Source organism: Hibiscus syriacus, unplaced genomic scaffold, assembly GCF_006381635.1.
Source record: "Hibiscus syriacus cultivar Baekdansim isolate YM2019G1 unplaced genomic scaffold, ASM638163v2 tig00004013_pilon, whole genome shotgun sequence".
Lineage (NCBI taxonomy): Eukaryota > Viridiplantae > Streptophyta > Magnoliopsida > Malvales > Malvaceae > Hibiscus > Hibiscus syriacus.
Genome location: NW_024061992.1, coordinates 1,559,600 through 1,631,688, shown reverse-complemented (window position 1 = coordinate 1,631,688; position 72,089 = coordinate 1,559,600). Strand labels below are relative to the sequence as shown.

Here is a 72,089-nt window from a genome sequence, read left to right as displayed (position 1 = left end):
TTGATCATATCTATGAGCAGAAGGGTCTGGTTTTACTTTCACTGGCTTCGGTGTGAGGTATTGACCTTTAACCAAATGGGGATATAGATCCGAGATAGAAATTTGGAACGCTTTCTAAGTATTTTTTGATCTTGGTACTTTCTTTGACGACTCGAGTAACTTGATGCCCCTTTTCTTTTACGGCTGTGGGAGCTCTGGACGTGACATTCATTCACCTCATCAGCTTTTCCCTCTTGGTCAGTTGGACGTTTGGAAGTGACCTTCAAGTTTTCTTTGTTGATTACATCTTCAATTGACTCTCCAACCAGCATAAGATCCTTAAAGCCATTCGTCGAGTTTCCCAACATTAACTCAAAGAAAGGAGCTGAGAGAGAATAGTGAAACATATATGATATTTATTCTTCTAAAAAAGGAGGCTGAACTTGTGTTGCCACCCCTCTCCATCTTAGGGCATATTCTTTAAAGCTCTCAGTAGCTTTCATCCTTATTCTTTGAAGGTTATGACATTTTGGGGTTAAGCCTTTAACATATTGATATTGCCCTATAAAAGCATCAGCTAGGTTGACCCATGTCTTGATCTGTTCTCTGTTCAACCAGTTGTACCATACTATAGCTAGACCAGCAAGACTATCATGGAAGAAATGAATCATCAAGTTATCATTATTTAAGTACCCTTCCATCTTTCTACAAAATATCCTCAAATGTATTAGGGGAAAATTAGTGTCATCATATTTTTCAAAGCTAGGCACCTAAATTCATGTGGGATGACCAAATCAGGGACCAGACTGAGTTCTCTAGCTTCTAACTCCTTGTGGGAGGCATTAATAACCTTCATATCTTTAATGGCTTCATTCAACCACTTGAATTCGTCTTCAAATTGCTCAAAATTGACGAGGCTCATTCCTGGGTTTGAGTTAGATGCTCCAGGGTAAATTATCGCTCTTGATGTACCAGTCTGATGAGATTGATTTCCTTTATCCTCCATTTTCTCTTTACCAGCCGCTTGTGGTACCAATACCTGAATCATTTGATTCGATGCGCCTTGTAGAGAACCCGATGTTTGATTCCTCGTATCTTGTTGTAACCCGACCAACTGTTCTTGCATCTGATCTTGTGATTTCTCATTAGATTGCTCCATTGCTTCTATTTGTTTGTTCATGATGATGAGGAAGTGGTATGAATGAATGATCTTGTTATTACTGTCACATAACCTCTCATAAGTTATTTTCATGTTTTCATACTTAATCCATATAAAAGGCTTAAATAAATACATGCAATGCAAATGCAAATGCTAAATGCAAATACAAAAGGTGTCATTCAGAGTGGCCATCTTAAAACAACTTTCATTGAGCACAAAGGTCTCGGTACATCAAACAAACTTTACAAATAAGGAATGGCTTTCACTCCTAACTTTTCTATCTCATTCAAAAGCCAATTTAACTTTCACTCATGTTCGGGGGTTGAGTTGTCAATCTGCTTCAATTCTCTTGCAAAGCCAGCTAAATCAACCCATTTGTGAGCCACATCGCTTGCTTGGATCATAACTTCTTTCATGACTTTATCCCTTTTCTCTATCTTGAGCGCCAATTCTCGAAGTTGCCGACACTGCTGTTGATTTTTCCTTGTAAGAAAGTCATTGTGGTTATGAAACTCCTTCATAAGGCCACTACAGTCATCCACCATCTTCATCAACTTCTTGTTCTTGGCTCTAGTGACTTCTAGCTCAACGTCAGTCTCCCACTTATGGCATTGATATAAAATTTCCATATTGGAAATTGACCTGTTCAACGTCTGATTTTCAACTTGATATCTACCCAAATTATTGATAGTTGTATCATGCATTTTCTCTACAATCTGTAGATCATGATAAAACTTCTCAGCTTGACCTTCGTGCATCTTGCAATTCTTTTTCCACTGTTCAGCGTCATTCTTCAGTTTAGTTACCCCTGCTATCCACTCCTCTGGGACATTTCCTATACCAAAAAATTTAAAAGCTTGACCGATCCTTTGGAAATCATCCTGCATGGTTTCCATCTCTCTACTCAATTTATCATTTTCACTTCCTAGATGACGAATCTGAGCTTCGTAATTTGGTAAACAATTTTCCTCCTAGATATCTTCTCTGATACCCTTACCTTTAGTCTCTTTTGGTTCAAACTTAACATGATAATCCGTTACCAAACTAGCTTGATCTTTTAATTTGAACTCCAATACTCCATGATCTAGAAGATGTTGAACTCGACGCTTGAAGGTAGAGCAATTCTCGATAGAATGTCCTTGAACTCCAACATGATTATCACAACGAACTTTGACGTCATACCAACGTGGATATAGAGGCTGCAAAGGTTTCACTAATGTGGGGCTACTTCTCGGGCTTCTAACAGTTCATCATACAACTCCTTATATGATATTGGGATAAAATCAAAATGAGAGCCACCTCTCGACTTGGATTGAGCTGGAGCTTCAAGCTTTACTTCCTCTGATGTTGGGAGTAGACTATCAAACACCTACGAGTTCTGATTGCACGATTTCTTTTCATCATTCTGAACTTCTAGAGTTGCCATTAGTTCCCTATCATTTCCAAATAGCTTGTTGATACGAACAATGATTGTACGTGGCTTACCATACTGGCTAGAATCAGTAGGCTCTAAGGTAGTCTCTTGTATATTTGACACCTCAATATCGTTCTTATTGAGCTCTCTCTTTTCTTTTGTAGAGGTCTCTATTCCTCTGGCCAAAGCATCTATTTTATCCATCATATTCGACATCTGCTCTTTCAATTCTCTTATCTCATTTTGCTCATCGTCAGCCATATGATCTTCAGGTACAGATCTTGCCACTATTCTCGAAGCTTTCTCAGGATGCCATTTCTCAGTTGTATTATAGCCTGCTTGATCACGAAACCCCTTGTCCATCATGAAAACCTTCTACTATGCTGACCACTCACAAATCGACACCTTTTGATTATGTCATGATCATGCAATATAGATAATGTAAAAACAAGTCAGTACAAATAAGGTAACAAAATGACAAAAAGCAACAATAGCAAAATAAATTAATAAGCAAATGCAAAAATAAGAATGCAAATGCAAATGCACGAGGTGTTAATTCTGAAAGTGACCAATTATAGAACAACCGTTCATTTAGACAACAAGAATTCAGTAAGTACACCATGTAGTCAAAATATAAATGTGATGCTTCATCTCTTCATTTCCTTGAGTTGTACTCTTCATGGAATCCAATATTGCACCCCAAAGTTGTTGGCGTATTTTATCACCTTTGATGACATCGGATGTTCTTAAATTGAATCTTGAAATCTTCATTCTTACCTCCTATGCAAAGTGGTCATCATGTCTTTATGAAGGGTCTTCTCGTCCTTGGTATGGCTATATCTATCTTCTGAGTCAGAATCTTGGCCTTTGCACCTTTAAAGGAATTCTCCAATCAGCTTCAGGTTTCTTTACTTATCGGGTGCCCTTCTTCATGGATCGCCTGAACATCTTCTGATCTCCCTATTTTTACTACATGGATGAGAATTTCTTGCTTCAATATGCCCAGCCTTCTTATTAGTCAATCACTTGTGAATTAACACCCCTCGATGACATGAGGATGCAAATGCAATAAAATCACAACAACATAGACATAGGACAAAAACATGTTAGTGCACATAAGATAAACAACAAGATAATTAAGTAATATAAACATCAAATAAAACCTACATGTACATGCTAGCTACCCAATTATGCTTTAGTAGATCCTACCCAACATGATATCTACCCTTATGCTTTGTTGTTCACAAAAAATCCTAACCACATGGTATCTAATTCACATGCTTTATATAAAAAATATAAAACCTAACCGCATGTTTCTCTAGTTCTCATACTTATTGAAAAAATAAATTCGAGGAAAATGTTAGAATGAGTTTCCCCTTTGTGTCTGCGAACAGAGATTCAGCATAAGATGGGCACAATTTTGGCATCACTAAAAGGGTCCTCGAATTATCCTTTGTTGGTGCTCCCTTGGGCTTGCCAGACCCTCGATCCTCACCTATTATATGCTTAAAACGGATCAAGTTCAATTCGAGAGGATAAATTTCCCTATGTCCATGCGAGGAAACTCAATGTTTCACTCGTAAACATAAGGCATGTACCCCAGAGGTTATTTGCTAAAGCCCATGCGGAGAAAAATAATTTTTCTCACGTAAGCGTAGCATTCACCCCTACCTAACGGGACAGAGCACAGTTAGAAGGCTCTAAGTATCGAAGGGTTATAGCAACAATGGGGGAAACTCATAATCCTTTGCCTCGATCCAAGAGAAACAACAAACTGAAGGTCAGAAAATTGAAACATGTAAATCCCACATTAGTACAACTATTTACTAGTTAATCAAATCACAAATTAAAATGCAAACAGAAAATTCAAAACAAACAAGGGATCCAAAACTAACTTAAAATGAACTTATAACTTTCATTTGCAAAGACAATTAATTAATTGACTATTGGCCTGACTCTAAAAAAAAAGTCCCCAGCGGAGTCGCCAAACTGTCGAAACGATTTTTAAAGTGGGGAAGCGAGATTTCAAAAACCACGTCATTTTTAATTTCTCTTTGCGATTTTTTAATTAAAAAACAATGTGATTTTTAAAAAACTTCTCGTTTCGAAAATTTGAAAATTCTTTTACAATAAAAAACATATACGGTTCGAGGAGTCGCCACCAATCTTTGATTAGGGTGTGATTGGGCACCCAAAAACGTTGTCATTTTAAATAAAACTTAATTTTAATTAAAACAACAAATAGTGGTTTACATTACCGGAAAATGAGTTCGGGAGTCGGTTACATGTGGGGAAGGATTAGCACTCCCACAACGTCCTAAATCGGTACCTAATCGATTAATTAATGTCTTTGCAACGAATTTTACAAGTTCAACTTTAATTTAATTTTTGATCCTTTAAAACAACAAAAATGTGAATTTTATAACATTCAAAAATAACAAAATAAGTTAAATTAGAATTATCAAGCCATTAGAAAGATAAAGAATATTCGATTATTTAAAAATATCGAGACCAATTTTTATGTGAGTTCTAACCACCTTTTCTCGAAAAATTGAAATAGTCGAATATTTCCTTTTCTTTCATTCCCAAATTTTAAGGTGATGAATCAATTTTTAGATGTCACTAACGGGATACACTTTTAATTTAAAATCGTCAAGAGCAGATCTCTAATAAGTTAAGACAACCCACTTAAAATAATTTTAAATTAAAAGGGTATTGCCCTTAATCAATTTATTTCGATTCGAGTTGAGTGATGCTTATGATGATATCATACGAAATAAATTAAAGATGTCATGTAACTAAATTCATATGTACAAGTGAATGCAACTATATATGTAATTTATAAACATGTTAAAAAACTAATAGTATTTAAATACGGCTACAAAAAAAATACACGTATACCTAAATATTTTAATGAAACATATAATAAATTCATTATTGACAAATACATATTACTTTACCGTGTAAAAGAAATGAAATGGGAAACATTATGGGGTCGACATGTATATATGCGTGTATTAAATTCCTTCGTAAGGGGGGTATGCAAAGTATACATGTTATATTTCATTTGCAAAAGGACGCGTATATATATATGCTATTTAATGCATAAAACACGTTTAGAAAGTATACATATAAGATATTTCATGCAGAAAATACGGGATCCTAACATGTGCGAATGTCAAAATTATAGATTTCATCAATCAAAAATAAGAAAGGGTTGAACGTATGGGGAAAGAAATCAATCTAATGAATGTATTAAATACAAGGTATAAGTGACAAAGATGAACCAAACAATCAGGGTATAACTTAAAACTGGAAAGCTAAAACTAATAAAATACTACCATAAATATACAACCATCATGATACACTAAATTCAAATTAAACCAAATACGTATGTAAGGAAACTATATAATGAAGGAAACATATATATGGCTTAAATGAAAATTGCAAGAAATAAGATACATTAATGTAAAAGGGCAGAAAGTTAGGAATATGACTAAAATTCACATGCATAAAATAAAGAGACCAAATTAAGTACAGGAAAACATGGAAACAAAAATTAGAAATACAAAAACATCAATTCAAGGACTAAGATGAATTTATAAAGAAAAAAACGATGATCCAAAGCTCAAATAATCAAAAAAATATAACTAAATACCAAATTCGGAAAATAACTAAGTTGAGACAAACAAAAAGGAGTAAATTTGAAATCAGTCCCCACGGGGAACTAACTTGTAAAAAACTCTTAAACCCAAGGGACTATAACGTAATTTTCTCTAAAGCTTTAATATATATACTAGCTAAAATACTAATCCTAACCTAATATTAAAAACCTCATCAGCCGCATGTTTCTTCTCCCTCAATCTCACAGCGCCATTTTCACTCTTCACTCTCTTTATCTCTTCTTCAAACCCTTACCGAAGGGCAACAAACATCTGGTCGAAACCCTCACAACTGAGAGCTTTCAAGGCGCTTCAATCTCAACAAACAACACCGCCTGGGCTCCGATAAAGGTAAACCTTTTGCTCTCTCCCTCCCCTTAATCAACGTTCTGGTTCGAAAAGCTTGATTTCTTTGGGTTAGCTATCGAAAATGAATGCCTTTTTTATTGTTAGATTGTTAATCAAAAGAAACAGAAATACTATGCTGCTTGTACTGCTTAATTTTTCGAATATATACAAAAACTCTTGCGTGAATTAGTTTTTATTGAAGATTCGGGAAGAACATTCGAGTTCTGTTCTTTTAATCGAAGGAGATGAACCAACTTACACTGTTTTTTTCTTCAAAATAATGCAAGCATACACAAAGATAAGGTTGGAAAAAAAGAGAAAACCCGAATAATAATACCTCGAATATCCTGGTATGTCTATTGTTTTCTCGACTTTTGAATACAATGTTGATATTACTGTTACAAAGATTTTTCTGTTTTTCTTTCTGAGTATCAAGGAAAACCTCTGTTGTTGATGAAAAGTTCTTGCTCCCGAGCCCCCCATGCCTTGCTCGAATGATTCCTTTTCTATCTTTTTCTACCGAATCATTTTTATCCTCTTGTTGATTTTTCATTATTATTTGGTGAAATATTGACAGGTTTAGGTATTGACTTTGGCTCAATTTTCTGCTGATTTTTGCTTTTGTCTGCTGTTGGGTGTGCTACTTCACGTGGAATGGTCGAGTATGCTGAACCGGGTTGGGTCAGTGTGTTGGGTCAGACCGGGTCTTGAACTGCTTGGGCTCTGGATTGGGTCCATTGTTTTGTAATTTGGTTTGAGCTTATAAGATGGACTCTAGACAATTACTTTGAATTTTGGATCGAATTTGCGCTTCAATTTCCAAAACAAAATAAATGTGGTTTCAATCTGATTAAGCACCTAAAAGCTTTCAAATGCACACTTCCATGCTTCATCAGTTGAATTAATTCTTCATCGAGCATCAACACCATCAAATTATTCCTCGGTCATCTTCAAACAGATTTAAAATTGTCCGGACAAAATTAGGGTATTACAAGGACTGCTTACAAGATTTTATTAGGCATATCTCTTTATCATCTTTTTTATGGCAAAACTTGTCATCTATCTGTGGAGTTGGAGCATAAGGCTATGTAGACAATGAAGAAAATAAATTTTAAACTCAGTGCTGTAGGAGAAAAACAAATGCTAAAACTTAATGAGATATAGGAGCTCAAAAACAAAACTTATGAGAGTTCACGCATTTACAAAGATATAAGTAAAAAAGTGGCATGACCAACATATTTTTCACGATAATTTATCAATGGACAACAAGTTCTGCTATTTAATTCTCGATTAAAGCTATTTTCAGGGAAGTTGTGATCTCATTGGTCAAGTTCTTTTGAAATACTTAAAGTCTTTCCTCATGGCACAGTGTTATTAAAGAATTTAGTGGATGAAAGCATATAACTTCAATGGGCAGCGTTTAAAGCATTATTGTCAGCAACAAATCCCTAGCATTGCTTCAAATACACTAAGCAGTCCTCTTTTTTAATTACTTTATATTTTAAATAAGTCAAACATGTATTTCTTCGTTCTTATTTTTGTTTTCTTTGTACATGATTTTGTTGTTATATTTATTGTCTCACATGCGCTCTGAAAGGTGATCTTTGCTCCACAACACTTGCTGAACTGTTGGTCAATCAAAGTAGTTCTTTATGCTTCAGAAAGTTCCAGCTGAGCACATAACATTTATGGTAAAAGTAATTATGAGTTGTAGACCATTTTTATCCCCCTTAAATTTTTAATCGGCCACCTTTGTCTATCCTAGTTGTCCATTCAAAAATCATGTCTCTTTACCTTTGAATTTTAAATTTTAAATCATATCTTTATCCTCTTTTTCACGTTACCCATTTACTTTCATTTATTTTTTTCTACTTTCACTCTCGTTTCTTTTATGTGACTCTTCGACAACTATCTTGCTCAACAAACCTAAACGCAATCTTTATTATGGCTCTGAAGAAGAAAGAAAGTGTGAAGCCATCTGGTCGCACTCCAAGACCATCATTGTCAATGTATGTACTGTAGAAGATCACTCTGCTTGATGATGTAATGAAATTTATGGATGAGGATCAACAATGGTGGTATGAGGAGGAGTTTTTGACCATGATTTTTGGTTTGAGCAGGGTTTTGACTTCTCTATTGAGGAAGAGCCCCAAGTTTTTTATTACATTTCGTAAATGATCAAAAAGCGAGGATGTGAGAAATTTTGTAATCACTCAGGAAATATCAACCAATAAGTTGTTTAGGAGTTTTATAGCAATCTCACCAATCAATCCAAACAGTTGGTGTTCTTTTACGAGAAAATGGTACAATGGTGGGAAAACCCCATAAACACTCTGTTGGGTATTACAGATGAGCCTTGTGAGCATTTGGTGTTTGCAGAAAATTTGACTCAAGAAGCCCTAGAGCAAGTTGGGAGAGAAGTGTGTTTTCCCATATGATCATGGACAAGATCGACCACCGGCGTTCACACCATCAAGACTGATGTGATCCTACTTTTGCACATTCTACTTTTCATCTTTCTTTCTTCCAGCGTGGAATTCATCAAGGACTAGGGAGTTTTCATTATCTTCTTACATTTCTTTAATTATTTTCATCCACATAACATGAACTTATATTATGCTTTGTAAAATTATATTAGTATGTTAAACATGTTGCTATGATGCTTCATTATGGGATTCATGCTTAGTATAGTTCATCTTATCATATGTTAAGTTAAATTCATGACTATTATGCTTTATATATTGATATTTAGAAGGTAGCCTACTTTATTTAGCATTGAGCATGCATTTCACATCTTTACTTAGCCTATTTCATGATTATGCATTCACATCTATGATAATTGTATGATTATGCATCTTATTCTAGCTCATTTTATTCATATGATATTTATTTTAGCTCATGTCATTTATACACAATATATATTAGCTCATCCTATGCATTTGAAGTCATTATTAGATTCTTTACATTGTATACATTGGCGGTCATAAGTTTTTTTATGCATTTGGTTAAGTTTTATAACTTATAATTATCTTTTTATTCATTTTGTAGGTACCTTGGTTGATTGGGAGCTTTTTTCAACTCATTGGAAGCTCACACCAGCTCAACATGGACTTAAGGTAGCTCACTTTAGCTCATGCTACCAAGAAGGTAGCTGAGACTAGTTTGAAGGTAGCTAAGGTAGTTGAACATTTGTAGCTAAGGACTTCAAGTAGTTGAAGTGATAAGAGGTTCCTAGCTAAGCTACTTACTCACCTAGGTAACTTACTAAGGTGCTAGCTTGCTTCACTAGATACCTATGTCATCATCTAGCCACAATACACTTCATGTACAAGCCTTGTGGCCAATGATGCATACTACAATGCATGGAAGAGCACACTTGATCAAAAATTCATGTGATTTCATTAAAACAACATGCAACTTTCTTTTTGAATTCAAATGAAGGCGCTAAGTCTCTAATAGACACCACCATTCTGCAAGCATCCTACACCATATATTTGCGCGCCTAAATAAAGAAACACCAACCTATTCGGCCAAGGCTCTTTTTGAATCATTTATTTTCCCTCCAAGATCAATCCAATCCATATTATTGAGCTAAGTGAGGTTTTCATCAAGTAAGGGTTAGTCGAACCAACAATAGTACCGAGGCATATATTCATTTACTATTAAATCATGTATTTAAATAAAGAAACAAGCATAGTTGAACCATCACTGTTCATTCGGCCATCTCTTTTTATTTCCTATATAAAGCCAATGCATTGGCTATTGTAAGGCATTAATCCCTTTTAATATTAATACTATTATGAGGTTTCCTCTTTTCTTAAGTTCTATTGAACTTTTATCGACTTAACAAGTTTCTTTGGTTCGTGTGCTGTCAACCCCTTCTTCAATATATATTTTTGGTTATTTTGGTTTAATATACCAAAGTGGTCAAAGTCCTTTACTATCACCCATTGTTCAACTCATAAGGTTTGGTATTAGGCTTTCATATAGCATAGTTTCTTCCTCAATTGTTCAAGATACTATCCATTCTTATCCATTTCTTTTATAAGCCCATCACCACACACCAAACACTTCCACAACCAATCTCTTTTATATTTATCACAAATAGCCCACAACTTCACCCTAATGTCTACTACCAAGCTTTCTATTTTGAGCCTATCTTCTTGCAGTGCTTGCTCATTCAAGATTCATAATCAAAGGCAGAAGTGACATATATCAAAGAGACTAGATCTTCACTGATATGCAAGGGTATGGTTCATTTTTCACCGAACTCGATTAATGCCCACTATGTATTTTTCTTTCATTACTAGGGATAGGATCTTGTTGCTTCATTCTATTTTATCGGATAGAAAAATTGATATTGGGCAGATTCTATCTCTTAAAATATTTTATTGTGCTCAAAAGACACTAAGCTATTTATATTTTTCATCTTTAATCACTGCATTATGCTATCAAGCACAAGTGCTTCTATTGTCTTCTGATATGATAATAGAGAATTGTACCCCGATTACCCCTACTGTTGTGAGGCAAACATTGATGAAAAGACTAGACCCCAATATAGTTCATGAAGATCTATCTACTCCCATTACTACAACGTAACTCCCGCCTCTAGATGACCAAATTTTAGAAGAATTGAAGTGTGTTATAGCATATGTTAGTGCTAAGCATGATAACATTACGGCATTGTTGAGCCACATTCTTTATAATCAATCTCAAATTCATAATGCACAAGTAAAATATTGGGAATATGCCAGGTGTAGGGATGTAGAAACTAAGAAAATGTTTACCAAGTTGTTTATGGAAGCAAAGAGAATGTTGCTAATTTTTCTTGTAAAAACTTTAGAGGATTTGATATCGCCAACCATGCCTGATGTTGAGCATAGTTTAGCGAGTACTGATAGTGCTAAAGCTACCCAACCAGGTGGTGGTGAAGAGTTGATGGCTACTGATACAAAATCATCTAAAGCTGAGGATGAAATGGATGGTGATGAGAATAAAGGTTAGAGGGAAAAAGAGGTTAAGTCGGAAAAGTTCACTGAAGTTCTTGAAGTGGCATCTGAAGATGATGATATTATAGAGGAAACAGAAAATTTGAGTAGCCAACAGCCGAAAGAGACAGTCCCTGTAGGAGACGATGCTCTAGCAGAGTGAGTTATTGCACATTTGCTAGGTCTGAATAAGGAAAAAGTTACGGAGGATGCTATAACTATTGAGGAACCTAAATTGGATATGACAAAGGTTATAAGAAAGGTCATTATTTCTATCAAGCAAGAAACTTCTGAGAGTCCACCTAAGAACACTCATATTGCACCGACTACCGACGTTAAGAGACTAGAAGAAGAAGTGAAGCAAAAGTTGGGTGCTACATCATCTAACACTCTCCTCTCTAATGTTGTTGTGGAGAAAGCCACATCAATGTCAGTCAATAAGAAAATGAAGAGTTCGGTGAAGGCCAAATCAACATCGAAGCATATTTGTCCTAAAATTCTCAGCCTTAGAAACAACCCAAGGAAACCCACTTAGGGAAGTTATACTTCTTTTTCTCATGTTTTAGTTTATTGTGTTATTTTTTGCTTTGTGTTTTGGTTGTTGCATGCATTAGGGACAATGCATCCCTTAGGTTTTGGGGTGTGTTAGTTCAATATTGCACTAAGGAATATAACTTTACATATATGAATTGCATTTGTAATGTCATAAGATAATTTTGGGGAAATCAATGAAGCTTTTAAGGGAATTTTATTGATACCTGATGATTAAACATATTTAGTGTTAAATGCCATGGCGATGTTATAGACTCTTATCGAAATTAGGACCCTTTGGAATAATTTTTACACTCTAGGTGTTCAACACTTAGATAATTTATAATTTTATAAATTGTAAAACTCTTATCTTTATTAAATATTATAACAAATTTGCTTAGTAAATATATATATATATATATATATATATAATATTTTGAGAGTGGTTTAGGAAATAAGTTGGGTAATGCTGGTAATAGCTCCAACATAGTATGAGAAATAAGTTGGAAATCCAACATTGGTAGAGGAATATTGTTACAGCATTGAAAATCATTAAGATAGTAGGTACGAATTTTTCTAACATAGCTAAATATTGATTAAATACACCTAAATTAAACACATTACACTATGAGGATTCTGATTTTGATTAGATGAAATTGCATTCCCTAATTTGAGAATATATCTATGCTATACAACATTGGCTGAGGGCTAAAAAAGAAACTTAACTGCTTAGATGATTTCATGAAGCTTTCGTGGCATTACTGTTTATGCATTTAATACATTTTTGCTTGAGGGCAAGTAAACATATAGACTTTGGAGTGTGATAACTCTCCAAAAGAGTTATCTTTAGTAGCCTTTTTCACCTAAGTTTAGTTTGAACATGAGTATTTTTAGGAGTATTTAAGGACCATATTTGTTTAATTTTACATATTTTGCATATTGAGACTTTAGTGGGTTGTCTAGGGCTGCATTTGAATTTTATTGCTACAAAAATGTTACACTGATGTTGTAGCATTACATGAGATGCTGAGTGAATGCTACAGCATCCAATCAACCATAAGATGGGTAGGAGAACTTTCTAGAATGGGACAGCTGGCTTGGGTAGCTGTCAATGGAATGGAAATCACCTGAAATGTGGAAGCATTCCATTGGAGGATGAAAAATTCCTCAAGACTATAAATGGGAGTACTTTGCAAGCTAAAGGTGGATTGGAAAATCATTTAAAAATTACTCATGTCAACGTTATTTCGTCATACGCCATGGAAGCTTAAGCCCCCCTCCAGGGATTGCTTCAACATAAGGAGAGCTCGATGAGTAGCATTGGCAGTCAGCAGGTCACCATCCGAAGCTTACTGTTTGAGAGATAGAGTGACTTTAGATGTTTTTAAAACTTTGTGGATGATATTTTGATTGATTACTTTATGTTTTGTTTTGCTACTAATGTTATGTGTTATTTGCTTTATGATTACTATTAGAAATAGTAGTAATTAAATGTATGGTATTTTGATTAATTTTCTAGAAATACTGTTGATTGATTTGTTGTGTTCTTTTGATTGCATTGGTATTGCTAAGAAGCAATGTTTATGTTGAAAATCGTACAACCAATTGTTTAGCTTTGTTAATACTTTGAATTTTTTGATTAATGAAAGTTGATTAGAGTAGTTCAAAGGGTTTTAATCATTGCTAATCGCATAGAAGTAGTATGCTTTGTTTACTTAAAGCGTGATTTTCATAATAATGTTCCATGCAATTCGATAGTTGACTTAACACTCTCTGTAGTGTTGTAACACCCCATACTCGGTTCATGTAAGATCCGCAATAACGGGTTAGTGACTAAATTGAAAAGTTTCAGAATTTGGTGATCAATTTAGGGAAAATTGAAAAGTTTAGGGATTTAAAGTGTAATATTTTGATAGTGGATTAAATGGTAATTAAGGAAGAATTGAAAGGGTATTATGGTCTTTTTATGTAAAAGATAATTATCTCTTATTTAAAGAGATAAGCTGATGGGTGAGGAAGTATCTGGAAAGCTACATTCTTCTTCCTTCTTCTTCCCGTTGGTTTACTTCATAAAGGTGAGTTTAATTTCAGCTTCTTAATTCTTGAATTTATAAATTAGTTTTGATTCTTTGGGTATTAAATAAGCTTAAGGAAAGCTTATTTGGGATTTAAACAATAAGATAAAGGAATTAAGAAGGAATTTGTAATATGAGTTTTAAGATGAAATTTTGATATGGTATGGTTGTTGAAGTTTTATGGATGAATTTGACTTGTCATCAATCTAATTAAGAGATTTGGAGTGATAGAATTGGATTTAGAACATATAAAAAATTTGGTATGATTCTTGAATTACATATGGAAGATAGGATTTTGAGATTTAAGATGAAATAAATGAATATAAATTGGTTTAAGTATGTGTACTAGAGTTAAGAATGAAAAAGGGGATGATATATGAAGTGTTGAGCTGAAAATGAAGTGATTTTCGAGCTAAAAATGTGATTTTTGGGCAAGGGGAATCGGTACCCATTCAAGGGGAACCGATACCCCCTCAAACGAACATAGAATTCCAGAATGCCAGAGGGGAACCGATACCCCCACAGGAGGGAACCGATTCCCCCCTAAATGAAAATATAGAATTTGATTCATTAAACCGGTTTAAGTTATTAACATCAAGTTTAAAGTTTAGGCTTCTGATAGTTGTTTTGAAATGATATATTTATGTAGATATTGAGCCTAAACAAGTTCCGGAATAATCAAAGGATTATAATCGAATCAAAGCAAAGCTAAGGTGAGTGCAATTTATTTTGTACTTATTTTATTAACATTGGCTTGTGATGAGCCAGTGATGGAGTTACTATGGTAAGAAGTAACTTCTAAATTGTTATGTGATTACCATGTATGCATTAATACATAGAAATAGATGGATGCTATGTTATATGAATTATATGCTTAAGTGAAAATGCAACATATGATATATGTTATTTGACATGACATGCATGGTTACATGAAAGAAAGCTATGTGACTACATGTATATGTGAAAGAAGCTATAAGCTTATATGCACATGTGATATACGTGATATGAATTACATGAAATGATTTACATGAATACATGTATATATATATAATACATGTGATATGATATGAGATATATGGTTACACATACATGTGGTATGTGACAGAAGAGAAAGAACAAGTGATACGAAAGGTATAAATAAATGCCCATAGTATATGATACGAGAGCTATAGGTATAGTTGGCATGCCAAGAGTTGAGGGTTTTACCTATGTCTTTCGAGACATATGGACAGTATACCTATGTTCTAAGGAACATATGGACAGTTACCGAGGATCTTTATGACCTCTGGATAGTTACCGAGGATCTTTATGACCTCTGGACAGTTACCGAGGATCTTTATGACCTCTGGATAGTTACCGGGGTCTTTGTGACCTCTGGATAGGTCCTTCGGGACATTTATATGAGCTGTGGTGACAGCATAGTGGTGCACAACCTCAATAGACTCACATATCTACAGTTCTCACAGGTGCACATGGGCTAATAAGAGATAACATGGAATGTACTGTATATGATATATGTGTGTTAGTGATTATTGTATATGCTATAAGATATATGATATGAGCTTAATTGATTATATGAACAAGAGAATAGAAATATGAAAGGTGATAATATGATAATGATAGGAAAGAAGATAATTATATATATATATATATATATATATATATCTATATGAAAGGTGCATAGTAGGAATCATTACATGTATATGTGGGTATGGTGCTTGTATGTGATATGTTAGTAGAAATTGTTCAAGCATGATTACGAGTTAGAGTTTTATTATATGTTTTATGCCTCACTAAGTCAACGACTTAGCGTGTGATTGTTTCACACGTAGGTTACAGAAGTGAGAAGAGTAAAGAGCTAAGAGGAGCAAGACAGGTCAGTTCTCCTTACCCAATTGTCAGATCAGAAAATATATGTACGGTATATAGAGTGTAGTTGGCATGTAGTCTAAAGATATAAATTGTATGAACTCTGATATATTTTGTAAACGTTTTGAATGAGTTAAATGTTATCCAAGTTTTTAAATTACTCACTATTTTATACGAATAAATGTTTGAAAAGTCAATGTGACACCTCATACTCGTATCCGGGTCGGATACGGGTCGGGGGTGTTACATTTAATGGTATCAGAGCTAAGGTTTAGCCGATTCTCGGCATAAACCGAAGTCCAAAGTATCATAAAAAGTATACATGCCGACATAAAGTAGAAAATTTTCTGATCTGATAGGGAAAGGAGTGTACTGTCTTGTTAATAGAGTTAAATTATTATGTTAAATAAGATATGTGAATACCAGAGAATGATTTATAAAATTTATATATATGTTTATATGATATGATGGATGATATGTGAACATATGCAATTGACATATGTTATACAATGTGAATTGGATGATTATACGCACACGTGATATCAGATAGAAGAAATGATATGAGCACATGAAAATATTAGAGTTTCCAAAGTAAAATACAAGACGATAGACCTGAAGGTAATAGCATTCACCTGCCCTGGCCAAGCAGGGAGAAGAGCGAAAACCTCAGGGAATGTCTGTATAAGATTAGAGAATGATTCATGATGTTGAATGATATTCCGATGTGTTTTTAAGTGTATACTTCGTTAACTCATAGAATGAATGTATCGAAATAGTTAAAAGAGTTATGAGCACCCGATCTCAAGGGTGAATTTGAGGAAGGCTCTGTTGTTACAGACCTTTGGATAAATGATATGAAGATAATGCTAGAAGATGTTCATTTCTCCATAGTGGAAAAAAATTTTAAATTGAAAAGTTTGTTATTATGTGGATAAGATAGAATATGGTGAACATGTGTCACCATAAGAATGTTAAAAAGATCTAATGACGTGGTGAGTACTTATAGAAGAACTCAAGGATAAGTGCATCAGTGACAAGTGTATAAGATGTATAAAGTCAGAGCTTATGAGTTTGAAACGAAGTGATAGTATTGAGAATAAACAAGAGTATGTTTATGATAAGGGTGTTAAGATGGAAAGAGTTAGCGTTGGCTAACTAGAGTATGTGATAAAATGTACTGGAATTATAAGATTATAAGATATTGTCAGGATATGATAACCAAATCTGAAATGGATCTGGATACAGTTGCATATTTGGATCATAGTAATGTGGTATAGTAAAGGAAAAGGAAGTAAGAATTTATATATTTGAGTAAAGTGAGGATTGATAAGAAGAGTTTGAGAATATGTATATCGATGATCAGATTATAGGACACAGGAAGTCAGAATGTTGAGTTTGAGCAAAAGAAATTTTAGGATGTATGAGAATAGAGGTGAAATTGATAAGTTGAGTAAGCGAATTTTGAGATAATTTAGATTAGAAATGATGTATATGATTGGTATAATAGGGCTTGTGCCCTAGATTGAACAAAAGTTATTATCTAGCTGTCAGAGTAAAGGTGCTAGAGTTATAAGATTGGAGGAAAGATAAAGTGGAGTTAATCAAATATGATATGAATCTGGATGTGGTTATGTATCTTGATCATACAGATATGATGTAGGCAAAGAGATAAGCATTGGTATGTTTTAAAAAAATGGCTTTAAAGAAGAAAATACAAATACAAGAGATGATAAAGAATAAAGTTCGGTATAAGAAATAAGGATATCAAAGTTATGAGGATGCAATGATGATTGTTATACAGAGATGAATATAGGTGATAAGACAAGAGTATGTAAACATGAAAGGAAAGATATGATTTGTGTATAAGGAATAAATAAAGGAAGAATGGAATAAAGAAATGAAAAGGGATTGAGTTAAATGATCAAATACGATAAAGGTTATATGGAATGTAGATGATAATTTTAATATATAAGTAAGAAAAGTATGTAAGGTTATATGAAGAGATTATGTGTATCTTAATACAAACAAGGATGAAAGAATGAATAAAAGTTGGGATTGTGGTGGATTAATTAGAAAATGAGGAAAGAAATCAATTGATTGATTTTTTATTTTTTAGTGATAAGAATTGATGTTACTGCCTACAGGATAAGTAACATTATATGAATGAAATCAGAGTTATGAATTTGAAACAAAAGGATAGTATTGTGTATAAGAAAGAGTGTGGAGATGATAAGGATTTGTACTTTAGAATGAAAGAGATAGCGTTGACTAACAAGATTTTGTGATGAAATTATATTGGATATAGTTGTATATTTTGATTACGTAAATATGATATAGTGAATGAAGTGAGGATTCGTATGGAAGTGTAAATGATAAGTTTGATATAGAAACACGAAAAGTGTGCAAGGTGATGTGAAAATATTGTTTGACTCCTTAAAGTATATGTTTAATCACAATTGAAGAAGATTTAAAGTTGTGTTTTGGTCAAATGATGACGAAATACAAGTTTGGTATGGTTATAAGGTATTTAGAGAGTTATGAAAAAAATAGATGGATTTATGATATAGAGTGGTGAGATGGATGTTACTGTCAATGTGATGAGTGACATTATATGGAATTTTAGAAAGGTCAAAGGAAAAATGCATAATCGAATGAGAGAAAAGACAACAATGGATTGGTATTACTGGTTATTGTTTATATGATAAGAAACAGAAGATGAAAGTATAAACGAAAAGATAGTTGGAAAACTAAATGATTGAAAAGTAAGTTTCTGATGATGACAAGAAAGAATAAGTTAGGGAAGCAACATAAGAACATTAGAAGATATGTTCTTATTAAGATGTGCAGTGAAAATTCGAGGACGAATTTTCTTATAAGGAGGGGAGAGTTGTAACATCCGTAATACCGGGTTAGTGACTAAATTGAAAAGTTTCAGAATTTGGTGATCAATTTAGGGAAAAATTGAAAAGTTTAGGGATTTAAAGTGTAATATTTTGATAGTGGATTAAATGGTAATTAAGGAAGAATTGAAAGGGTATTATGGTCTTTTTATGTAAAAGATAATTATCTCTTATTTAAAGAGATAAGCTGATGGGTGAGGAAGTATCTGGAAAGCTACATTCTTCTTCCTTCTTCTTCCCGTTGGTTTACTTCATAAAGGTGAGTTTAATTTCAGCTTCTTAATTCTTGAATTTATAAATTAGTTTTGATTCTTTGGGTATTAAATAAGCTTAAGGAAGGCTTATTTGGGATTTAAACAATAAGATAAAGGAATTAAGAAGGAATTTGTAATATGATTTTTAAGATGAAATTTTGATATGGTATGGTTGTTGAAGTTTTATGGATGAATTTGACTTGTCATCAATCTAATTAAGAGATTTGGAGTGATAGAATTGAATTTAGAACATATAGAAAATTTGGTATGATTCTTGAATTACATATGGAAGATAGGATTTTGAGATTTAAGATGAAATAAATGAATATAAATTGGTTTAAGTATGTGTACTAGAGTTAAGAATGAAAAAGGGGATGATATATGAAGTGTTGAGCTGAAAATGAAGTGATTTTCGAGCTAAAAATGTGATTTCTGGGCAAGGGGAATCGGTACCCATTCAAGGGGAACCGATACCCCCTCAAACGAACATAGAATTCCAGAATGCCAGAGGGGAACCGATACCCCCACAGGAGGGAACAGATTCCCCCCTAAATGAAAATATAGAATTTGATTCATTAAACCGGTTTAAGTTATTAACATCAAGTTTAAAGTTTAGGCTTCTGATAGTTGTTTTGAAATGATATATTTATGTAGATATTGAGCCTAAACAAGTTCCGGAATAATCAAAGGATTATAATCGAATCAAAGCAAAGCTAAGGTGAGTGCAATTTATTTTGTACTTATTTTATTAACATTGGCTTGTGATGAGCCAGTGATGGAGTTACTATGGTAAGAAGTAACTTCTAAATTGTTATGTGATTACCATGTATGCATTAATACATAGAAATAGATGGATGCTATGTTATATGAATTATATGCTTAAGTGAAAATGCAACATATGATATATGTTATTTGACATGACATGCATGGTTACATGAAAGAAAGCTATGTGACTACATGTATATGTGAAAGAAGCTATAAGCTTATATGCACATGTGATATGAATTACATGAAATGATTTACATGAATACATGTATATATATATAATACATGTGATATGATATGAGATATATGGTTACACATACATGTGGTATGTGACAGAAGAGAAAGAACAAGTGATACGAAAGGTATAAATAAATGCCCATAGTATATGATACGAGAGCTATAGGTATAGTTGGCATGCCAAGAGTCGAGGGTTTTACCTATGTCTTTCGAGACATATGGACAGTATACCTATGTTCTAAGGAACATATGGACAGTTACCGAGGATCTTTATGACCTCTGGACAGTTACCGAGGATCTTTATGACCTCTGGACAGTTACCGAGGATCTTTATGACCTCTGGATAGTTACCGGGGTCTTTGTGACCTCTGGATAGGTCCTTCGGGACATTTATATGAGCTGTGGTGATAGCATAGTGGTGCACAACCTCAATAGACTCATATATCTACAGTTCTCACAGGTGCACATGGGCTAATAAGAGATAACATGGAATGTACTGTATGATATATGTGTGTTAGTGATTATTGTATATGCTATAAGATATATGATATGAGCTTAATTGATTATATGAACAAGAGAATAGAAATATGAAAGGTGATAATATGATAATGATAGGAAAGAATATATATATATATATATATATATATATATATATATATATATCTATATGAAAGGTGCATAGTAGGAATCATTACATGTATATGTGGGTATGGTGCTTGTATGTGATATGTTAGTAGAAATTGTTCAAGCATGATTACGAGTTAGAGTTTTATTATATGTTTTATGCCTCACTAAGTCAACGACTTAGCGTGTGATTGTTTCACACGTAGGTTACAGAAGTGAGAAGAGTAAAGAGCTAAGAGGAGCAAGACAGGTCAGTTCTCCTTACCCAATTGTCAGATCAGAAAATATATGTACAGTATATAGAGTGTAGTTGGCATGTAGTCTAAAGATATAAATTGTATGAACTCTGATATATTTTGTAAACGTTTTGAATGAGTTAAATGTTATCCAAGTTTTTAAATTACTCACTATTTTATACGAATAAATGTTTGAAAAGTCAATGTGACACCTCATACTCGTATCCGGGTCGGATACGGGTCGGGGGTGTTACAGTTCAGGAGTTTGAGCTGAATGTCTGAGCGTACATTAGGTTTCAATCTTGTTGCATGAATTAGGGTCCACATTACATACATTTCGCGAAACTAAATAAATTAAAATCTCTTAATATTCATCAAACACAACGTTCAATGTAACTAACATGCAACTGAATCTCAATTAAATATGCAAACATTACATTTAAATGTTTAGGGGGTATTTCGTTCATTTCACATCATGTAAAAAATCAAATAATCAAATAATCCAATTAAAGTTATCACACGCTAAACATCATCATAAGGAATGAGTACACAAAATTTCATACCAATCGGACATCAGATAATCACTCAATTGATCATGCAAGATTAAAAACCTAAACGTAAATATCCAAAACTTGTGTACCAAACTGTGACATGCAATTGAGGGTTCCATTATGTAATTAAGTGTGTTTAAAAAGAGATCACTCAAATCTCATCGAATTTCCTAATTAAGAGTTTAAGTAATTAAACAATTCGATTTGTGGGTTAACTTGAACTCATATAATCATTCAGAAGTCAATTTAGAATTTAAGAACACTCAACCTTTAATGAATGCAATTTAACCTTTTTCTATTTAGCAAAACAATGAAAGGATCGATCCTTTTTCACGGGGGATCAATCATTTTGAAAAGGGATCGATTCTTTGCAAAATAGAAACTTTAGGATCCATTATTTCCCTTAAGGGATCGATCTTTTTTCAAAGAAACTGCATATTTATCAAATACATGCATATTTGGTTAATTAATCATCCACATAAAATTAATCATGGACTCAGAACATGCTTGGAGACTATTCAACCACTTTACACATGTCAAAACAAAGGTGTAACATGTTTTATAACACAATTCAACACATTAATCAAGGATTTGGCACCAAAATTCAACAATTGCACAAAAGTTCATTTCAAGCACAAGTCACCTACTCATTTTTGGCATTTAAGGTCGTTTCATGCAGCCTAAAATTCTATCACGTTTAGTTTAACGAGTTACACTTAACTAAACACTTTAAACACTTCTTTAAGGGTCTAAATCAACATTTGAGTAATCTTATGCTTTAAGAAACAAGTTCATACTTATAAATCCAAGGTCACAAATCAAACCAACATCATATCCCAAATGTAAATCAACTTATTAAAAACCAAAATCTATCATTATAAGTCCAACAAAATGAATAATAGGTCTAAGTCCCAAACGTCCCCAAATTGCTACACAAAGTTTCTAAAAACTACATACATATAGCTTTATGCCTAAGCCTTGCTTGATCACACCGATGCCAAGCTCCTGCTCCAAACTCAACTTTAATCCTCTGAAATATGTTAACAATGAGTGTGAGCTTATAAAGCCTAGTGAATGACTAACATTCAAAGCAATGCACATAACCGAGATAAAGATCAATCATATATGTTCATATGTAACTTGTTCTTTACTCTACACATATAAGTCAACATCTCATACTTGAATGATCAGCTAATATTTTCCAAATCACTATATTTCCATATTAAATAAACATCAAGTACCATATAGTTCAAAAGAAATTACAAGCACGCATGCACAATTACCTTCCTTGGCAAATAACATAATCAAACACATCTTTTCAGATTAGATCAACGGCTTTTGTTGAAAACACAACTCACTCATTGGATAAACATACTTCTTACAACTCTCGTTTTGCTTACGGACTCACAGAGATCTAAAACCATGATTTGCAAAGAAAACTCAACGCCCAACCTTACCTCGTATCTTCTCGAAGCAAAGCTCAAAGTACATCCAAACCCCGTATAATCCCGAATCACACACTAATACAAAACACATAGAGTACTCTTTCCTAGGCATGTCTTTCATATCCAAAGGTTCTATCAAAAAGTAGACAATTAATCCAATTCACCAAGAGCGGTTGTCAATGATACATAATTTTCACATATTGATTCAAAAACATTTTAAAACACACTTATGGATTTGGTTTTCAAGATCAACCCATATATTTGGACAGTGAGAAAGTTTAGCTCATCCAATTCACATTCAAAAAATATATATATATATATATTATGCATCATTTGCAACATATCACATTCACAATTCACATTCTCATTTCCAACATAAGTGGTATCATATTTAAATCAACATAATTCATATTCCATCATCATAATTAACCAAAATAGTACAATATATCGGAATTAACAAATGCAACACTAGACAAACCTCAACCTTGAATCATGTTCATTTCCTAAGAATGAGAGCCACTCACCTTGCTGTCTGGAAACTAAAAACGCTTCCAAACATTACCTCAACGTTCACCAACCTCAAAACACCAAGTTTCCTCAACCAAAAACATAATAAGAACATTGCAAAGTAAATTAACACATCAAAATCTAATCTAAAACAAAGCAGAATCCTCTGTTTCTAAAACAGAGAACAAACGTCGAAAACAAAAAACACCTTACCGAAACGTCACCCCGAAAGATCCAAACCGAAATGCACGAATCAACATCTACAAACCTAAATTCCTGGATTCCTAAAAATACCGAAAACTGACATTATTTTCATGAAATCAACATCCAAATCATTTGAAATCGAAAAATTCATTTAATATGATTATAATCACTTCAAAAAAAAACTCCATTTCATTAAGAAAACATCAAAATTAATTCAAGAAATCAGCACATTAATTAGATATGAAAATCAATTGAAATCTTAGAAATCATTTCAATTAAATCAAAAATTCAATAGAATCATTAACACTTAGTCACTTGATCTCGAAGCTTGAAAGAAAACCAAGGAAAAGATCCTTAGCTTACTGGAAAGTAGATTAAAATTGAGATCATCAGTGGAACTCCATTATGATCAAGCTTTAAAAACAAAGAGAGAAGAAAAGAGAATCTTGAGAATTAAAATCAAGATTGAGATGACTGAATTTAGAAATCAAGAAGAAAAAGAGAAAAAATTGATTATCTTGTTTGGGAGAAAACGAGAGAAAATGGAGAAGTTATGGGAACTTACTAAAATGCAAAATGAGAAGGAATTGCAAGCATGTGAATGAAAACAAGTAAATAAGAACATATAATTTAGATTAAAATAAATCTAGATGGAAAATGGTAAAAAGGGAAAATTAAAACATTTTAATTTAGGAGGGAAAATTCTAAACATAAGCATTGGTATAATTGATTCATAGACTTTGGACATTGTGAAATTTACAAAATCATCACCAAAATTATAATTTCCAATACCCTCAATTCAGTCATCAAATCATTTAAATAAACTTTCATATTTAAAATTAATCATCTAAAATCACTTAAAGACTTTCCAAAATATTTTTAAAACCAAAATATGAATTTTATAAATTTTTCTTCATTTTTATCTAAAATCCAAAAATCGACCCTAACTACCAGACCCGAATTTCGTCCCCAAATATATCTTGGCTAAACAAATGCAAAAATGAGCTCTTATTTACTCTTCTATTTCCCAAGTCACCTCCTTAGTATCGTGGTTACACCACAACACTTTTAACAACTGAACGACCTTGTTCCGAAGAACTTTTACATCCCTAGCCAGAATCTTATCAGGTTTTTTCTCAAAAGAAAGATCCTCGTGAACCTCAACCTCATCAACCAAAATTACATGAGAATTATTCGACCTATACTTACGTAATATCGACACATGGTACACGTCGTGAATATGCTCAAGCTTAAGCGACAACCTCTAACGATACGTAACTGGCCCAAGACACTCTAACACCTCAAACGGTCCTAAAAACATTGGACTAAGCCTACCCTTACGCCCAAAATGTAACACCTTCTTCCAATGCAAAACCTTAAGAAACACCAAGTCACCCACAACGTACTCAACCTCTCGACGCTTCAAATTGTCATACGACTTTTGCCAATCAAAAGCAACCTTCATTTGATCATTAATCAACTTAACTTTATCCTCAGTCTCTTGAATCAATTCTGTACCAACAACACGTTTCTCACTCAACTCATTCTAACACAAAAGAGTCTGACACTTATACCCGTACAACACCTTAAAGTGAGCCATCTAAATATTAGCCTAAATATTGTTATTATAAGCAAACTCTACCAGCGACAAATAACGTTCCCAAGAACCAACAAAATCAATCACACACGCCTGAAGTATATCCTCCAAAATATGTATCACCTGCTCAGGCTGCCCATCTATCTGCGGATGATAATTCATGCTCAAACTAAGCTTTGAACCCAAAGCCTTATGCAAACTTTGCCAAAACCTCGACATAAACCGCAGATCACGATCTGAAATGATTGACAAATGAACTCTATGCAACCGCACTATCTCAGCTATGAACAGTTCATCCAACCATTATAATGAACACGTAGTATGAACTGACAGAAAATACGAACACTTAGTAAACCGATCAACTATCACTCAAATTATATTCTTCTTCGACGGTGACAAGGGCAAACCTATCACAAAATCCATCGTGATTCGTTTTCACTTCCACTTAGGAATACTAATCTACTACAACAAACCCGAAGAACACTGATGCTTAGCTTTATCATGCTGACAAACCAAACATCGTCCGACAAACTTAACAACAACACGATTCAACCCAGCCACCAAAATAACTCACTCAAGTCCTGAAACATCTTGGTACTATCCGGATACATCACAAATGGTCCACTATGTGCCTCTACGAGAATCTTACGCCTCAATCCTTTATCCCTCGACCCTCCTTGAAAGAACAAACCACCATTAGATTTTAACGAGAAGTCACCTCCAACACCATCTCGCACTAGCTGAAACTTCTCTTCCAACTTCTCGTCACTTGTTGCAAATCCTGAATACGTTGAGACCACATAGACTTAACTTGCAACTCAGCTATTAATGCTTTATCCTTAGAAAAATCCAACAAGCAAACAAAGCATGTAACTTACCCATCAACTTTCAACTTAAGGCATCAGCAACCATGCTAGCCTTACATGGATGGTACTCAATCACACAGTTGTAGTCCTTTAAAAACTCAACCCAACACATCTACCTCAAATTCAACTCCTTCTGAGTAAAGAGGTATTTGAGACTTTTGTGATCAGTGTAAAGAATACACTTCTCACCAAACAAGTAGTGTCACCAAATCTTTAAAGCAAACAATAATGTTGCCAACTCCAAGTCGTTCATAAGATAGTTATGCTCATGCGGCTTCAACTGCCTCGACACATAAGTAACTACATTTTCATATTGCATCAGCACGTACCCAAGACCCACAATCGACGCATCACTGTAAACCACAAAATCATTTCCCAACACTGGTTAAACTAACACCGGAGCCTCTGTCAAAGCTGACTTTAACAACTCAAAACTATTATGTATTTCACTCATCCACTAAAACTTAACATCATTTTACAATAACTTAGTTAACGGAGCAACTATCCGTGAAAATCCCTTAACAAACCGTCTATAGTACCCCGCTAACTCGAGAAAACTACGAACCTCAACAACACTCCTGGGTGACTTCTACTTAACTATCGCCTTAACCTTACTCGGATAAACCCTTATACCCTCGGTGGAAACAACATGACTAAGAAACGCCACTTCGCCTAACCAAAACTTGCACTCATAAAACTTAGCATACAACTTCTTTTCCCTCAAAACTTACAAAACAACCTGGAGATGCGAATCATGATCCTCCTCAGAAGTTGAATACACCAAGATGTCGTCAGTAAACACCACCACGAAATGATCGAGGTATGGGTGAAACACATAGTTCATCACATCCATAAAAGCAGCTGGAGTATTAGTTAAACCAAACGGCATCACTAAGAATTCGTAATGACCATAGCACATTCAAAAAGTTGTTTCATCACATCCGGTTCACTAAACTTTAACTGATAGTACCCAGAGCACAAGTTGGTCTTCAAAAACACCTTGGCACCCCTAAACTGGTCAAACAAGTCATTAATCCTCGGTAAAGGATATCGATTCTTGATCTTCAACTTGTTTAACTGATGATAATCAATGTACATTCGCATTATATCGCCCTTCTTCTTTATAAATAAAACTGGAGCACCCCACAGAGACATACTCAGATAGATAAAACCTCAATCCAACAACTCTTGTAGCTACACTTTCAAGTCCTTCAACTCCTTAAGTTCCATGTGATAGGGCGCAATAGACACATGGGTTGAATCAGCATAAGTATTTATACGAAACTCAACCTCACAATCCGGTGACACACCTAGAAGCTTTTCTGGCAAACCTCAATCTCACCTTGAACAACTAAATGACACCTATGGTATACATGATCCACAAGTCACCGAAAGCTCCAGTTACAACCAAACCCACACTCTTAACACAAACAAGAACACTCAACCGACTAGAGAAACTACCAAGGTTATAAGAGTATGTAGAACCAAAATCTATCAAGGTAAGAAAAGGAAAAGACTAGCAGAAAAGTACATGTAATCACGTCCGTCGGAATATGATCCTGAGGCTCACAAATCGCGTACACTCTAGCATGTCCACCTATCTCAGCTACCCAAACATGACCACAGCTTATACCACGATCCTGAGTCATCGGACCACGCATACTAACTCGACCACCTCCTATGGCAATAATAGGTACACCATCTCTAGGCTCAGCTATGCTCGGACAATCTCGTAATGGATGACCCTTGTCGCCATAACATAAAAACCTTCAGTAGTGCCAATACTCATCTGGATGACTCTTACCACAAGATGAACAAACTGGAAACTGTTATCATCCTCTAAACGATCCAACAACTCTACCAGACTAACCCTGATAAGAATTACATGGATCCGATCCTCGACCTCTATTAGTAGAACAACTCTAAAAACTAGCATCACCAAACCTCTTTCTAGAAAACTCCCTAACTAGTTCACCCAAAGTTCTCTCAACATCCCTCATCTGATCTACCAGAACGTCGAACACTTCAAAAGTACCAGTAACCAAGTAGGCACAAATTTCTTTCCTCAGACCATCCTTTAACCTCTTGCACCTCGCAAGCTCAGTCGACACAGTATTTCAGGCATACTTACTCAGACGAACAAACTCGTCCTCATACTCAGATATCAACGAATGACCCTGAACCAAGTCAATAAATTTTTTATTCCTCGCCTCCGTATATTATGTACCCAGAAAATTGTGCCTAAACACCTCTAGAAAGTACAACTATGTCAATATATCCTTAGTAGCACTTCTCCAAGAAGCAACCCACCAACGATGAATGTCACCCTGAAGTAAGGACATAACACAACCCAGACTCTCAGTGTCAATACAACCCATCTGATCCAAAACTAGGATAACACTCTACAACCACTTCGTTGCCACTATCAGCTCAGTACCGTAAACACCACTAAACTCTCTAGCTCCTAAAAGTCTTAAGTACTCTAACAACAACCCTCTAGTAGCTGGTACTGCATAAGAACAGGCACCTCAACTGGAATGGCTTGACACAAAGCTTCCAGAATTACCTCAGCCAACACATCCACATAAGGATTTGGTTATGAAACCACTGGCAGTGTCCATTAGCACCACTTCTAAACTCAGTCGCATTTTCCCTAGTAGCAGGACAACTCGACCTCAGAGCCCCAAAAATAGCTCGTCACTATAGTTTCATTGCTCTAACCAGACACATACAAACCAACATCAGAGTGAGAAACGTACCAGTGATCAAGGTAAGACCTACAAAAAAATTAAAACTATGTAGTAATTTGGTTCATGTTTCTTACCCTGGCCTACAATAGCATACACATCATTAATCAACACAAAATTTGTATAACATGGCTCTGATACCAATAAATGTAACGTCACATACCCGATCCATGAGTTTGAGCTAGATGCTTGAGCGTACATTTCATGGAAGCAAATAAATTAAATCTCTTAACATGCAAACATTGCATTTAAACGTTTAGGAGTATTTTAGTCATTTCACATCATGTAATAAATCAACAAGTCAAATCATCCAATTAAAGTTACCAAACATAAACATCGTCATAAGGAAGTAGCACACAAAATTTCATACCAATCGGACATCAGATAATCACTCAATTGATCGTGCAAGATTAAGGACCAAAATATAAATATGCAAAACTTATGTACCAAATAGTGATATGAAATTGAGGGTTCTATTATGTAATTAAGTATGTTTAAGAAGCGATCAACCAAATCTCACCAAATTTTCATATTGAAATTTAAGTAATTAATCAAATCAATTATGGGCTAACTTGAACTCACATAATCATTCAGAGGTCAATTTAGAATTTAAGAACACCTAAGACCTTTAATGAATGCAATTTAACATTTTCCCGTCAAGCAAAACAACGAAGGAATAAATCCTTTCTTGAAAAGGATCAAATACCTTTTCGCGAGGGATTGATCCTTTTGAAAATATATTGATTCTTTGCAAAACATAAACTTTGGGATCGATCCATTCGCCTAAGGGATCTATCCTTTTTCTGAAAAACTGTAGATTTATCAAGAACATGCATATTTGGTCAACTAATCGCCTACATAAAAGTAATCATGGCTAGGAACATGCTTGGACACTATTTAACCACTTCACACATGTTAAAACAAAAGTGTAACATGCTTTATAACACAAGTCAACACATTAATCAAGGATTTGGAACCAAAAGTCAACAATTACATAAAAGTTCATTTCAAGCACAAGTCAGCTACTCATTTTTGGCATTTAAGGTTGTTTCATGCAACCTAAGAGTCTATCAAGTATAGTTTACCAAGTTACACTTAACTAAACACTCCAAACACTTCTTTAAGGGTATAAATCAACATTTGATTAATCTCATGCTTCAAGCAACAAGTTCATACATATAAATCCAATGTCAAATCAAACCAACATCGTATCTCAAACGTATATCCACTTATTACAAAAAAAATCAGCATTATAAGTCCAATAAAGTGAATAATAGGTCTAAGTCCCAAACGTCCCCAACTTCCCACATAAAGTTTTCAAAAACCACATACGTATAGCTTTATGCCTTAGCCTTACTTTATCACACTGATGACAAGCTCCTCACCTCCAAAATCGACTCTAATCATCTGAAAAATGTTAACAATGAGTGTGAGATTAGAAAGCCCAGTGAACGACTAATATTCAAAGCAATGTACATAACTGAGATAAAGATCAATCCATTATGTTCATACGTAACTTGTTGTTTACTCTACACATATAATTCAACATCTCATACTTAAATGATCAGCTAATATTTTCCAAAACACTTGATTTCCAGATTAACAAACATCAAGGACCATATAGTTCAAAAGCAATCACAAGCACACATGCACAATTACATTCCTTGGCAAATCACATAATCATACATATTTTTCCATTTTAAGATCAACGGCTTTTGTAAAATCCTTAACACCGGGTTAGTGACCAAATTGAAAAACTTCAGAATTAGTTGGCCAAAGTAGATAAATTGAATAGTTCAAGGACTTATATTGAAAATTTTGTATAGGACTAAATATCAAAGAAATAAGAATGGAAGGGCAAAATGGCCATTTGATAGCAAGATAATTAATTTGAGAGGGGTTATATTAACACCACGTGGGAAATGAATGATGAATAGAAATTCTTCAGAGAACTCTTCTTCTTCTTCAGGCATGATAGCTAATTGGAAAAGGTGAGTTTCTTATTAAGTGATTATTTATTGAATTTAAGTTTGGTTTAAATTCTTTAGATGATACTTAAGCTTAAGGAAAGCTTAAGTTATCTTAAAATCAAAAGATAAGAGAGTTAGGAAGGATTAAAGATAATAGAGGAATAAGTGAAATCTTGGAAAATAGTTGATAAGTAGAATTTGAAACTAAATTTGATTTGTCAATAGTTGAATTAAGAGATATGAAGTGATAAAATTGAAATTAGAACATGTTGAAAATTTGACATGATTCTTGATTTCCATATAGATAATAGAATTTTGAAGGTAAAGATGTGTTAGATGAGTACAAATGGATTGAAGTATGTGTATTTGAGTTAAGAATAGGAAAAGGACTAAGACATGAAGTGTTTGAGTTGATAGGAGTGAATTTTTGGGTTTAAAATGTGAAAATATGGGCTTGGGTATCGATACAGCTTCATCTAGTATCGATACTTCAAGAGGAAAAGAGGGATATTTGGTATAGATGTATCGATACTAGGTCAAACACTATCGATACCATAGGTCTGAATTTGGTAAAGATATTTAAAGGGTATCAATACATGGGAAGGTAGTATCGGTAACATAGTATAGTAGTATCGATACTAGGTTAAGATTATCGATACCAGAAAACATCGAATCTAATTTTGGTATCAATACCTAGGGGGTATCAGTACCCTAAAATAGAATTATCGATATTGTGCTTGTAGTACCGATACTACTTAAGTTAGAAAAGTTGATATTAGTATTTTATTTAGTTTAAATTAGTAAGAATCCTTTTCGTGTATTTTAAATCCCAATATTCATTAGATTATATTCGTGTAGATATTAAGAACAAACAAGTTTCGGAACAACCACAGAGTCAGGATCGATCCAAAGAGATAGAATTATATAAGTGAATTTGGGATTAAGCAAGACTAAGGTGAGTGCATACCATAGTTAGTATAGATATTGTTTTATGGAAATAAGACTTGTGATAAGTCTATTTCCTATAGTTGAGTTCATGATTTCATAGTCATGTACATGCATATGTTATGATTATAATGAGTATATGCATAATTTATACATGTTTTAATATGATATAATATATGATGAATGTAACTATAAGAGAATAGTTCCAAATTAAGTATGAAAAGATAAATGATCATATATGTACATGTGATTTATTTATATAAGAAGTGATTTGAAAATGTAACAGGTATTCATATTTAAGCCCATGTTATATGATATGAGAGTTGTAGGTATAATTGGCCTGCCAAGAGTTGAGGGTTATAAGTGGTCCTTCTGGACATAGTGGTCCTTCGGGACATAGTGGTTCTTTGGGACAAAGTTGTCCTTCGGGACAAATTTTAAGTGCCCCTAGTGGGAATTTATTTGAGTTGTGGTGACAGCATTTGTGCACAACCTCAGTGTACTTACGTACCTCTTGTTCTCAATAATGTACATTGGCATCTAAAGATAAATTGAATTGAAACTCTCATAAGAAGTTAGGTTTCATATGTGCATGCCATGATCATATATGTTATAGTTTAATAGATACTTACAAATTGTAATGTCACGATGGAATGATAGTAGTGCATGTTTCATGAATTTCTTATTACATATTCTATTATGCCTCACTAAGTCTGTGACTTAGCGTGTAAGTGGTTTACACGTAGGTACCAAGAAATAAGAAGCCCAGAGTTAAGGTTTAGGAAGGCAGCATTTCCTTTGAAGCGATCAGATCATAAGTGATTTAAAACTGTATGTCATTTTATTGTAATAATTATGTTGGCATTTAATTATAGTTTAAATCATAAATGCTCTGATCGATTTTGTAATCATTTTGATAGCATCTATGTAAATTATGGTACAAAAGTTTTAAATTTTATGAGATTTTGTCAAAGTAAACGTTTGAAAAGTCATTATGACACATTGGATTCGTATCCGGTCGAATACGGGTTGGGTATTACATTTAATGGTATCAGAGATATGGTTTAGCCGGTTCTAGGCATAAACTGAAGTTTATAATGATTTTAAATATATACATGCCAACAAAATAGAGAGAACTTCTGATCTGATAGAATAGTGAGTATGATGTTTTGCTAATAGAATGATATGGTTATGTCTTATTAGATGTCCGGACATGATAGTTCTCGAAGTAAAGCGGGAGATGAAGGCCCGCTGAGAGTAGTAATTCACCTGTCCTGGCCAGGCAAGGTGAAGAATAGGCACTTTTTGGAGTGCCTGTAGGTGATCAAAATATTTTTCAGGACGTTGTCTTGGCGCGTTTCCAACCTCATGCCTCTTCAACTCAGAGAATGAATGTTGCGAAAGAGTTGAAGGGTTTAGGAGCTCCAGAATTTAGAGGTGAAGTCGAAGAACGTCCTGTTGCTGTAGACATTTGGCTCAATGATGTGAAAATCATGCTTGAGGGACTTCATTGTTCCGATTCGGAGAAGCTGGATGGAGTGGTCTCCTTGCCCCGAGGGCAAGCGAGAATTTGGTGGACCAATGTTAGACTGAGGATGACTAGTGATCAGGTAACTTGGTCCTTGTTTTTAGAGGAATTCAAGCATAAGTATATAGGAGATCAGTTTATCTTACAGATGAAGCAAGAGTTTATGAATCTGAAGCAATGGAATCACACAGTGTATGAATATGAGTGTGAGTTCAACAAGTTGATCCGCTTTACTACCGGATTTATTCCGATAGAAAATGATACTTGTGAATGGTTCATAGAGGGATTGTGTCCTTGATTGAAAGAGATGTTGATTATGTTGAACTTGTCCTCGTTCCAAGAAATAGTTAACCGTGCCAAAGCTATGGAAAGAGCTCAGAATGAAAGGTTTCGAGATCAAGGAGCACAGACGTATAAAAGAACGGGTGCTTCTTCGAGTTTGCACCAACAAAAAGGGGCAGAGATGTTAGTTCTCGACCCCATGCGATATCAGAGTCAGTTGCATCATCCGCTAGAGGATCGAATCCGATGAAAGTTATACAAACTCAGTCTGTGGGATCTAGAACTGGGAAATCTAACTAGGGCCAATTCAGACAGTGTCCACATTGTGGAAAGAATCATTCAAGAATTTATAGAATGATTTCTGGAGCTTGCTTTAAATGTGGGGACACCGACATTTTATCCGGGACTGTCCAATGATAGCCGGGGAGTCTGCACAGGAGAAGAGGTTTGCTTCTATGACTCAGAGGGGAAGGGGTAGAGGTAGAGGAAGAAGTCAGCCAGAACCCTCTACTCAACAAGAAATACGCTCCACTACTCGAGTGTATAATCTCAAGACCAATGAAGATCGAGATGACCCAAAGATTATAGTAGGTATTTTTCAATTGTATGATAAGAGTGTTTTAGTATTGATTTATTCAGGTTCTACCTATTCTTACATTAGTAGAACATTGGTGAGGGAATTGAAAATTCAGTTAGAAGGTACTAGAAATGATGTGATTGTGACTAATCCGTTAGGGCAAAGTGCTCGGGTAAATAAAGTGTGTCGAGGGTGTCCTATACGGATTCAGGGAATTTAATTCCCTGCTAATCTGATGGAATTACCTTTTGACGAATTCGAAGTGATAATGGGAATGGATTGGTTATATCATTACCATGCTAATGTTGATTGTAGACTAAAGAGGGTAACGTTGATAAGTTCAGAAGGTGTGGAAGTTATTGTATTTAGTGAATGATGGAATCCATTGGCAAATGTAATATCGGTGATGTCAACAAAAAAGTTACTGCTATAGGGATGTCAGTGGTTCATTGTTAATGTGATGGATATTAGAACCAATGAGAAAGGGATTAAAGAAATTCTCATAGTCAAAGGGTTCCTCGATATATTTCCTGTAGAGTTGCCAAGTTTACCTCTGGATAGAGAGGTGGAAATTCAGATTGAGATAATGCCGGGAACAGCACCCATTGCAATGGCACCATACAGGATGGTTCTAAAATAGTTGCAAGAATTAAAGATTTAATTACAGGAAGTGTTGGACAAAGGGTTTATTAGACCAAGTGTATTACCTTGGGGAGCTCCAGTTTTGGTTGTTAAGAAGAAAAATGGTTTCATGCGTCTCTGCATTGATTATAGACATCTCAATAAAGTGACTATTAATAATAAGTATCCATTCCCTAGAATTGACGATTTGCTTGATCAGTTGAAGGGAGCTTCTGTGTTCTCCAAGATTGATTTGCGGTCGGGATATCATCAATTAAAGATTCAAGAGTAATATATTCCAAAGACGGTATTAGAATGAGGTATGGTCACTATGAGTTTATTGTGATGTTGTTTGGAGATACAAATGCACTGGCTGCTTTCATGGACCTGATGAACGGAATATTTCAACCCTATTTGGATCAATTCGTAGTGTCATTCATTGATGATACATTGGTGTATTCAAAGTCGGAAGAAGAGCATAGTACGCATTTGAATATAGTTTTGCTAATTTTATTAAATAAGAAGCTATATGCTAAATTATCTAAATGTGAATTCTGGTTGAACGAAGTGACATTCCTTGGACATGTAATTTCTGCAGAAGGAATTCGGGTGGATCCTCAAAAGATTAAAGCTATTCTGGAGTGGGAAATTCCAAAGAATGTGTCGGAAGTTTAAAGTTTTCTAGGGTTAGCTGGTTATTATTGAAGATTCGTTAAAAACATTTCGATGATAGCCTTACCCTTAACTAGGCTGATGAGGAAAGATGTAAAATTCGCTTGGACTCTGGAATGCCAAGAGAGTTTTGAAATGTTAAAGAACATTTTGACAGAAGCTCTAGTATTAGTTCAACCTGAGTCTGGCAAGAATTTTGTGTTTTATAGTGATGTATCCCATAATGGTTTGAGATGTGTATCGATGTAAGAAGGCAAAGTGGTGGCTTATGCTTTGAGACAATTAAAACCGCATGAGAAGAATTACCTAAAGCACGATCTAGAGATGGTTGCAGTAGTGTTCGCTCTTAAGATTTGGCGTCACTACTTGTATGGTGAACGTTGTTATTTATATATCGATTATAAGAGTTTGAAGTATTTGATGACTCAGAAAGAGTTGAATTTAAGACAGAAGAGATGGGTGGAATTTCTAAAGGATTATGATGTCGTGATTGATTTCCATCCGGGAAAAGCAAATGTAGTAGCGAATTCCCTAAGTCAAAAGACGTTTGCAGCCTTGCGAGCTTTAGATGTCAGATTGTCATTAAATAGAGATGGTGCAATATGTGTGGAATTGACTCTTAAGCCATCATGTCTAGATCGAATTAAGAAATTAAAAAGCAAAGATGAAAAGTGTTTGAAGAAGTTGCAACAAGTAAAGAATGAGGAGATAAAAGATTATGAGATCAAGTCTGATAGGAACTTGTATTATCGAGGAAGATTAGTGATTCCAGATGATGATGAGTTAAAGAAGGAAATGTTAACAGAAGCTCACAGCAGGCCATTGACAATGCACCCTGGAGGAAACAAAATGTATATGGGCCTAAAGAGTCGATATTGGTGGCCTGGAATGAAGAAAAATATTACGAAATTCGTATCCAAGTGTTTGACTTGCCAACAAGTCAAAGCTGAGCATCAGGTTCCATCAGAATTATTACAACCAATGTCTATTCCTTAGTGGAAATGGGATAATGTAACGATGGATTTTGTGACGGGGTTGCCTTTAACTCTGAACAAAAGAGATTCAATCTGAGTGATTATAGATAGATTGACTAAGTCAGCTCATTTTATTCGGGTACGAGTTGATTTCTCAGTGGATAAATATGTTGAATTGTATATCGGAGAGATTATATGATTACATGGTGTACCTGTTTGCATTGTTTCTGATCGAGATCCTAGATTCACATCACAGTTTTGGAAGACTTTGCATGGAGCGTTAGGAACTCGATTGAACTTTAGCACAACGTTTCATCCTCAGACTGATGGACAATCCGAGAGAACTATCTAAATTCTGGAAGATATGTTGAGAGCCTGTGTAATAGAGTTCAAAGGGTCGTGGGAAAGAAACTTACCACTTGCTGAATTCGCTTACAAAAATAGTTACCAGTCAAGCATCAAAATGGCTCCATATGAGGCTCTATATGGGAGGAAGTGTCGTATGCCCTTGAACTGGTACGAGCTTAGGGATCGAGAAGTTCTCAGTGCTGAGTTGATTCAGGAAGTGGAAGAAAAAGTTTAACTGATTCAGAACAATCTGAAAGCAGCAGCTGATAGACAGAAATCATATGTGGATCTAAAGAGGAAATAAATAGAATAGAATATCAAATTGGAGATAAAGTGTTTTTAAAAGTATCTCCTTGGAAAAAGGTCTTGAGGTTTGGATGAAAATAGAAGCTTAGTCCCAGGTTCATTGGACCTTATTAGATCGTTAAGAGGGTGGGACCAGTGGCATATCAATTAGCCTTGTCACCCGAATTGGAGAAGATTTATGATGTCTTCCACGTTTCAATGCTTTGGAGATATAGATCCGATCCCTCCCATATTGTGACACCAGAAGAGATAGAGGTTCAAGCTGATCTGACTTATGAGGAAAAACCAATTTAAATATTAGCTCACGAGGTGAAACAATTAAGGAACAAGACGATTTCATTGGTCAAAGTATTGTGGAGAAATCACAAGATAAAGGAAGCAACGTGGGAGGGTGAAGAGGACATGAGGAATCAATACCCCCATCTATTTGTGCAATGAAAATTCGAGGGTGAATTTTCATAAGGGGAGATTTGTAACATCCTTAACACCGGGTTAGTGACCAAATTAAAAAACTTTAGAATTAGTTACCAAATTAGATAAATTGAATAGTTCAAGGACTTATATTGAAAATTTTGTATAGGAATAAATATCAAAGAAAGAAGAATAGAAGGGCAAAATGGTTATTTGATAGCAAGATAATTAATTTGAGAGGGGTTATATTAGCACCACGTGGGAAATGAAGGATGAATAGAAAGTCTCCAGAGAACTCTTCTTCTTCTTCAGTCGTGATAGCTAATTGAAAAGGTGAGTTTCTTGCTAAGTGATTATTTATTGAATTTAAGTTCGGTTTAAATTCTTTAGATTATACTTAAGCTTAAGGAAAGCTTAAGTTATCTTAAAATCAAAAGATAAGAGAGTTAAGAAGGATTAAAGATAATAGAGGAATAAGTGAAATCTTGGAAAATAGTTGATAAGTGGAATTTGAAACTAAATTTGATTTGTCAATAGTTGAATTAAGAGATATGAAGTGATAGAATTGAAATTAGAACATGTTGAAAATTTGACATGATTCTTGATTTTCATATAGAGGATAGAATTTTGAAGGTAAAGATGTGTTAGACGAGTACAAATGGATTGAAGTATGTGTATTTGAGTTAAGAATAGGAAAGGGACTAAGACATGAAGTGTTTGAGTTGATAGGAGTGAATTTTTGGGTTTAAAATGTGAAAATCTGGGTTTGGGTATCGATATTGTTTCATCTAGTACCAATACTTCAAGAGGAAAATAGGGATATTTGATATAGATGTATCGATACTAGGTCGAACAATATCGATACCATAGGTCTGAATTTGGTAAAGATATTCAAAGGGTATCGATACATGGGAAGGTAGTAGCGGTACCATAGTATAGTAGTATCGATACTAGGTTAAGGGTATCGATACCAGAAAACATCGAATCTAATTTTGGTATCGATACCTAGGGGGTATCGTTACCCCAGAATAGAAGTATCGGTACTTTGCTTATAGTACCGATACTATTTAAGTTAGAAAAGTTTATATTAGTATTTTATTTAATTTAAATTAGTAAGAATACTTTTTGAGTATTTTAAATCCCAATATTCATTAGATTATATTCGTGTAGATATTGAGCACAAACAAGTTCCGGAACGACCACAGAGTCAGGATCGATCCAAAGAGATAGAATTATAGAAGTGAATTTGGGATTAAGAAAGACTAAGGTGAGTGCATACCATAGTTAGTATAGATATTGTTTTATGGAAATAAGACTTGTGATAAGTCTATTTCCTATAGTTGAGTTCATGATTTCATATTCATGTACATGCATATGTTATGATTATAATGAGTATGTGCATAATTTATACATGCTTTAATATGATTAATATGTGATGAATGCAACTATAAGAGAATAGTTACAAGTTATGTATGAAAAGATAAATGGTCATATATGTACATGTGATTTGTTTATATGAGAAGTGATTTGAAAATTTAACAGGTATTCATATTTAAGCCCATGTTATATGATATGAGAGTTGTAGGTATAATTGGCATGCCAAGAGTCGAGGGTTATAACTGGTGCTTCAGGACATAGTGGTCCTTCCGGATATAGTGGTCCTTCGGGACATAGTGGTTCTTCGGGACAAAGTTATCCTTCGGGACAAATTTTAAGTGCCCCTAGTGGGAATTTATTTGAGTTGTGGTGACAGCATTTGTGCACAACCTCAGTGTACTTACGTACCTCTTGTTCTCAATAATGTACATTGGCATCTAAAGATAAATTGAATTGAAACTCTTATAAGAAGTTAGGTTTCATATGTGTATGCAATGATCATATATGTTATAGTTTAATAGATACTTGCAAATTGTAATGTCACGATGGAATGATAGTAATGCATGTTTCATGAATTCATTGTTACATATTCTATTATGCCTACTAAGTCTGTGACTTAGCGTGTAAGTGGTTTACATGTAGGTACCAAGAAATAGGAAGACCAGAGTTAAGGTTTAGGAAGGAAGCATCTCCTTTAAAGTGATTAGATCATAAGTGATTTAAAACAATATGTCATTTTATTATAATAATTATATTGGCATGTAATTACAGTTTAAATCATAAATGCTCTGATCGATTTTGTAATCATTTTGATACCATCTATGTAAATTATGGTATTGTTCTTTTAATAAAAGTTTTAAATTTTATGAGATTTTGTAAAAGTAAACGTTTTGAAAAGTTGATCGGATACGAGTTGGGAGTGTTACAGCTTTTGTTCAAAACACAACTCACTCATTGGATAAACTGACTCCATACAACTCTCGTTTTGCTTACAGGCTCACATAGATCCAAAACCAAGATTTACGGAGCAAACTCAATGCCCAACCTTACCCCGTATCTTCTCGGGACAAAGCTCAACGTACCATCCAAACCCCATATAATCCCAAATCACACACTAATACAAAGCACATAGAGTACTCTTTCCTAGGCATTCCTTTCATATCCAAAGGTCTTACTAAGAACAATAGCCAATTAATCCAATTCACCAACAACGGTTGTCAATGATGCATAATTTTCACATATTGTTTCAAATACATTTTGAAACACACTTACGAATTTAGTTGTCATGATCAGCCCACATATTTGGACATTGAGAAAGTTCAGCTCATCCAATTCATATTCATAATATATATAGATTTTCACAAATCCTTTACAAAATCTTATGCATCGTTTGTAACACATCACATTTACAATTCACGTTCTCATTTCCAACATAAGTGGCATCATATGTAAATCAACATAATTCATATTCCATCAGTATTATTAACCAAATAACACAATATATCATAATTAACAAATGAAACATTACATAACCCTCAACCTTGAATCATGTTCATTTTATAAGAATGAGAGTCACTCACCTTGATGTCCGAAAACTGAAAACACTTCCAAACACTACCTCAATGTTCACCAACCTCTAAGCACAAGTTTCCTCAACCAAAAACACAATAAGAACCTTGCAAAGTAAATTAAAACATCAAAATCTAATCTAAAACAAAGCATAATCCTTTGTTTCTAAAAGAGAGTGCAAACGTCAAAAACACTGAAAACCTTACCGAAATATCACTCCGGAAGCTCCAAAACGAATCACATGAATATCCACACTAAAAGCTAATAAAAAACTATAATCAATATCTAACTCAACTAGAACCGTACCAATCAACATTTACAAACCTAAATTCTCGGATTCCGTAAAATACCAAAATTCAACATTTTTTTCAAGAAATAAACATTCAAATCATTTGCAATCGAAAAAATGATTTAATATGATTATAATCACTCCAAAAACAATTACATTTCATTAATAAAACCTCAAAATCAATTCAATAAATCAACACATTAATTAGCTCCAAAAATCAATTGAAATCTTAGAAATCATTTCAATTAAATCAACAATTCAATAAAATCATTAACACTTAGTCACTTTCCCTCGAAGGTTGAAAGAAAACCAAGGAAAAGATCCTTACCTTACTGGAAAATATATTGAAATTGAGATCATCGATGGAACTCCATTATGATCAAGCTTTAAAAACAAAAAGAGAAGAGAAGAGAAACTTGAGAATTAAAATCAAGATTGAGATGAGTTAATTTAGAAATCAAGAAGAGAAAGAGAAAGAATTGATCAGTTGTTTGGGAAAAACGAGAGAAAATGAAGGAAGTTACGGGAAGTTACTAAAATGCAAAATAAGAAGAAAATAAAAAGCACGTGAATGAAAACAAGTAAAAAAGGAAATATAATTTATATTAAATTAAATTTAAATGGAAAATGATAAAAAAGGGAACTAATTTAGAAATCAAGAAGAAAAAGAGAAAGAATTGATCAGATTGTTTGGGAAAAAGTGAGAGAAAATGAAGGAAGTTACTAAAATTCAAAATGAGAAGAAAATAAAAGACACGTGAATGAAAACAAGTAAAAAAAGGAAATATAATTTATATTAAATTAAATTTAAATGGAAAATGGTAAAAAGGGAAAATTAAAACATTTTAATTTAAGAGGGGAAACTCTAAACATAAGCCTTGGTATAATTGTTTCATAGAATTTGGACATTTTGAAAATTTACAAAATGATCACCGAAATTATAATTTTTATCCCGTCATTTAGTCACCAAATCATTTAATTAAACTTTCTTAATTAAAATTAATCATCTAAACTCACTTAAAACATTTCCAAAATATTTTTAAAACCAAAATATGAATTTTATAAGTTTTTCTTCCTTTTTATCAGAAATCCAAAAATCGACCCTAACTACCAGACCCAACTTTAGGACTTTACAAGTGTTGTAGCATGACCTGGTTTCTCATACTCTGATTTTTATTTCACTTAAATAGCATCTTTTACAAACCAATAATTTCTTTACATCTTAGACTCTAATGAAGAACACTTTGTTTCCTGTGGATACGATAATCGTAGCTCTTTGAGTTACCACTTATTACTTGGGCATTGGTGTATACTTGCACTTAAGTATGGTATTTAGCAGCCGCTAATTAGGCAAGGGGTTCTGAGCCACATTTGGTTGCTTAATACCACCAAAATTTATAACATTATTTTTCCTTAACCTTTGAACGATCTTCTTGAAAGCATTGTAATTTTCAATTGAGTGTCTTAGGACCTCTGAGTGGTATTCATAGTGAAACTTAGTATCGTACCATTTGGGATACAGGGGTTACATAGGTGATATGTGATATGTGACACTACATTTCTATCATATAGCTCATTAAATAGTTCTTTGTAGATCATAGAGATTTGGTAGAACTGAAGCTTTTCCTTTTCTTGTCTTGGACCCCTTGATTCCTCCCTAGCGATATTTTATGTAGATGATCCTGATGCCTAAGGTCGAGACACAATGATATTGTTAGAACCTCTTGACTGGTAGTTACTTGCATCATTAACCTCATTTTTCCTCTTAGTGGTGGCTTCTTGGCAAATTAATCTTAATCGAGTCTTCCACTCTCGATTACCATTTCTATAATCTCCCTTGAAGTGAATAAATCAGCAAAACTCTTGAAGAATTATCTATCAAGTTCCTTAGAATGTGAGCATGTGATGTGTTCACAAAAGCATGTTGGTTTCCACTTCCTCAAGCGGGGGTGAACTTGTACAACCATGTCCCTCCATCTCTAGACATACTGCCTAAAACTTTTATTTGAACTTTCTTCCATAATGGTAGCATAATTCAGTTAGGTCTGATATCTTTTACATGTTTGTATTACTCTATAAATGCTTTGGCTAGGTCTTTCCATGACTGGTTGTGGGTCTTACTCAACTGATGATACCATCGGAGGTCGAACCTATTAAGCTTTCTTGAATGTAGTGTATCAACATCTGGTCATCACCTTAGAACATTTGCATTGTTTTCTACCTCCTTTTAGACCCTTCATTCCATATTACTAGCCTTTTATATAGACATCGAAAATGGATTAACACCATGACATGGATGATGAAGTGTAAAATAAATATAAAAAAGCAAAGGAAAATCAATTAGTATACATGACGTAATCAATCAAGCATAATAATGCTTATTGATAAAACATACTCTCCCATGTTAGCTACCAAATCATGATTCAATATATCCAACCCAAACATGATTTCTACCCTCATGCTTTGTTCATCATAAAAATCATAACCACATGATTTCTAGTTCTCATGCATTTATTCAGAAAGTAAAATTATTCTAGCAAATTTAATGACACATAAAATATTTTCCTTGTGTACTCTCTTCACAGACTTCTAAGGTTAGATTAAGCTCTACTTAGGTTTAAGTCATGGGCTCACTATATGATCGGTTTGTCTCTAGAGTAAGATATACTCAAATTTTCCTTGTCGATGCCCCTTTAGGCTATCAGACCCTTAATCCTAGCTCATCACATGCTTATTTGGATCTAGTTCAATTCAAGGTGACACACCTCCCTATGTTTACACGGAGGTGAATACCAGCACCATGACTATAAGGCATGTGCCCTAGGAGCGATCTACTATCCTATACGCACAATAAAGTAGCTTCTCACTCCCACTGAAATGGGACAGAGCAGGGTTTTAGCTCAATGTCATGAAAATGTAACTGTGCAGTGAGTGAGGAAAAGCAAACACAAGACAAAGTAAGCAACATGAAACCTAGTTCTCAATTCCTTTAACATTATTTAATCAAATTATAAACACAAATTTATTCTAATCACACAAGGGATCACAAATTAAAGTAGGACGAATTTGTAATTTTCATTGCAAAGACAACTAATTAATTGACTAATGGTCTAACTCTCTAAACGTCCCCACCTGAGTTGCCAAGCTATGGAAGCGTTCTTAAAAATTGATAAAATTGGGGGTTCTAAAAAAGGCACCCTCGACTAATATTGGATTCTCATTTAAAATGGTAAAAACAAACGATTCGTTGAGTCGCCACCAATCTTTGATTAGGGTGTGATTTAGCACCCAAAATGATTTTGTTATTTTAATAAAATTTAATTTTAACAATATTTAAAAATCTGGGTACCAAAGAATTGAGTTCAGGAGTAGCATGGGGAAGGGTTAGCACCCCACAACGCCATAAATAAGTACCTAATCGATTAATTAGTTGTATTTACAATGAAATTTAAGAATTTGAATATAATATAATTTAAGATACCTTTTAAAAACATAAAAATTAGTCATTTAGGAAAGGAAAAATATGACGTATAATTATTTCCTATCGACATAAAAGGGTATCTCATGCCTTAAAGCAATAAGTTCATTTTCCAATAGAAACAAAGAAATGTCATCATTTCATTCATAAATTCGTTGTTAAGCCATATTTTAAACGCACGCAATAAATAAGTTAACAAAATAAATTAATTATACATTATTAGTCCTTTAGAAAGAATAAGGATGTTCGATGATTTAAAGACGTCGATATCAGACCTTTTATACATTCTAACGATCCTTTAGTGGTGAATTTAAATAGACGAACATTATTTTTTCCCTCGTTCCCAAATTTTAGGTGAGATATTTTTTAGGATCTCTCTTAGTTGGATATCCCTTCATTTTAAAATCATTGGAAGTGATCTTGTTAAACCCTAAGACAATCACTTCATAACAATTTTAAAATGAAATGGTATTACCTTTAGTCCAATTATCCGATCGAGTTAATTATTCTGATTTTGATATATTATGGTGTATCGGAGTGCACTAGTATATATATTCTGATCTGAATGCACTTTGTGTGCATATTGTTATTTCTGATGTGATAGCTATGTGTGTGCTTATCTGTTCTAATTCTGATGATGGCACTGAGATCTGTGTTGCGCACACTCGTCTGACTCACGTACCTCATATTTTCTTAAATATACTTTGGGCTATAAAAATGAAATATGATATTTCTGAAAAGTGTCTAACTATAAATGAATGTTGATTGATCATTTTGTCCGATCTGATTTATTATGATTTTGTGAAAATCGTCAGATGATTCTTTTTAGGTTTCTGATAAAGTTCAGCATCAGATATTCGGTTTGAACGTTCTGAAAATTTTTTCTGTTTTATTTTTAATGATTTTATATATTGCTATATTTTATTTAATTGTTCTCACATTTAGTATTATTGTCTCACTAAGTTATACTTAGCTAGGTTTTGATTGAGACATTGACGTTTTGTGAGGAGCCTCCCAAGTATCGTGTACAGATCATCTATAATACCAGTATCAGTAAGACATCACCGATGTTTCTTTTGACTAGTAGTGGCATGTATATTTATGTTATCAACTTGTTTTATCAATTATGACTAGATGATCTGTAATAGTAAATTATGACTATTTAATTTGACTAGTTTAGTTTATTAGTATTTTGGTGTGCCTGAATATATAGTAGTTAAAATAGTTTTAAAAGTTGAAATTAGGAATGTTTTAAAAGAAATAAAATTTTAAGCAACTGTGAATAGTGATCGTTAGTCAGTTTGATGTGATATTTATAGCTCGTATTCTTAGATGTTTAGGGGCTATGGGTGTTACAAATTGGGAAAAGAGATCCACCAAGTATCTATCTCTTAAGGTTGCGAGCGTTCTGCATTGACACTTTACCAACTTCCGAGTTCCGACTTGCTTTAGCCTTCAACAAAAAGATAGTGAGGAATTCTAGCTAACTTGGCTTTAGGGTTATGAATTTGTAATTGTTTAACTCTTTAGTTTCAGATAAATGAAATGCAAAGGCGGCGTATTAACATAAGCTCTTTCTCTCACAGGTCATTGGGGAACCGGTTTACATTGTCGGGAACTCACTTGGAGGATTTGTTGCTCTGTACCTTGCAGCATGCAATCCTGAATTAGTGAAAGGTGTTACACTACTTAATGCAACCCCTTTTTGGGGATTTTTTTCCTAAACCAATAAAATCTCCAAGGCTAGCGAGGTTATTTTCATGGTCTGGAAAGTTTCCTCTACCGGAAAATGTAAGGAAGCTGACAGAATTTGTGCAAGTTCTTTCTCCTTATTATCACATGATATGACCTTCTCACCAATGTAAATTAACATCCCATCACCGTTAAATGTTTAGAAATGTGCATTTTAAACGAATAGATGTCAGTAATTATCGTATTTGAGGTTTTCAGTAGGGAAAAAGATAAGACTGATTGCGCAATTGTTTTCTTCGGTTTCTTTACTTGAAATCACTTCTTGCTTGTTCTTAACTTTTTTTTTCCGCCTTTCGGTTTCAGTTGGCGAAAAATAAGTGCTCCTGATATGCTTAGACAGGTTTATGCAGATCATTCTATAAATGTTGATAAAATCTTTTCTCGTTTTCTTGAGGCAACACAACACCCTGCTGCTGCTGCTGCATCGTTTGCTTCCATTATGTTTGCTTCTCAAGGAGAGCTGTCTTTCGGGGAGGCTTTATCAAGGTGGGTAGTACGAAAATTCTTTAACTTTGTATAGCTAAATCCATGTATTCTATGTGGAAAACATAGCCATCTGCTCTGAGTTATCGACCGTGTTCCTTTTTTTTGTCATATTTAGGTGTCGTATGAACAATGTGCCCATCTGTCTCATGTACGGAAAAGAAGACCCCTGGGTAAAGCCTCTCTGGGGTCTTCAGGTGAAAAAACAAGTTCCCGAAGCTCCGTACTACCAGATCAGCCCAGCCAGTCACTGCCCTCACGATGAAGTTCCTGAGGTCTGTTATCACCTATAGGCTTGCTTTTCACATCTTATACCGATAATTATTCACTTTGCCAATGATTAAGAAGTGGTAGCTTTTATATTTTCTTCAAGGTTACTTGTAAAAGACGAAATGATTGATTGCGCATAACAACGAATGTTCATATTTGACAATCACGACAGTGTTGTAAATATAAACTATTTGACAATCAATGATATATCTTTATATGTATGACTCAGGACTTAAAATGATAATAACAATCCCTTTGATTTGCGTTGGTATTGTATTCTTTAAATCCTAGAAGTCTTATAAAATGTGAGGTAAAATCAAGAAGGGTAAAGTACACAAACGGTCCTTCAATTATATGATGATGTTTTGTTGAGTCTTCGATTATTAAAATTATAAAATGATACACTAATTATGGAACACTATTTTGTTGAGCCTCCAATTATTAAAAGTTACAAAATGGTCATTCGACTATTCATATGTTCCAAACTCATCATTTTCGGTTAAAAAATTGACAATCGTTTGAGCTATACGTTAACCTGTTGACTCGGACATGATAAAATCATATTTTAATGATGTCTACTGTCACTACCGTTATTTTCAAGCATTGACTTGACGACATAAAGTTTCAAACAATGGCTTGAGAGCATAAAGTTTCAAACAATGGCTTGACGATATAATGTAAATAGAGAGTCGATCAACAAAATACAACTCAAACGGTTCTAGGATAAGATTTAATTATATCTCAGTCAACAAATTAACATCCAACTTAGAAGACCGTCGATCTTTTAACGGAAAAGACAAATTTAGAACATATGAATAATCAATTATGGGACTTAATAAAAAATATTTTATAATCAATGGACCATTTATGTAATTTACCTAATAAATAAGAAGGCCTATGAAAATAAAGCTAACCTAATCAAACATAAAATTATAGTAGTAGTATTACCCAACTACATGTAAAGTAAAGTAAAGTAAAGCATACGCAATCCATGGCATAATTGTAGGTTTAAAACAGTTGGGGATTCCAATTTGGCAATGTCCCCATGTCCCTAAAATTTGCTCTCAAAACAAAAAAAGAAAAGTTTACATTTTCCCAAATCTCGAAAGCCTTCAACCTAAGCCCTTCATGCATTCCCAGCACCGCCATGAATTTATAACACTCTCGAGTCGTGCCTTGATATTTGAGTTGTATTACTTGTCAAAATTGCCATAATTTCCATTTCCAGTATAGTTAAAAAATCCAACTTTTTTGATGGGCTATCTTTCTTGCAAAGCGGAATCGGCAGTCTCTGTAATCTCATCCTCCACGACTACCCACATTCATCGTCTTCGAAAGCATCCGCCGACAAGCAAGAAAACCCCATCAAGATCCAACAGTTCGATTACTGTGACCTTGAAGCAGCCACCAAGGGATTCTCCGATCAAAGGCTTCTAGGAAAAGGCAGCCATGGCGCCGTATATAAGGCTGTTCTCAGGGGACGCCACGTCGCCATCAAGAGACCCTCTTCCAGGAACCAAGAAACCAGCCAGGAAGCCGATAACGAGATCGAAATCTTGTCCAACATTCGTAGCCCCAGATTAGTTAATCTTCTCGGCTTCTCTAATGAACCTAAAGATCGGTTACTTGTTGTCGAATTCATGAGTAATGGCACATTATATGATGTTCTTCACTCCAATTCTTCGAGGCCTTTGAATTGGGGTCGAAGAATTCGATTGGCTTTGCAAGTTTCCAAAGCATTAGACACACTTCACTCAGAAAAACCTTCGATTATACATAGAGATGTTAAGTCTGCAAATGTGTTGATTGATAGGAATTTCGATGCAAGGCTCGGCGATTTTGGGTTGGCACTGAGGTGCGGTGTTGATGATTATAGGCTTAGATCAACCCCACCGGCTGGTACTATTGGGTATATTGATCCATGCTATGTGACCCCTGATAATTTGAGTACAAAAGCTGACGTTTTTAGCTTTGGGATTTTGTTGTTAGAGATTATAAGTTGTAGAAAAGCTATCGATGTTGCGCACTCACCGCCTTCGATTGTTGATTGGGCGATTCCTCTTGTAAAGAAAGGGAACATTGTTGCTGTTTATGATCCAAGGATTGCACCTCCCAAGGATCCTATAGTTAGGAAGCAGTTGGCCGTAGTAGCGGCTAAATGTGCGAGGCCTTGTAGGGAGCGACGCCCAGCGATGAAAGAGGTCGTCGGTTGGTTAACCGGTTTAAGCAAATTGGTTCCTTTACATACATGGAATGGTTTCAACAATCCGTGTATGATGGTGGAAACGATGGGGCGTCCGGTCGAATCTAGGAACACCAAAGAGAATTCGGATGCAGTCGATGGTACATTTGCCACCAAGGACTCACGCAGAGTCTATTCCGATTTAGGCTTTAGGAGCAACTTGATGGAACTTATGGGCATCCCTAGTATTGATGAGGGGGAGGCTGATGCATTTTCTAGTCACAGATTTGATAACAAAAGATATGGTAGCCAAGGGAGAAGTCGACTAAAGAATGTCGGAAATGAGAATGCTGTTTTCGATTTGAGGAGGAATCGGTCGACCGGGGAAAGTCGGGAGCTCTTTTCGGGGTGAAGCGATGTGTTGATCAAGAAAAATGTTTTACATTGAAATGATTGGCAATGGAGAGTGAAATTCATGAATGTATATTTGAGGTTTGTTTTGGTGATTTGAAGCAATCAAGTTGTTTAAAATTGTTAACATGGCGGTGTTCATTGTGAATGTATATGTTGCTGAAAAAGCTATTGAATCCAAAATTCATCACTTAATTACTGATATTTTTTTTTTTTTTGTAATTTGAACCTGCTGTTGATGTAATTAAATAATTGGCATATTGATAGTATTTCCTATCTGCAAATGGTTTTACTTTGATGGATCTGTTCCATTTGCATTCCTAAAATAGACAATGCACACAGAGGAAGGACGAATAATTGATTCTGAAGGCCATGGTTTACTTTTAGGGTAAATTACACGTTTAAACTCCAACTATCACTTTTATTTCATTTAATTATTTTTTTTCAAAATCATACATAATATTTAGTTTTGATTTTATTTTAGTCACCTCTGTTGAAAAATTAACAATGATGCTGACGTGTTCCTATAATATAATGTCATGTAATGTAATCATTGAAAAATTAAAAAAAATACCATGTCATTAGTTTTGTTAAAATTTTAACGGTGAGTGACTAAAATGTAAATTTAGATATAATTTTTAAAACAAATAAGTGAATGACTAAACGAAACAAATAAGATAATTAGATACTATACGTGTAATTTACCTATATGATTTGTTAGGGTGGGACATTGAAGTTGGAAGTTCTCAAAAGATGATGATTATTCACTCTTCCTCCTCATTGGGTCATGAAATTTCCTCCTCCATTTGAATGCGAAAACTGCAAAATTTCTCTTCTTAATTCACTCCAGTTTTTCCTTATGCTAAAATTGCAATAGGAAAATTCAATCTGATCATGATAACATTAAATGTATACATTCAAAATACTTTATAATTATTTATTTATTGTGCCAATAATCTCTAGAGTATGTGATTACAAATTCTTAATTGACATATTCTTTTCCTTATAAGTTGTGCGTTCAATATTATTACGAGTAAAATTCTACAATCCTCTCCTCCTCGATAAGAATTGTTAAAAAGGGAATTATTTATGTATGGACAAATCTCTAGTCTCAGTTGTTGGGACGTATAACGTGAGATTTAGCCATCAACAACTGTTTTAATACAATCATTTAGACGTGATTTGCATCATAACATCCTCGTGACTCATACCATCGATAGCGCGATGAGAATGAAAAGACAGAAGAACGGAGAAAATATCAACTTTAAAGTGAACCAAGTCTAAAAGAGAGGAAATTTGTTGAGTTGCTTTTACATTGAAGTTTTGTTTGTCCAAGAAAAAGACAGCACGAGTTGGCTACTTGGGGACGGGTCCATTGTGCCAGAAGCATCATAGGGGCGCAAACCCCTTGCTTTGTGCTGACAAAAGAAAACAAACCAGAAACATGACAAGTAGAAAACGATGACATAAAGCAAGGACTGTTTCAGATGTCGAGACTTGAGAGTAAGGGAATATGTCTTTAGTTGTTAGCAGGAAGCAACAAAGTCTACGTTCCCAAATATCAAAAGGCTTTACAGCTCAAATATGCACATCATTACATCCTGCAATACAGTTGAATGAGCCCATCACTGCCTAATTATTGGGTCTAACAATAGAAATTTCTTTGGAAAATGTCAATTTCACTCATCAACGTGGAAACAAAATGTGGGACAAAAAAGAGAAGAGCAAAAAGGTGAAGGGTTAACGTGTCTATTTAGTTTTTTCTCCCCTAATTTGTGGAAACTGTCAAGCACAAACGAAAGGACCACTTTCTCTAGAGAGTAAAGGTTCAAGGATCGAATGATTTCCATTTCTTTAGATTTAGATGGACAACCAGCCATTTTATTATTTATTTCAATTTTTTTCATCCAAGGTAGATGGTGTGAGCAGAAACGGATATAGAATTTTATATTAAAGGAGTGAATTTATAAAATTTTAGATAGCAAATTTATATAATTTGAGGAAATAAAAATATATTATCAATAAAAAATACACAAAAATCTAAAATATAAGAAAATTTGAAATTTTCAAAAATCTATCAAAAAAATAATCATATTCTTTTGAGTTGTATAAATAATATGTTCCGAAAACACAGTTTCTGTTGACTACAAGCTCTTATTAACATAAACTATGAACAATCAATCATATGATGAATAAAACCATTGTTAAAACACATAACTAGCGTCATAATATGATTTATTTTGCAGTTCCATGATACATGTTCAAAAGATACAGCTCACAAAGAAATAGAAGATGGAAAGGAAACCAACAACGAAATGAAATTATAAGAATTTTATTAAAAACATTCTGTTTTCATGTTAATTGATAAAAAAGAAAAGCATACGGGTTGTACAAGTAATGGTCCATGCAGAAACCCAACAGTGCAGTGCAACAACAGCATGTCCATCCAATTCGCCCAGTGATGGGAATTCTGGTCCCACAAATGGGGTGAAAATGGAAGCTCAACTAAATGAACCAACTCTACTTTCTCCATACTAAAAAATGTCTAATGGAAAACAATCAACATTATGTCCTGAAAACTAATTCCACTAACTGCAGGCAAGTACTTTAGCAGGAAGCATCTAATGGACCAAATTAACCAAAACCCTGCAGGCAGCAAACAGAAGTGGAGAGCCATTCAAAGGATTTATAAGTGCCCCAAGTGTGAGACCGCATGAGGGAAAATAACTGAGACTTTGGAATCCGCCCTCTTTGATTTTGTGCATTTTCGTAACTTATCTTACGTTCTGCCTCGTCTTAATCATTCGCTTGAGAGTTGCAAGCCAAAAGTTGCACTCATCCCACTCACTTGTAGTAAGAAGAACCTGTTTCAGGGGAGAGATAAAAGGTGAACACAAAATTGAAGCAGTTTTAGTTTAGTTTCCCACGTTAAGAAATCAGAATAAACGTTCCTTCCCCCCACCATACCTGGATTTGCAGAGCCGTACCAAAATCATCCTTGTCCAAAGCCTGGCAGAGCTGAATAAGTTTATCAGAAGCATTTTTTGAAATGTCTCCACTGTTGAGTTTAGCAAATAAGGCACCAATTTTCTTTGAATTGTCTTCTATTTCACGCTTCTTCGCTGGGTTTGCACGTGCACCTCCAAGTGCTTGAGATGTCTCATTAAAAAGTCTAGTTAAGGTAGTTATTACAGATTTTTGGTGGGCTGAAAATAGCAAACAAGGTAAAGTCACTACCAAAAGTATTTATATCAACATATACAAATACATACATAAATGTTTATGTATATTATCTATTAGCTTGCTGAAATCCATTAACAAATTTGATTGATCTGGGGAGTTCCTAAGCCACAGATTATACCATCAATCGTATTAATGTAGACTATGCAAGTTCAAAAGGAGGAATAACTAGTGCGAAGAATACAAAAGAAATTTCAAAGATACCGTTTTTTTGAGAATTTATTATATTTTGTAAACGTTCTACCATAGGGTAATAATTTAAAGATAAATATTACTTATTTTTTGGATAGTAAACCTCATTCTGGAGTAATCCAGAAGAGTGGTGGACAGACCATACGTGTAGAGTATCTCCATAATCCAATAAACATCTACAGCATTAGCATAAGCAACCAAGAAACTAGCAGTTACCAGGTACATTTGATGTATCAGCGGTCTGCACTGTTGGTGGAGCAGCAGCAGGTGCTGCAGGTGGCTGTATAGGTGCTGACTGTGTAGTGCTGGTAGGTTGCATTGGGCCCATACCAGGTCTTTGAACGGGTGTGTTCGTAACTGGCATAAAACCCCTAGGTGCTGGGGTGGGAACCGCAACTTGTGGCATGTGGGGGCCAGGAACTGATCCCACTTGTGATGGGACAGGTGCAAATGAACCAGCCGCAGGGGGAGCAGGATAGGTAGGATTTGCAGCACCCTGAAAACCATGCAAAAATAAATCAGTGTACCAGTCTTGGAATAATAACTATGGTGTCGACTATAAATTAAATGTAGCTGTACACACAGGATATAACTGAGAACCCAAGGTAGTTGGCTGCTGGTATTGATCAGCATTTCTTAGAACAGGAGGATTTGAAGGAACAAAGGGTCTAACAGTAGGCTGAGTGATCTCGGGTGAAGGAGCAAAATTTTTCTGGAAGAACGAGAAACTTTTAGTCAAGGATCAAGCTGATATACTAAATTCAAAGACAATCAAGCATTAAAATACTAAAAATGCAAGCTAGAAAAAATTAGTAAGCCAGAGTCCAGAGATATAGTGTTCATTTTGGATTACCACGGCCTTTTCAATGCAATAGCTAATCTTCTTTCTGCAAATACTCAAGTCATTTCTTCAAAACAGGATATGCAAAATATCAAATCCAAATAAACATACGATGCCGGTTTGGTTCAGATTTTCAATTTTTCCAATTTTGGCCCAACATAGTGGATCTCAGAAAAAACTAGTAAAAACTTTTAGATTGGCAATAAAAGCTGTTTGTAGGTTGAAAAACTATCAAGTCAATCAAGATTGCAAACTTTTTAGCAGCAACATTTGCAAACATATAATTATCCCATGCTAGTTTTAGCCTGGCCTTGTTGTCCTAATTAAACCCATTCTTTCAATCAAACAATCTCTAGACAAGCACTTTCTTTTCCTGAGAATACATCCAAATGGATGGTATGATTCATCGACTGTATTTAGGTGCTGAGGTAGCATGCCAGATTAAAAGTAAAACCAGAAGAAAACAACAAATATTATTCCAACTTAGCCACTGATTTAAGTCTACCATCAAATAGATTGCTGTGCACAAAAAGAAACCAAATACAGTGTACCTGAGAAATATGGGGAGGTTGGGTTGGAACAAACATGTTGGCACTGGCCGGAGGTGTTTGAGATACATATGAGGGAGGAGGAGCATATCCTCCATATGTAGAATAAGAAGGCTGATAATTTTCGTTATAAGAACTGCCAGGAACACTTGGCTGAATCTGTGATGCAGCTGAATCCTAAGGAATGAGGAAAAGCAAACCCCCCCCCCCAACAAAAAAAAAGCCATCAACAGTATCAAAACAGATTATCAAGGTGAAATCAATCAAAAACAGATCATTTAGAAGAGAAATGCAAGATAAAGAACCTGATATAAATGTTGTGAAGGCTCAAAGACTGGTCCACCTGGATGAGAGTTCTCAAAACCAGCAGATTTAGCTTCTTTCACTGCAAGATAAAAAATAGTGGTCACAAAACTTAGCTCAGGCATCAGTAAGCTAATTTCATGTCCTCGTTATCTCTAGTCAGTAGTCACAAGAAAACCTGTAAAATAGAATGGAAGAAACTAGGACACCAGAAAAATGCATCTAATAGACCTTTTTTTTATAAGAACATCTAATAGACCTTGACTTAACCTAGATCACCAAAGCTTAAGCACTATTAAGTTCTCTAACAAGTCGAAATATTTTGACATTTCAGTCGCTGACACGACCATTTTCATATGAGTTACTTGAAAAAAGTATAAATTAGCATGAGTAGATCAAAAACCCATATGCAACACCACTACAGCAGAAACCATTGTCCCTCTAAAGCACATACCAGGTTCTGTAGAGAGCGCAATACGATCTTTTAAGATCACTAGTTCAGGTGACAGCTCATCAGAACCCAACAATTTTAAGTATTCCATTGCTGTTGTTAAAAGCCCTTGACTTGCCAAAATTTCAGCATATTTCTCAACGAGCTTGCAAAGGGATGCACTAAATCGCTTCTGGCCAGTTGCCAAAGCAAGGACAATGGTCTTTTCCATCAAATCCTAGAAGACAATCATCAATAGTCAGATTTCTGTCCAGAAAAACTTAAATTTTAATTTTTTGAGTACTATACATTACTAACTTACCTGGAGAAGATCGACATAAGATTTCCCATCATATGCAGTTGACAGGCACCTTGACCAAATCTCTATTGTCTTATCAATATTTCCTGCACATATGTAACATAGAGTTGCTGCCAGAGTATTCCCATTGACCATTAGTTTTGAAGCAAGCGTATCACAGAGTACAGTCCACTCCTCCCCCTGTGCAAACTGCTTATCAAATATGATTAATAAGTCCATAATAATAACAATACCAGGTTATAGAATATGCTGATAAACCAATATACATCTACTTCCAAAATAGAAACTTACTGTACAGAGGAGCGCTAACGTTTCTTTCCAGAATTTCAAAGGTCTGGTGTTGACAAGGCTCATGAGATCATTGTTCACCATTGCAGAGACAACCTAAAACAGCAGAGCTAACACATGATTTCCAAACTTACGTGACAAATGAAGAAACAAAAAAAGAAGTAAACCTGTAGCCAATGTAAATATTGAGAATCTGAATTCCTATTTCTACAAAGATACATATTAAACCATTCAGATAATATAAAATGTTACTTCACCTTCATGTATGGCGAATGGCTCATCTTAAGATACTGATCACATGTGTTTGACCATAAGGAGGGACCACCAACATGAGCAATAACTAAAGCATCAGCCATTTTATTTGCAGCAATGCACTGAGCAACTGCTCCCTTATAGTCACCAACCACCAACGCACATTGTACAGCATCATCAAATGATGGATCTGAACTTTCCTCCAGTCTGTCTGTTTCTTGAGGTATTAAATCTGTGCTAGGAACAGTGCTCTCAACAGAAAAATTATTTTCAGAAGTTGAAACAGGGGTATCAGCTTTGGGACTTGGAAGATTGTCGAAGAAATCTTCCCCATTATCAACTGCAAATGGGGCAGCCACTTTCTCACCCTCATAGCTCACCTTATCCTCAAGCGTAACATCATTTACAGCCTGAGAAAGGTCATCTTGTACAGTATCTTTTTCTTCAGGTAGACTAAAACCAAGATGTGTGAGCAACTTTGCCCTAGCTGTCCCGTCATCTTCAAACATCACTTCTAGAAAGCCCCAAGTTTCCCGATCATCCAGAGATCTGTATAGAATTCCAAATGAACCATAAAAGTATTAACTGGTAGAAGAACCAAATTGTTTGACAAAGGACAAGAATAAAAACAACTACAATTCCTTAATTCAGATGACATACTCAGACTCTTGGGCCTTCTTTTCACATAAAACCCTTAGTGAAGACCTCTCCCCGTTCTGTATCACTGATTCAAATTCAGATGAACGGACGACCAGCCTTTCTTCAGCATCTAAGTTATGCAAAAACACCTGAAAATAGCATATATGCATTAAGTTCCCGAAGAGAAGAATGCCAGTGGCATTTAAATATAATTTTTTTTTGGGTGGGGGGTGGGGGAGTGGGGGCTGGCAATATCTACCTCTGATGATGCAGAACTACCTAAACCAGATAACCGAGGGCGAAAAGATACAAGTTTTCCTCCAAAACCAAAAGATGCCCCAACAGGACGTTTATACCATTTTGGAGCTCTCAATGACACTGCACGAAAATGAAGTACCAATAATATAAATATTAGTATAATCTTAGAAACAAGAAGTGAGTATCTTCCCAAACTAATATTGGCAGTCAGCAATGTGTTTCTCATTGACTACCAAAGCTTAATAGTAATAAGGTCAAATATTGAAAAAGATGTATATACAATAATAATTATACATATTATACACACACGCACACGCACACACATATATATATACATGTAGTAGTTCAATACTGGCCTACCCAGCCCAGTATATAATCATAGATGGAGAACATAGATATTTCAACCCGAATCAAATTGAAGGCTAGTAAACAGTCCAAACCAACTCTGTGGTTAAAATACAAATACCAGAAATAAAAAGATGAATTACCTGCACCAAAATCACCCTCCCCAACACCATATCGACTACAACCCTGCAGAATAAAGGTAACAAATTACCCCAAAGTTGTTAAATCTAGGGTTCAAGGAGGAAAGAGTTCTGAGAGGCATAATTGTTGGTACTGGTCCTACCGGACAAGTATCATTTTCTTAAACAAACCCGCTAGAGCAATAAGATTAAAAGAATTCGCCACAATAAATTACAAGAGTACTCCCAACAAGATACATAACATGCCATCCCTAAACAAGTGTATGATAATGATAAGCAGATTGCAATTGATCTGTCATACATATGTCCAACTGCTAAGAAATCTTTGTTTACAAAACCATAATAAATAGGAAAGATAATTTAAACAAGGTCATACCTCAATATTGTAAATCCCTATTTTTCCATCAAATGAAGATGCTGATATTATTCCTGGTATCTTTGAATACCAGTGCACATCAAAGTTCCAGTTGGTGCCAGCAGGCAACTCACAGACAATCTATTACCCAAATGGAAAAAATAAAAAAAATCACAATTCAGACTATACTTGTTTGATAAAAGAACAGATGTCAGAAGGAAAGCCTAAAGCATATAACAATAATTAACACATTCACCCACCTCTCCAGTAACTGTATCCCAACAAATAGTTCGATTGTCTTTGGAACATGTGAGTAAATAAGAGCTGTCTGAGGGACACCATGCCATTGCAATTACACCTGGAAAAATAACCGCAAACTATCTGAACCAAAAATAACACAATTCCTATTCGACTTCTGACAAGAAAATACCTAGAAAATAATGCATAAACAGAAGTGGAGATGGATAACTGCCAGAAAAATTGAACAAATGACCAATACAAGGGAAGAGACAATATCCTAATTTATCAAGGACCACTTCCGACTAGGGCACCTATTCAATCTTAATACTATGGTCTGCTGTCAGCTTAAATGAAAATAGTTAATCAATAATTTCGCCCTTCCATTGTCATTGGAACTCTAATTGAGGAAAAAAATATAGGCAACTGCTTCTCAATTCTAGAGAGAGAGAAAAGCAAAATAGAAAATACTCAATAGCATATAATTCTTGTATCAAATACAGAAACAAACATCCAAAGTAAAGAAGATAACACTATCAGCAAGTTTTAAACAATGAATCAACTTGTCAAGCACAGTTACCTTTTGTGTGCCCTACAAATTCCTTCACTGGTGACATTATATTTCGCATGTCCCAAAGCTGTTAGCAAAAATACCAGAAATTAACAAATTCCAACAAATAGATATCCTCAATAGAAGCAATGTCATCAATAAGACCATTACCCTAAGCGCAGGTGAGCCATCTTCATCAGATGCAACAACAAGTTGTGTAGCAACATCAGGATGCCACTGCAAAACAGAGCTTCGTCTTCTTATGGAATCTGCAAAACTGTAATTAAAGGGGGAAAGGTTAGGTCAAAATTGAAGTAACACGCAGACACCTAGAAGATTTACGTGGGAAAAAATGAAATTTACCTTATCACTGGTTTTTGCTTCTTCAAGTCCCAAACAACTGGAAAGATAAAACCATAAATTTCCTGGCTAAGCTTAAATAACGAGACAAAAAATCTAGTGTCCATTCATTTACTCACCGGTTGTTCCATTATATGAAGTTGATGCCAATATGTGTTGAACCTTGCTATTCCAAGAGAGAAATGAGATTTCACCCTGAGTGGCAGAACCGCTACCCTGCATGATTACCGAAAAACCTTTCAGATGCCTCCAGACTTTTTTCCTTCTTTTTCCACAGGGGTAGTATATCTAAAAGGCATCCAATGAATACACAGAAGAATACATGTACCTTAAGAGGCGGAAAATGAGAGGGTTGTGCTGGTGCTGCCAAATCCCAGATGCAAATTTCACCATCATCTGCCCCAGATGCTAATAAGTTTGGAGCAATTGCATTGAACTCAAGACCACGAACCTGAAATATGGGAATTGGGGAAGGAAAATAAGTAGACATACAATGCAATCTTCAAATGATTGACGAAAAATTTCATCTATTTGGATCAAGATTCAAGCATTTGTTACAGAAAAAAGTAACTCACAGGTCCTTTGTGCTTTGAAAGATGTCCAACAAGAGCTTGTTCATTTTCCTCAGAACTGGGGAAATGAAGCAACGAAAAATTACTAGTTTAATCATATATATCACCTTAAAGAAAATCTAGTGATAATTAGCAAAAATCTTCTGAAGAGAAAAATATGAAAGTAATCAAATCCAATCTTGAAAAAAAAAAGACATTAAAAGAACAGGTAAAATAGTGTCACTGCCATAAGAAAGGGTCCCAATAAAAAACCAACTTTTTTTTTGTGTGGTAGGGGGGGCTCCCAAAAGATAAAGTTCAACTTTTACTTTTGGACTCTTAAGACTCTAGAAAAATACAGCATAGACCTAACGTAACCAGAAAGCAGATACCAGGAAAGAAAAATGTTTACTGCTCTTTAACCACATGCATAACTCACCCAGTTAAAAGCCTACACAAAATAATCAATCCAACTTACACAGGAATATAAAACAAGAAGTATGCCAACATAAGTATTTTGCTCTATGCTATGAACATCCAATTATCATTAACAATCATTCCTAATTCCTAGGCCAACACCCCAAAAATACCATTGACACACGAAAGAAAGTACAAAACATGTCCGTAGCCTACTCAACGGGAATGCAGAAATGATCTAGCACAACAAATTAATGTCCATTTTATCCAACTTGCTCTAGCTAAACAAAGAAACTAAGAAGAAATTTTAAAATAGAAGTATATTTCAAATAAATAATTCACCCAGAGTCGATTCAAACTTACAACCAACCATCGTCCAATACAGTTACAATAAGTAATCTAGAACTCACAAATCGCGTGCACATTATAACTAAATGAAGCCTAAAAAGCTGGAGCCTTGAAGTAGCTACAAAATTAGAGAAAGTCCACATCCGAATTGTATCAATGCTGATTAGATAACAGAACAATTTAATCCCAAACAACTACAAAGGCACAACTTATTCCCATCCACACAAATCTTTTACACTAAATACTCACAATATATCCAGTTAATTTATAGAAACAAAAGAGTGGGCAATTAATTGAAAACATTACCAACTCAAGCGAAAAAAAGTTGGATAAATGGAATGTAAGCACAAGAAAATCCAATTTACCGGATCAGGTTTAAGGGATTCCAAAGATCGATGCTACCATCAACGAGGCCACCAGCAATGAGCCCAAGCGAAAACTCATCTGAACCGGACCCGTTCTTGCCCCAAGCTAGGCGGTTAAAGCGCTCTGAACTAGGGCACTCGCCTACAAGGGGAAGCTCGAGATCTTCACTCTGGAAATCAAACTTGAAGATATCGAGATTCGCTGATGAACTGAAGGATAGATCCACGGCCCCAGACATCGTGCCAGCCGCCATGTACGGCGCGTCCGGTGCCAGCGCCACTGACGCCGATCTATTCACCCCTTTTACACACGCCATTCGATTAAAAGCAAGTTTTATAGTTCCCTACCCCAAAATGCCTATCAATTTTTTTCCTGAGGATCCAGTAAGAAATAAATAAAGATCGAATAGCAATTATGAATTAAGAGATCAAATAGATATGATTTGGATGAAAACGATGTGAATTTGGACAATTAGGATTTGATCTGATTTTGGAAATTCAGAAAGAGAAGATAGAGAGAGAGGGAATTGAAGACTTTATGAGCGGAACACGGTGAGTGGTTTTTTTTTTCATTTCTTATATGACATTTATATTTGTCTTTTTAGTATTTTTAATTGGTCAAATTTGCTTATAGTCTCTCTACCATATTCGATACGCGATTTAGTCCTTATGTTTTTGCCATTTATTCTAAATAGTTAATCACATATTTTTTTCCTAAAATCAACTAAGAGGTCTCTCATTAAAAGAATTTTTTTTAATGAGAGTTTAAACAATTGCATCAGAGTGTGTGATTAAATATTTTTTAGCATATATTAGTTTATAATTGTTCCAGATTATTCAAAAGAAAAAATAATTTACTCAAAATAATTAAATAATATTAATTAAATTACAAAAATATAAGATTAATTTACATTAAAGAAAGTAACTAACTTTCAAATTTAATCACAGTTACGGTTCAAAACATAATTCTACTTTTATTTTTTGAGATCGGGTGAAATTAATAAATATCAAATTTATTTAATAAACACTATTATGCATGAACTTTCTTTGATTTCATATAAATGTATACGTAAAAACGCTAATTTTAATTTGATTGTGCATATTTTTTTTTATTATTTATACGCATTTAAAGTAACTAAATAATTAAATAATTTATATTAAATAAATATAATTATTTACTCATCTAATAAATAAATATAAAATAATTTTATGTAGACAACAATGTTAATATATTTTTAAAATGAATCTATATTAAATTGTCACGTATGAGCCCATAAGAGATAAGTTAAAATGGAAAGATTGAATTTTTATAATCTTGAGCTCTCAAATTTGAATTCCATCTCATATAAATTATGTGAGTTTTGATTAAATTTATTTATAATTTCAAAAATATTATTTTATGGGACTATACAAATTTATTTTGATCTAATATATATCTAATTTATACATTTTAATAATTAATTCTACTAAAAATAATCAGATATATTTTTTATAATCGTTAATCAACCAAAATTGTACCTATACCTTCTCGAAAATAAATATGCATGAAATTATACATTATCAAAACTTATGTATCAAATTGCATGTTAGATAAAGTTTGCCTGTACTTTCGCGATTTATCCCATGAGAAGGACGTTATTTTTGTAAGCATAACAACTCAGGAAGTGACACGTGGATCACTTTTAATATTGACAAGCTTAGAGAAAAAGAGAAACAAGACTGAAGAAAGCTCTTCCCTAATATGGTACTATGGTTTGTGTTGGGCTCAAGATTGAGCTCAAAACCAATGGTAAAATTGGCCAATAAGTCAAGCTGGTAAAAATTTAGCCATTAGGCTAACCCGAATTTTAATTCAGGATCTCTACAAATGCTACAATATATGGTAAATTCGTCAAGTTCATATAACGAATTTATTTAAATAATATTTTTTATTCAAATTTGAGTTTCAAAAAACATATTTTTTATTAGAATTTATTATGATAGAGTGATAAACTTGAATAAAAAATATTTTATTAAAATTTATCACATCAACGTGATGAATTCCAAGTCATTGTAAATATCCCAAAATAATTTTAGAAATGGGTAATGGAGTTAATATTTTTATTTGTCTGGCCTGTTGGGCCATTTTCACCCAAAATCAATCTTGTTTAGAATCAGAAATGTCGTGTGACTATATATTGTTTTAGACCCTAAAACCAATTCAATATTAGTATTTCTAGTTTAATATATAAAAAGATAATTAATGTGGTCCTTTGATAGATAGAAATCATCAATGATCTAATACAATATTGATATAATAGTTTATGATATTGATGTAGAGGTCTATATGCTAATGATGATATGAATAGGAGTTTAATTAATTTTTTAGAAATTTCAATGGCTTAATTCATTTTAGAAAGTTCAAATGTTTATTTGACATTTAAATAAAAGTACAATTTTAAAAATAAAAAATATTATAATATTAAAAAAATTAAGAAAATATTAAAAATATTGGAAATTATGAAATGCTAAATTATAATTTATTAAAATATTTAAAAGTATTTATAATGTCTTAACAAAATTGGTCACTTTCATCATAAAGGTATTTGAATATCTCTAGACAATATGAATTTGTTGTCATTCTTATATTTTCAACTAAATCAACCTTGCATTAGAGTCGTAACGACTTTTTAGGTCCATTCTTATCGTTTAAAAAACATGAGATAGAGTTTATAGCAAAATAATATTCATGAGTCTTATTTTAGGTCACTAATTTTATTTTCTTAATTGTATTCGGTGTCATCGTGTAGTATCAATTAGGGTGGCAATTAGGTAGAAAAAAATGGAAAACTGTGGGGATCCGAACCGACAAGATAGAGAATAACTGAAATCTTCATTTATGGGATGAGGGAAGTTTTATCTCTGAAACTCAAATGGGGATGGGGACATGAATTTCTATATCCGAACCATGGGGATAACCGAACCGTACCCGTGTGAATAATCGTGGAGATCCCCGAAAAATATCGATAGGGATCCTCGATATTTTACAAAATTTAAAAAATATATTTATAATCATTCACCTATATACCTTTAATATATATTTTAATAAAAAAAATATATGTAATAAGATTGTAAGATTACGTGTTGCCACCGTTACATCTCAAAAGAACTAAAATTGAAGTTTATATATTTTCTTATTTAATATACATTGATTTGTTTATATATTTTCTTATTTAATATACATTGATTTGTTGAGATTTAAAATTGTTAAGATTGTATATATACATTGGGTGTTAGATGAATAATGACATGTGAAACCTTCATATTATAGATAGAGACCAATTTAAGACAATCTGATATATCTTATAAGTTTTAGGTGTTACATTGATTTTAAAAAATGTTTGTTTATTTTTTGGGATGAGGATTAATCGAAACTCATAGGAATCCGTAAGGGATGAATATAGGGAGAAAAGAATCCCATAAACATATAATGAGGATTCCGAAAACCGTACCCGCAAGTGTTGGAGATAGAATGGATAATGCAAAACCGTCCCTGCCCCTATTGCCACCCCTATTATCAATTATATTTTTAAAAAATCAAACTTTAAGATTAAAAATAAAGCTCATGAATGCTATTTTGGAGCAAACTCTATCCTATAATTTTGTTTACTATAGAAAAGAACATCAAAAACCATTGTTAGAAAAAGTAACATTAATTTCATTGAAATCATGTTCAAGGAATAGCAATAGCTCAAATTAACCATAGACAATCGAAGATGTTTCTGATATAAGTATTTATTTTTATAATAATTTAAAACTCTTTAAAAAATTTGTTTTCAAAAATTTATTATTTTATAAATTCTGATATTTCTACTTAGTATTTTAAATTTTTATTACTGTTTTATTTTTAGTTTTTTTAATTTATAAAATTTTAAATAATTTCTTTAATTTGTTATTTTTTTCTTAAAAATTAAATAAATTCTCAAACATTATAAAAGTACAATTAAAATTTTTAAAATTTTAAAAGAATCAATTAAGTATCTTTGGCATGTTATCATCTACATATAATTTTTTACATCAATACTATAAAGTAACACGTCAGCACTGTAATGACCAATACTAATTTCTATCAGTTAAAGGCCATATTAATTAAGTTTTTGAATTTAAAGATTTGACTTTATGCAAAGAAGTTTAATAGCTTAATAGTTTTTTTTTTCAATGCAGAAAGGCTCTTTGCACCCTTGAGCTATTACTTTTTAGGTTAAACTGTTTGAATAGTCACTTAACTTTGGGGTCTAATTAGATCTCTAATTTATTAATTTTTCGTGTTAATTGCATCACATTTCTTTAAAGTACGACCTTTATTTTAAATTAATCTCTAAATTTTTAAATATTTTAATTTCATCTCTAAATTATGACTATCATTTTAAATTAGTCCTCAAACTTTTAAATATTTCAATTTTATCCCCCAAACTATAATAGTCATTCTAAATTGGTCTCAGAACTTTTTGAACATTCCAATTTTATCCCAAACTACACATATATACTAATCACATCCATTATTAATAAAATCGTTTGGCCAAGTTATATTATTATATGTTTCAAAAAAATGAATTTAGGTTAAACTATGGTTGAAATTCATTATATATTTGGATGAAACAGGGGACAAAATTGGAAGATTCAAAAGTTTGGGACCAATTAGAATGAGGGTCAAAGTTTAAGGATGAAATTAGAATATTCAAAAGTTTAATGACTAATTTAAAACAAGAGTCATAGTTTGGATGAAATTAGAATATTCTAAAGTTTAAAGGTTGATTCAAAATGAGGGTTACAATTTAGGGTCATGTAATGCAATTAACTCTAGTTTTTCAAATAAGATTTTTTAAACAAATCACTTATTTATTTAAATGATATCAATCTAATTCAGCAATTGTTAAAAAATAATGATATTATAAGCGTGGTTTTTCCTTTATTTTTTATCATGTTAGATATACGTATGACCATGTTATATTACCACGTAAAAACACTTTGCTGTATCTTATTCAAATGAATTATAAACCCTTAATTTCAATATTTTCTCTATCGTTTCTGGAGGAGGTTGCTGAAAAGAGAACAAAAAAATAAACAAGTGAGTAAAGAAGACAATAGGATTAGATTAAAAATTGGATGCAAAGAATGTGAATTAAATATGGTTTTATGAAGTTTGTTTTACGATAACAACTAGAGGTGGCAATTGGGAGGGGAAAACCGAAAACTGTGGGATCCGAACCGATAGAGATTGAGAATAACTGAAATCTTCACCCACAGAGATGGGATGACGTTGAGTAAGTTTTATCTCCGAAGCTCAAATGGGGATGGAGACGAGGATTGCTATATCCGAACCGTGGGGAAATAGAACCGTACTAGTGTGAATAACCATTGGGATTCCCGAAAAATATCCATAGAAATCCTAGATATTTTACAAAATTTTAAAAATATATTTATAATCATTTACCTATATACCTTTAATATATTTTAATTATATATATATATATATATATATATATATATATATATATATATATATATATATGAGATTACGTGTTGCCATTGCTACATTTAAAAAGAACTAAAATTGAAGTTTAGATATTTTCTTATTTAATATACATTGATTTGTTGAGATTGAAAATGATTAAGATTGTACATATACATTGAGTGTTATATGAATATTGGCGTGTGAAACTTTCATATTATAGATAGATACCAATTTGAGACAATTTGATATATCTTACAAGTTTTAGGTGTTACATTGATTTAAAAAAAAAGTTTGTTTAACTTTTTTGGATGGGGATTAGTAGAAACTCGTAGGGATCCGTAAGGGATGAGTATAGGGAGAAAAAATCCGTGAAATATATAATGGAGATTCTCCAAAATTGTACCCGCAAATATTGGGGACGGAATAGATAATGCAAAACCGTCCCCACACCGCCCCTTTGCCACCCCTAATAACAACGAATTAGAGTGATAAAAAAATTAGTAAGTGATTTTGGGGTATAAAAATTATAGAAAAATAATTATGATTTGCAAGTTTGTTTATCTCTCAGTCAAAAGAAGTTATTATTGATCCTCTAAGAAGGATTATAGTTATAGGCCAGTCAAGAAAGAAAAAGAGATTTGTCGGATTTTTACTTTTTGGTGTTGTGATTTTAGTGGGATTGATACTGAAACTATTTCTCTTAATTTAGTAAAGAAAAATTGAGGAATGATGATATAAGTTTTATTTTTGAATTAAATCTGTTATTTTTTATTAAAAAATAAAATATTCATAATTTAAATGAAAGTTTATAATCATGATTGTAAAATAAACATATAATTAGAATATTTTTTATAATCATTAGCATAAAAATCTAGTCATTGATATCATAAAAATATCATATAAGATAAAGATTAAAAACCCAATCAAATGACTCGAATAAAAGATAAATACAAACATATCTGACTACATCGACAAATTAATCACGAAAATGAATCACGAAAATGAATCAAACAACTGAAAGATCAAGTTTGAAAAATCACCGACAATCCATAAATTAAAGTTCGGTCATAGCATATCCAAATTTAATCCGAGAGTCTAAAGCAATGAAGATCAATAGGATAACAAATAAACGACATCTTGATCAGTCATGACGATGTCAAATCTAACCTTAAAAAAATAAATAAAAATAACGTCCGGATAATAAAAACGGTCATCGGGCTGAGTAAAAACCGACGGGCCTGGATTAGTTTGTCCATCTAGAGAGAATTGAAAAGAATAGGTGGACTTGCTGGCCTAAACAAAGAATAGGCTTAAGTGGTCAAAACAAAGTTCCACTTTGCAATTACAATTTTACAACTTACATGACAAAATTGTTAAACATATGTAACAAATGGTATGTCACATGACAATGATTTATCATTCAATTATAATTTTATTTTCGTAAAAATAAATATCACAAGCACACGTTTTCAATTTAAAAAGGTTTGCAATGTCATTCAATTTTCTTCTTTTATTTTCCAACCCTGCTATGTCGCCCCTCTTCCTGTTATTTAAGAATATTTAGAAACATGAATTGAACGATCTTAGTAGTAAATAAATTGTTGTTATTCCTTAAGGTCTCGGGTTCAAGCATTAGGAATGACATGAGTGTGAACGTTCAATATTAAATGGTTGAGAGTTATCTTTGAATATATATTATCTTGTATTTACCCTATATTAATAAAAAAATAATATTTAAAAAAATAATAATCCATGCTTGAAATTTTGGTGAGAGATAAGTAACGGTGGAAGTGGATAGTTCGGAGGTTATTCGTGATAAGGATAAACAATCAAGTTGAGAAAGTCAAGGGAGAAAATCAAGTGATTTTCACGTTTGAATATTTCTTTGTAATTATCTGTAGTATCTGGCAGTTACTCAATTTATTTTGTTTCCTTTTTATTAGTAATTAGTTTCCTTTTTTTGTTCTCACATAATCTGTATATTTACTGTCCATATCAATAAGAACAACAAGCCATATATTTCTTCATCCTAATATCTTCATTATGGCATCAGAGTCACAGTTTGCTCTTTGATCTCCAGCAAGCTTCTCATCCTCTAATTTCAATGGCTAATGAGAATAACCAAGTCATCATCCCCAATTCCCAAGAACCCACAAAACTGCTAACCATGATCACTATCCATTACTCCATTAAACTCACACCCACCAAATATCTTTCTTGAAAGACCCAAGTGGAAGTCATTCTCATAGACTATGACTTACAAAAATTCATTGATGGATCTCACCCTGCTCCTCCATCCACCATCACCACCAATAATGTTATCTCTATTAACCCTGCATACCAGACATGGCTACTTCAAGACAAACTATTATTTGGAGAACTTGTCGGTACTCTTTGACCCTCTTTAGTTCCTCTCATCACCTAATCTAAAACCTCCAATGAAGCCTGGCAAGTCCTTACCAACACATATGCTCACCCATCTCGTGGCCATATCAAGCAACTCAAAGACCATTTTAAAAATATTACCAAAGGTTCTCAATCCATTACAGACTACACAGTCCATTAAAATGCGAGCCGAAGAACTTGCCACTCTCCGTAAGCCTCTTGACCATGAAGATCTAATTGAAAAAGTACTTAAAAGCCTTGATGAAAATTATCAGTCTATCATTGATTCTGTCAATGGCCGTGATTCCACCATCTATTTTGATGAACTCCATGAAAAAAATCATCAATAAGGAATTGTCACTCTGCAACAAGACAAGTCCCTCACCTCTACTGGCATCAGCTCATCTCACCAATGTTCGCTCTACTCCATGGTCCGCTACCAATCGGACTCCTCGACTCCCTGGTTTCATATCCATACCCACTCAAGATATCACAAGAAGTTCTCCCAACAGCACCCGAGACAATCGTTCTCCTACTCGTCCATTCCTTGGTCGTTGCCAATGGTGTAGTACTCAAGGTCATGTAGTCTCTCGTTGTCCTCTCTTCCGACAACAGTTTCTGCATGCACAACCACCTTCTCATCCTAGTAACTCATCACAGTATTGACCACCGTCTCCTCGGCAAGCTCAAGCGAATGTTGCAACCACCCATCTCTCCAACACTACATGGCTACTTGACAGTGGTGCCTCACATCATGTCACAACTGACCTCAGTAATCTTGCCCTCCACAGTCCTTATGATGGAATAGATGAAATCATGATCGGGGATAGCTTTGGACTCCCCATATCCCACACTGGTTCCACATCTCTTACCACTCCCTCTCACTCATTTTCCCTATCTAATGTTTTATGTGTTCCCACCATGAAACATAATCTTATTTCTATTTATCAATTTTGTACGTCTAACAATACTTCCATTGAGTTCTTACCCTCTTCTTTTCATGTGAAGGATCTTCGCACGGGGGCAATCCTTTTGCAGGGTCGGACTAAGGATGGTGTGTATGAATGGCCGCTCTCCATTACTCAGTCACCTTTAATCGCCTTTTCGAGTGTCAAAACCACTTTGTTCGAGTGGCATCATAGGCTAGGTCATCCTTTTTTGTCAATCTTCAAAAATATTATGTCTTCATTTCATTTAGATGTCTCTCGCCCTTCCAATTTCAATTTTAATTGCAATTCATGCCAATGCAATAAAATTCATAAATTACCATTCTCTACTTCTACTCTCTCCACTTCTTCACCACTTGAAGTTATATTTACTGATATATGGACATCATCAGTCTACTTTGTCGATAACTTCAAATACTATGTTATCTTTGTCGACCATTTTGCCAAATATATTTGGCTTTATCCCCTCAAACACAAATCTGACACGCATGATGTCTTTGTACGCTTCAAGGCCCTCGTAAAAAAACTCTTTAACCGACCAATCATAACTCTCTATTATGATAATGGGGGAATATCAAGCTCTCTCTTCATTCTTAACTATCAATGGTGTCTCACATCTCACTTCTCCACCTCACACTCCTGAACACAATGGGTACTCTGAATGTCGTCATCGTTATATTATCGAAATTGGTCTTTCTCTCCTTACCCATGCATCTATGCCTCTATCATATTGGCCCTTTGCATTTTCTACTACCGTCTACCTCATCAATCGCCTTCATACACCAACTTTAAACCACCTTTCACCATATCTTAAACTCTTTGTCACATCTCCCAACTACTCTAAACTTCGAAGTTTTGGATGTATCTGCTATCCTTGGCTTCTCCCATACACTTCCCACAAACTCGAGTCTCGCTCTTCCCCTTGCATCTTTATCGGGTATTCCCCCACTTAAAGTGCCTATCTCTGTCTTGACACATCTATTGTTCGTTTATACACTTCCCGACATGTTCGCTTTGTTGAGTCAATTTTTCCTTTTACCACTTCTCAAACTTCTCTTCCTCGTGCCACTTCATCCACCATTTTTGAGTGGTGCTCTATAACTTTACCAGCCGTGACAACACTATCCTTGAATGCCAGCTCTGTTCCCCCATATAATTTGCCTGCTTCTATCGCCTCATGCTAACCCCAATACCCAGCTCAAAATAATGCCACTCGCGTCACACCTAGACCAGAGTCCGCCAATCATTCTAGTGAAACTTAGCGCGACCTTGCTGGTGACGTACCACTCTCGTCTCCTCACAATGACCCTAATGCACCTCCTGACCCCTCAATCTCACCTCGTGTTATAGTCACTCGCTCCAAACACAACATCCATAAACTAATTCAAAAGCTTAACCTTACTCTCCAACTCCAACCATCTACCCTTGAACCCACCACTGTTACCCAAGCCCTCAAGGACCCTAAGTGGCGACCAGCTATGTCCGAAGAGTTTAATGCTTTAATTCGTAATGGGACATTGGAACTAGTGTCATTTCATCCCACTCAAAATTTGGTTGGTTGTAAGTGGATATTTCACACCAAATATCTATCTAATGTCTCTATTGATAGGTATAAAGCTCGATTGGTTTCTAAAGGCTTCCACTAACGCCCTGGAGTTGACTACTCTGAAACTTTCAGTCCAGTCATCAAACCTGCCACTCTTCGTCTTATTCTCAGCCTTGCGGTTAGTCAGGGTTGGTCACTTAGACAACTTGATATCAACAATGCCTTCCTTCAGGGAACTTTCATTGAAGATGTGTTTATGTATCAACCTCCGGGCTTCATCGATCATGACCATCCTTATCACGTCCTTAAGCTACGCAAGGCTATTAATGGCCTCAAGCAAGCTCCACATGCTTGGTACCATGAGTTGCGCCAATTTTGTCTCCAATTTGGCTTCACCAATTCAGTTGCCGACACCTCCCTATTCATCTTCAACGATCGTTGCACTACTCTTTATCTTCTAGTCTATGTCGACGATATCATTATCACTGGGCATAATGCCGACGCTACACAGGCCTAGGAGTGGAAGTCACCTCCCACAACAATGGTCTTTTCCTCAGTCAATGCAAATACATTACTGATCTCCTTAATAGAACTCACATGACTGAAGCCAAGCCTGCTCTTACACCACTAGCAACTAGCCCGACTCTCACTTTACAATCTGGGACTCCACTATCTGATCCGATCGAGTATCGAACAATTGTTGGTAGCCTTCAATATCTCTCACTCACTCAGCCCGATGTTGCCTATACGGTCAACAAACTTTCTCAGTTTATGCATCAACCAACCAATGACAACTGGAATGTGGTCAAGCGTCTACTGCGGTATCTCTGTGGCACTTTAGAGCACGACATCACACTCCGTCAGACCTCCCCACTAGCACTCCATGCTTTTTCAGACGTTGATTGGGCAGGTAACAAAGACGATTTCACCTCCAGTAGTGCATACATAGTCTATCTCGGTCACAATCTTATTTCTTGGAGCTCTAATAAACAACGTATATTGGCTCGCTCTTCCACTGAGGCATAGTACCTATCGGTGGCCTCCACAGCTGCTGAAATTCGATGAATTTTCTATCTCCTTAAAGAATTAGGTCTCACTCTTCCCCAACAACCAGTTATTTATTGTGATAATGTTGGTGCCACAAATCTTTGTTCCAATCAGGTCTTCCACTCGCGCATGAAACATGTCGCTCTCGACTATCACATTATTCGAGAACAAGTTAAAAATGGTTTGCTTCGAGTGTCACACATCTCTGCAGCTGATCAACTTGCTGATGCTCTTACCAAACCTCTTGCTCGTCCTCAGTTTGACTCTCTCAAGGTCAAGATTGGACTTT

General features: G+C 34.3%; 1 protein-coding gene and 2 pseudogenes across 1 annotated transcript; 2 read left to right on the top strand and 1 right to left on the bottom strand.

Annotated features, from left to right (window-relative positions):
• The first annotated feature begins 33,076 nt into the window (after positions 1-33,076).
• On the top strand, positions 33,077-46,940 carry LOC120186482 (annotated as a pseudogene).
• A 927-nt stretch (positions 46,941-47,867) lies between these two features.
• Positions 47,868-49,605, top strand: LOC120186713 (annotated as a pseudogene).
• A 2,304-nt stretch (positions 49,606-51,909) lies between these two features.
• LOC120186704 (protein transport protein SEC31 homolog B-like) lies at positions 51,910-60,947 on the bottom strand. Its single transcript, XM_039190582.1, has 22 exons — positions 60,382-60,947; positions 59,276-59,330; positions 59,029-59,151; positions 58,820-58,916; positions 58,704-58,740; positions 58,512-58,617; positions 58,371-58,428; positions 57,814-57,911; positions 57,575-57,694; positions 57,202-57,244; positions 56,715-56,833; positions 56,477-56,604; positions 55,822-56,365; positions 55,568-55,660; positions 55,280-55,465; positions 54,982-55,195; positions 54,530-54,609; positions 54,228-54,401; positions 53,419-53,547; positions 53,052-53,331; positions 52,371-52,609; positions 51,910-52,267 (listed from the first exon to the last, which is right to left on the bottom strand). The coding sequence occupies exons 1-22, from the start codon at positions 60,696-60,698 to the stop codon at positions 52,178-52,180; spliced, it is 3,330 nt and encodes a 1,109-aa protein (XP_039046513.1). The 5' UTR covers positions 60,699-60,947; the 3' UTR covers positions 51,910-52,177.
• Positions 60,948-72,089: the final 11,142 nt, after the last annotated feature.

What these genes read in the sequence shown, in the direction of transcription:
- LOC120186704 (XM_039190582.1), bottom strand. Translation starts at nt 60,698, where the DNA reads ATGGCGTGTGTAAAAGGGGTGAATAGATCGGCGTCAGTGGCGCTGGCA. An exon ending in TTTCAAAGCACAAAGGACCT is followed by an intron (nt 59,152 to 59,275) that starts GTGAGTTACTTT and finishes CCCATATTTCAG; the next exon opens with GTTCGTGGTCTTGAGTTCAA. An exon ending in GTACGGCTCTGCAAATCCAG is followed by an intron (nt 52,268 to 52,370) that starts GTATGGTGGGGG and finishes CCCCTGAAACAG; the next exon opens with GTTCTTCTTACTACAAGTGA.